This window comes from Aulonocara sp. 'chitande type north' Nkhata Bay, linkage group LG3, assembly GCF_057382095.1.
Source record: "Aulonocara sp. 'chitande type north' Nkhata Bay isolate Kocher_YH1m ecotype deep benthic linkage group LG3, A_spYH_male_GT1.1, whole genome shotgun sequence".
NCBI lineage: Eukaryota > Metazoa > Chordata > Actinopteri > Cichliformes > Cichlidae > Aulonocara > Aulonocara sp. 'chitande type north' Nkhata Bay.
The window spans coordinates 9225012-9297100 of record NC_141346.1 but is presented as its reverse complement, the minus strand read 5'-3'; the positions used below and the strand labels follow the sequence as shown (position 1 = coordinate 9297100).

Genomic DNA, 72089 nt, shown 5'->3' with positions numbered 1-72089 from the left:
TACAGAATCCACCTGCTTGCTGCTACTACTGCACATTCACCCAGTGTGTGTATATATATATATATATATATATATATAATGTTCTTCCTCTACACCCCCCCCCAATTTTTGCACATGTCGAGGAGCGTGTCAGGCTACATTTCACTGTGTGTTATACTTGTATAACTATGCATGTGACAAATAAAGAACCTTGAACCTTGAACCCTGCACCCTGGTGACACACCTTTACCCAAGGCCCTGCATGTGTGGGTGATTGTGGTGGAGTGGGAAGAGGGAGGCAGCTGGAGATGGGGAGGGAAGGAAGGGAGGGGCAAGTGACCCCTCCCTGGGGCCAGCTCCCCCGCTGACCCCAGTAGGCAACACCATACTCCGCAACCCACCAGGGAAAGGGGGCCCAGGCCCATCCGGACCGGGGCCCAGAACAGCAGCGCCGCCCGGCCCCACAGAGCCCGGGACAGCCCACCCGACCCCACCACAGAGAAAACTGCACCCACCCTGTCATCCACTCATCTTGCAGACTACACAAGATGATAGACGTTCAGGCTGAGATCTTCCTCCACCTCTCCTGTATCTCCCCCTCCTGCAGAGTGAGTTCCTGAAGAGAGGAGAGCTCCTGCAAGGTGTAACAACCTCCCCCACCAGTTGAAGAGCCCCCCAGGTGGCTCGATGCACTGGCGGCACCCTGCGTCAGGGCCGGGCCCCCACCCGCCCACAACCCCAGCAACATACCAACCAGGACCCAAGCCCCCGAGGCCCGCCAGGGCCCCAGCCCAGAGACGGAGCGTCCCCAGAACCTCATGCCTGTCCCGGACCCACCCAGGGGAAGCCAGGCTACCAGGTCAGTAACCCACGTCTGTCAGCACAGACCCTCCCCTAGCCCAGCTGCACGCAGCCACGAGGAAACCGTCACCTAAGAGCCAACAGAGCCCTTGATAGGCATTGACCGCTACCCCGGGTTGAGCCCCCCAAGGAAGATGCTCCCGGGGAACCCCCCGATGCCCTAAGCCTGTCCCTACCCTCACACCAATTACAACAGCGAAGGTGGGACCAAACTATGACCCCCCATTAGGTGATGGAGCTAATCAAAGGAGCCCAGAGCAATTGATCTGATGTGGTGGCAGAGGTTGTATCTAGACTAATGTAATCTAATAGATATTTTCTATATTGGTTAGAATTAAGATTATTTTTATTTTTCCAGTTCATGAGGACTGTTTTCTTGGCTATGCATAGGGCAGTGAAAACCATATGGGCTATATTGTTATCTGTAGTGACATTATCTAAGCTGCCCAACAAACACACTAAAGGGGAAGCAGGAATGTTACATTTCAGACACTTTGATAAGTCTTCACATATCTCGCGCCAAAACTTCTGAACTGGTGGACAGAACCAAAGAGCGTGGATATAATTGTCTGGTGTATTACTACCAACAACTGCTCACACTACAGTGTGTTTTTTACTATGGATTTAATTTGTTGATATTCAAAAAATCTTTTCTTGTTGATCCCATATTGTGCAACTAGTCTGTCAAATGGGATAAATTCTGTTCCCTCTAATATATGTTCTAAGTATTTAATTCCTTTACAACCCCATTCTGGAAAATTAATCACATTATTGTTTTGTAATATGTCAGGGTTATTCCAGATAGGTGTACGTTTGCATGGGATTAATGAAGACTCCGTTATTTTTAGAAATTCCCACCATGCTGTCAGAGAAAAGCTGATGTTGATGCTTTTAAAGCATTCATGTCTTTTGATGTTTGAGTTGATAAATGGTAGGTTTGACATCTCTAGATCATTGCATAGTGCCTGTTCAACATCCAGCCAGGGCTCATCTAAGAAGGTATGTTTTAAACATTCTGAGATGATTCTGAGATTTAGCCTGTTGGCTAAAAAGTATTGGTGAAAATTAGGCAGATCTAATCCTCCTCTATCCTTGGTCCTTTGTAGCATTTTTAAGCTGATACGCGGGGGTTTATCTTTCCAAAGGAATTTAGAAACATATGAATCCAGAGATCTGAACCAATCTTGTGATGGTTTGTTAGGGATCATTAAAAATAAGTAATTTATTTTTGGCAAGATCATCATTTTTATAGTGGTGACCCTTCCCATGAGTGATATGGGTAGAGATTTCCATCTAGTCAGATTGCCTTCTACTTTCTTTAGAAGTGGGATGTGGTTTAATTTAGTTAAGTCTGAAAGCTTAAGAGAAACATTAATACCTAAATATTTAATATTTCCAGATTGTAGTGGGGCAGAAGAAGAATTATGGAAGGAGCAGTTAATGGGAAGATCTGTAGATTTTGACCAGTTAATTGAATAATCTGAAACTCTTGAAAACCAGTTTAATAGAGTAATTACCTCAGAAAGGTTGGTTTGTGAGTTTTGCAGAAAAAGTAACACATCATCTGCATAGAGACTGATTTTATGTTCTACGTTCTTACATTTTATGCCCTTAATTGTTGTAGCCTGTCTAAATGCTGCTGCTAGAGGTTTGATAAAAATTGCAAAAAGTGAAGGGGAGAGTGGGCATCCCAGTCTGGTGCCCCTCAGGAGACAGAAGCTGGAGGATGTTTGGTCATTTGTTCTGATACGAGCTGTTGGGGAATTGTATAATATTCTTATCCAGTTTATGAAAGAGGGTCCAAAACCAAATTTGTGTAAAGTTGCAAATAAAAATTTCCAGTTAATTCTGTCAAATGCTTTTTCTGCATCTAGAGATAATATTATGGTTTCAATGTTTTTATTGTATGAGTAGTCTATTAAATTAAGTAATCTACGAGTGTTTGTTGAGGAGTGCCGACCTTTTATGAAACCAGTTTGGTCAGGATGAATTAAGAGGGGGGTTATTTTCTCTAATCTCTTTGAGAGAGCTTTGCAGATTATTTTAAGGTCTACATTTAAAAGAGAAATTGGACGATAGCTAGAGGGAAATAAAGGGTCCTTGCCTGGTTTTAGCAGGAGACTAATGTTGGCAGAATTCATATTTGGTGGTAGTCTGCCATTTTCCTTGATTTCCTGCAACATTCCGTGGAATACTGGTGCCAAAATTGTCCAGAATTCTTTGTAGAATTCTGCAGGAAAGCCGTCTGGACCTGGAGCCTTATTATTGCGCATACTTATCAGGGCTTCCTGGAGTTCACGTGGTGTCAGTGGCGAATCCAGTGCCATTGCTTGACTGTCTAGTAATTTTGGAAGAGTTACGTTGTCAAGAAACAAATCAATTTCATTTTTAGATGGGTTTATTTGTGGTGAATATAAAGTTTCATAGAAATCCCTAAAAATGTTGTTTATTCTTCCAGGGTCATATATTGTGTTCCCCGATAAATCTTTAACAGCACATATAGTTGTTTTTTCTTTATTTATTTTTAACTGGTTTGCTAGAAATCGACCTGATTTGTTACTGTGTTCCAAATTCTGCAAGCGAAGTCTTTGTAAAAGGAATTGTGTTTTTTTATTAATAATTTCACTTAATTCTAGTTTTGTTTTGCATAGTTTGTTCATTATTTCTTGATCTTGGTGGGACGCATAGGTTTCTTCTAAGGATTTGATGTTTTTTTCTAATTCCTGAATATTTTGGTTTTCTTCTTTCTTTTTGTGTGATGAGAAAGAAATTATTTTACCTCTCATCACAACTTTCCCTGCTTCCCATAGAACAGAAGCAGATGTTCCGGGAGTGTCATTAAAGTCTAAATATGAAGTCCATTCCTTTTTAAAATATTTAATAAAGTCTTCATCTTTAAGTAGTGATGTATTAAATCTCCAGTTTTTACTTGGCGTAGTATTATTCTTGTGCATTAGTGTTAAAGATAGAGGAGAATGATCGCTGATAGCTATAGGGTGAATCTCAGTGCCTGAAATGTCACTCAGCAGTGAGCTGCTGACCAAAAAAATAATCCAGACCAGAGTAGGAGTGATGGACATGTGAGAAAAAAGAATATTCCTTACTGTTGGGGTGAAAAGAGCGCCATGCATCGCAAAGACCATAGTCGCTCATATACTGTTTGATTGTATTTGTGGATTGCCAATTGAGCTGAGTTCCTGTTGTGTTGAGCCTTTCCATTTCTTCATTTAGTCCAAGGTTGAGGTCGCCTCCAAGAATGAGTGCGCAATCGAGGTATTCAGAGAGTGCAATAAAAAATCCGTGGAAGAATGAGGGTTCATCAACATTTGGACCATATATACTTACAATACATAGTTTTTTGTTCAATATTGATAGTTTAAGAATTAGAAATCTACCCTCTGGATCTATAACTGTATCGAGTACTGTAAAATTAACATTTTTATGTATTAAAATTGCTACTCCCCTTTGTCTAGAATTATAACAGGCTGCAAACACGTTAGGAAACTCAGGTGTTTTAAGTTCGTTTAAAGCTGTGACAGGTCTGTGAGTTTCTTGTAATAAAACAACATCTGCCTGTAGTTTTTTAAGCTGGTTAAATATCTTTAACCTCTTTCCTTTGGTGCCAGCTCCATTTACATTCCATGTGACAAACCTCAGCGTGCCCATAATTGTGTGTGTATGTCTAATGATGTACGCTGGGTGTTTCGTTTAGACGGGTTGAGAGAATGTGGAAACATCACTTGTTTGTAAATGGAAAGAGAAAAAAAAGTGTGGTGAGAGGCTCCATAAGTCTGACTATGTGTGAATATTCACTAATATGAACAAGCGTGGCTTGCGTATCTGTCCATGTGTTTGCGTGATCGTGGTGTGAAAATATGGAGAAATAGAGGGTGTTGTTTTTAGGTCAGTGGGGAAGTAGGTGATCACAGCAGTGAAAGACAGGAGAAAGAAATAAATCACATGAACTGTGAGCGACAACAAAAAAAAGAAAAGAAACGGAAACATTCCAATTAAAGTTACTTATCTGGAGTGGAGTCAATATAACCACGGTGTGGTGCCGGGGTCGCGGCGATGACAGTACGGGAGCCTTTCTGGATGAAGCTACGTCGAACTGGGAACAGGACCTTGCTTCATTCCAGGATCTCTTTGGGGAACTGGTCGTTCACGCTGAAGTCGTGAAGTTGCTCACCCAAAAAAAAAAAAAAAAAATTGCTAGCTAGCGATAAAATTTAAAGTAACCTCAGCTGTGCCGCAGCAAAATATTAACATAAATCCTTCAAGCGTGTAAACCCCTCTGGAAATCACTGAACATGGGTCAGAATAATTCAAAGACCACAGACAGGTCCGATAAAAAAATCGAAATTACCTGTAAAACCAAAAAATAATGAAATAAAATATAAAATCACAAATAACGGCTCAGTACGACTCCCACTTCCAGTTACGTGTAACCTACGTCCGCGAATCGGTGAAGACTTCCATGATTACGTATCCAGAACATGCGGAAGTACTTACGTGACTGACTTTGTTTACAACTTAAGAACTGTAAGTTCAATGCATTCTAATTTATTTCCGGAGCCCTATCCCGAACGATTATCGCCAGAAAACAGGTCAGTAAAACTGAAGGCCAGTGCAGATACTACCACGAAAGCTAAAAGTGTTAAGATAATGCTGAATTTTGATGTTGCAGATCCAGAAGAAAGCGAGAAACTAATGTATGCAGGATCATCCGCTCCAGCACAGCCAGGAAGTTTCAGAGGATGGAAAGATAAGAGTAGAGTTGTGTGTTTTTTTGCTGTGCTCTAGGGAGTGTCGATTTGCAGCTTCCAACGGGGCACATGCGCCTCGACCACAGAACGCAGTACAAGTTCCTGCCACTAGGCGTCAGCAGAGCTCTTCCAGTCAAGGTAACTGGCAACAACGGGAAGCACGCAATAATGGCCCCACATCTAGGCAGCCTTACAACCCGAATTTTAATCCACAAGGTAGACAAGCTAGAGGTGCAAATTTAGCTCAGTTTTCCAGCAGCCGCAGACACCCAGAGCAAAAATGAATTTGTGTATTTCATTTAACACAAAGGGTGAAATGTTTGCTGACACTGATAACAGCTTATGTTTTCTCTGCCTTATGCACCGACATCATGGAGAAGGAACAGCCTCTGTGTCAGCTGGACGCCTCAGCAGAGAATGAACTCAACATCCTTTTTCTGGTATTCCACGTCACACACTGTGCCAAAAAAAACGTGTACAAATATAACAAGCCACACTTTTGTTTCTCTCACACTGTTCAACAACATGATAACTGCTCACACAAGTGAGGGTCGAGCAGTGATTTTGTCACATAACTCAGACATAGGTGTTACGTCCCCCCCACCATGGCGGAGGCAAAGGTAGGAAGGAGACAGCAACACTGGACAACCACAATCAATGAAGGAGGAAGACCACAGAACAGTTAAGTATCAGGCAGGATTTATTGGGTGCTTGCCTGGATAGTCAAATTTAACAACAGTAAAGAGGTGGGGGAGGAGGACTGGGCGGTTGATCCAAATCAAAGAAAGTAATAAAACAAAAAGAGGTCAGTAGCTTCCAGGGCCTAGCCTAACTGAAAGAAAAATGCAAAACAAAAGGCCTACCTAGCTACTCGATAAAAGTCAGTGAAAACATACAAGGGTGGCATCAACCGCATAACCTAGTGTGACTAACAGAGTAAAATCTACAACCAGTGTATAGGGTACCCCGGCTTACCTGTCCAGCCTCCCACCACACACAACATAAAGATGCCTGTTCGCAAATGTTTGTCAAAGCAGAAGCCAGCAGCCACCAGCTGGCCAGGGAGCGGCTCATTTGTAGTGTTCCTTGGAGTGTGAGTGGCCAACTGAGCCCAGTCCAGCCAATAGACACCTGCCAATCAACTTCGAACTGGCCAATCAGAGGAGGCCTGACGCCTGAAAGATGAATAGAACACAAAACAGAGTACAAAAGCAAAGCCACACCCCTTGGCACGTAAAACTCTCACCCTTCAAAAACCAAACTTAGGGTTTGGTGACCTCTCTAAACAGCACGGGAGAGTGCGTCTGCTACAATGTTTTCTGAACCTTTTTTGTGATGGATTTTGAGGGTATAATTCTGAATAATCAGTGACCAACGCATAAGCTGCTGGTTGTGATTATACATCTTGGAGAGGAAAACTAAAGGGTTGTGATCTGTGAATACTTGGACTGACCTCTGACCTGACTCTGTATAGACTTCAAAATGTTGCAAGGCCCACAACAAAGCAAGGGTCTCCTTTTCAATGGTAGAATACCTGAGCTGGTGTTTGTCAAACTTCCGAGAGAAGTAACTCACAGGATGGTCAATGCCCTGGGTATTCTCCTGGAGAAGCACCGCTCCCGCCCCAACTGCGCTGGCATCTATTTCCAGTTTGAATGGTAAAGAGAAGTTAGGAGCAGACAAAACAGGGGTGCAACAAAGTAAGCCCTTAAGGCTTTCGAAAGCCTGCTGACAACTCCCAGACCAAATAAATGGCTTTGAGGGGCTGGTTAAATCAGTGAGAGGAGCAGCAACAGAAGAGAAATTTTTACAAAACCGTCGGTAATATCCTATCATCCCAAGGAACCGCCGCAGTTCTCTCCTGGTGGTTGGTTGGGGGAACTCCCTAATCGCAATGACTTTGGCATCTGCAGGGCGCACTTGCCCTAGACCAACTTGCTGGCCAAGGTAGAGGACACTGCCTCTAGCGAAATCACATTTGGCAAGGTTCAAAGTGAGAGACGCACTGTCTAGGCTAATGAAGACTTCTTTTAATGTAGCTATGTGGGTGGACCAGTCACTGCTATACACAACAATGTCATCTAAGTATGCTCGGCAGTTAGGGATGTTTCCCAACACTTTGTTAACCAGTCTCTGAAACGTTGCAGGGGCATTGCACATGCCAAAAGGCATAACCGTATACTGCAGGAAGTGGTCAGGGGTGACAAAAGCTGAAATCTCAGATGCTTGCTGTGTCAAAGGCACTTGCCAATACCCTTTTTACATATCGAGTTTAGTGATGTATTTTGCAGGCCCTATTTCATCAATGCAGTCATCGATAAGGGGTAAGGGATGTGCATCGGGTACAGTGACAGAGTTCACCTTTCGGAAGTCTGTACAGAATCTTGGGCTTCCATCTGACTTAGTGTCTAAGAGACATGGTGAACTCCAAGAGCTGGAGCTTGGCACTGCAAATCCATTCTGAAGAAGATACTCAACTTCCTGTTTTATGATTTCCCTCTTTGCAGGACTAACCCGATAAGCGCGCTGTTTGATTGGTGTAGGGTTAGTGAGCACCACATCATGTTTTATGACAGTGGTTTGAGACGGGATATCACTGAACAGAGATGGGAATCCCGATATGAGTGTTATAATATCATTGCTCTGTTCAGCAGGAAGGTGGGACAGGTATTGTGTTAGGGTTGACAATATCACAGAATTACCTAGTCGAGCACTTTGAGGCTCAGCACCTCGTAACACCAACCCATCTTCATCTGGAGTAATCTCCACCTTGGTCACCGAAGCCATCGGAGACGTAACCACTTGCTCTTGGACCACAGATGGCACAGCTGAAGGTTCACGAGAGTTGTACAGCTTCATCATGTTGACATGACACACCCGAGTGGGACGTCTGCGATCCGGGGTCTGAATAATGTAGTTAGTCTTGCTGAGTTTTCTCTCTACAACATAAGGACCAGAGAACCTAACGGAGAGAGAGGAGCCGGGCACCGGAAGGAGAAGGAGCACTCTGTCACCTGGCAGAAATGAACGGTCAACAGCCCGCTGATCAAAGTGTCTCTTCATTTTCGCTTGTGACGTGGCTAATACGTTCCTGGTTAAGGAATAAGCCCTCTTCAACCTGTCATTCAGTGTCTTGACGTACTCTGGAAGGCTTTTGGTGTTGTCAACCGGTGTAGCCAGCCTCTCTTTAAAAACCTTCAAAGGACCCCTCATCTCACGCCCAAACACAAGTTCACTGGGACTAAATCCCAGAGATTCTTGGGTTGCTTCCCGACAGGCAAATAAAACAAGTGGAACACTTTCATCCCAGTCCCGTTGGGAACTATAACAGTGTTTCCTTAACATAGACTTCAAAGTCTGATGAAACCTCTCTAGTGCCCCCTGACTTTCAGGATGGTAAGAACTCGGGGTTATGTGTTCAATGCCTAATGTTTTCAGGGCTTGGGCAAACACTCTAGACTTAAAGTTAGTGCCTTGGTCTGTTTGCACAACCTTAGGCAGACCAAAGGTTGAAAAGAATCTCAACAGTGCTTTGACAACAATCTGAGCTGTTATTCTCCGTAGTGGGATTGCCTCGGGAAACCTGGTCGAAACGCACATGATCGTCAACAGAAACTGGTTTCCAGTTTTAGCTTTAGGTAGAGGCCCCACACAGTCAACAATCACTTTTTGAAATGGCTCCTCTACTACTGGGATAGGACAGAGAGGAGCGGGGGGGATTACTTGGTTTGGCTTGCCGGTCATTTGGCATACATGGCAAGTACGGCAGTATTGAACAACATCAGATTTCAGTCCGGGCCAGAAGAAATGTTTCAGAATTCTGGTGTATGTTTTATTAACCCCCAAATGTCCTGACCATGGATGGTCATGTGCTAAGGACAGTACCTGGGTACGATAAGCAGTAGGTACCACCACCTGATATACTGCAGACCAGTCAGCGTCTTCCGAGACTTCACTTGTCCATCTGCGCATCAGAAGACCTTTGTCAGAGAAGTAAGCCAGCTTTTTCCCTTTGGCATCCTGTTGACTGAGAGTGGAGGAATGACACTTGGACAGGGTTACATCATTTTTCTGTGCAATAATGAACTCCTCTCGGGAGACTGGCAAATCCAGAACTGGTTGTGTTTTGTCAGCAGGTGGAACTGTGGCCTGAACCTTAGATCCAGAGGTAAAGTTAATCACGTCACCAACGGGATCTGACCTCATGAAGGAATCGGCCAAGTCAGGACCATACTTTTTTGTCTGGGCCCTCGTAACTACACAAGCTGGAAAGATGGCAGGCTGGTCTTGGGCTGAGTCAGAATCCCGGCTCAGCTCGGGTCTGTCTAACACTTCAGGAATGGGTATGACCTTGCCTCCAGCAAGGTCATTACCTAGGATGAAGTCAATGCCTGGTATGGGCAACGCAGAACGAATAGCCACTTTAACAACTCCGCTGACTAATGAAGACTGAATGTGAATAGTGTGCAAAGGGGCAGATACAAATCCGAGTTCTACTCCCTGGACAATAACACGGGACTGGCAAAATGACTCCTCAGAAAACGGTAAGACGTTTTCTCTAATGATGGACTGAGAGGCCCCTGTATCTCTCAGTATTTTTACTGGTTGTTGATCATTTGGATTCCCAGTCAGCGAAACCACTCCCCCTAGAATGAATGGTTTGAAACAGGGGTCAGGGTGGTTAGTGTTTGGTTGAAATGCCCTCCCAGTCTCTGTGGCTTTAATCAATCCCACCCCTTTTGGTTGTGAGGATAGTTGCTGTTTACGCTTTAATGCCTGACATTCTGCAATGAGATGACCCCTCTTGTGGCAATAAAAGCATTCACGCTCACCGTGGGGAGGCGAGGGCACCCTCACTGGCCTCGCAGCAGAGCAACTAGTCTCAAGCCGTGCTGAGCGCATGGCTGTGGGCCTATCTGGATGGGAAACAGGGGTAAAAACATTCTTATGAGTTAGCACAAACTCATCGGCCAACACAGCTGCTTTGGACATGGACGTCACCTTCTGTTCGTTTAAGAACATTATGAGCCTCTCAGGTAATGAATTTTTAAAATCCTCCAGTAGCATTAACTCACGCAGCGACTCATACTCATCCCCAACTCCGTTAGCAGCGCACCATTTATCAAAAAGAGCCCCTTTTTCATGTGCAAACTCCACATATGTTTGACTGCTAGACTTCTTATGGTTCCTAAATTTCTGCCTGTAGGCCTCAGGTACCAGTTCGTAGGCACGTACAATTGTTTCCTTCAACACGTCGTATTTCATGCTTTGCTCTAGCGAAAGTGAAGCTACTACCTCCTGAGCTTTGCCCACTAATTTACACTGAAGTAATATGGGCCACATGTCTCTTGGCCATTTCAGAGCAGTAGCCACCTTTTCAAAAGCGTTGAAGTACGAATCTACCTCAGTCTCACGAAAGGTAGGTACTAGGGCAATATGTTTGCTAACGTTAAAACTTTCCAGGGAGACTTTCGGGATTTCTTTAGTGGCATCTGTTTTCTGTCCTGATGACACCCTCAGTGCTTCTACTTCAAGCTGCTTTAACCTGACTTCCTTTTCAGCTTCTATCTCCAGCCTACGGACCTCCAGCCGGAGATCATAATCTGCTTTACGCACCTTATCCTTCTCTTGTGCCTCTAACTGTAAACGCAGTAAGCGAACCTTAAGCTTTGCATCACTGCTAGATGTTTGGGATTCCGGAGTGAAAGGCTTAAAGCGTGGCAGAGTTTGGGGAGCCGCATCAGAGTTAACTTGGGCACCCGGAGGTGTAGCAGGCAGCGCTTGCTCATCAGTTCTCTCTGGAGAAGCTAGATCAGCAGAGGCACCAGGGGAAACTGAAGGGTCCTGAGAAGGCACCCCAGCTGGAACAGGGCTGATTAAAATCCCCAACTCGAATAATCCCTCCAACAAAGCCTGCTTAATATCCTTCTTCACTCCATACTTTGGTACGGAAAGGTTATACTGGGCAGCAATACTCAACAGGTCGTCTTTGCGACACAAGTCAACTTTGTCAACGCTAGGGTAACTAACAAAACCAGGCAGGTCGAAACTCATCTCCAGCTGATACTATGAAACGTAGACACCCTAAAATCACGGCACCGTCCTCATTAATATAGGTTGTCCACAGCATACAACGATCCCGGACGAGCCCCCACTTGTGTTACGTCCCCCCCACCATGGCGGAGGCAAAGGTAGGAAGGAGACAGCAACACTGGACAACCACAATCAATGAAGGAGGAAGACCACAGAACAGTTAAGTATCAGGCAGGATTTATTGGGTGCTTGCCTGGATAGTCAAATTTAACAACAGTAAAGAGGTGGGGGAGGAGGACTGGGCGGTTGATCCAAATCAAAGAAAGTAATAAAACAAAAAGAGGTCAGTAGCTTCCAGGGCCTAGCCTAACTGAAAGAAAAATGCAAAACAAAAGGCCTACCTAGCTACTCGATAAAAGTCAGTGAAAACATACAAGGGTGGCATCAACTGCATAACCTAGTGTGACTAACAGAGTAAAATCTACAACCAGTGTATAGGGTACCCCGGCTTACCTGTCCAGCCTCCCACCACACACAACATAAAGATGCCTGTTCGCAAATGTTTGTCAAAGCAGAAGCCAGCAGCCACCAGCTGGCCAGGGAGCGGCTCATTTGTAGTGTTCCTTGGAGTGTGAGTGGCCAACTGAGCCCAGTCCAGCCAATAGACACCTGCCAATCAACTTCGAACTGGCCAATCAGAGGAGGCCTGACGCCTGAAAGATGAATAGAACACAAAACAGAGTACAAAAGCAAAGCCACACCCCTTGGCACGTAACATAGGTTATGACATAACTACACCATGTCGACACATAGATCTAACCTACCCTATATTGATTGTATACCTTATCACGCACAGCTGAAATGCAACAAGCCAGTATATGTCAAGCAATGTCCCATTTCCACCGAAAAAGCCGCAGCTCTAGATGTCATCATAGGAGATTTATTGACTACAGGAGTAATAAAGCCCACAGTATCTCCATATAACACTCATTATGCCTCTGCCACCTCTCGTCCCAGACGTTCCCAACATATTGACATCCATTCCATCCACATTTTACCGTGGTGGACCTGTGTTCCGCTTTTTTTTTTCAGTGCCTGTGCATGAAGACACACAGCCGTTATTTGCATTTACACATAGAAATAAGCAGTACACTTGGACCCGTTTGCCCCAAGGCATGGTAGATAGCTCTGCTGCTTTCTCAATGGTGGTCCGTGCTACCCTGGACAGCTTCACTCCTCCAGGGCTGTACCCTGATCCACACGTGGATGACCTCCTCCTCTGTGCTCCGAGTGAGGAACTATGTCAAACTGCTACACACATGCTTCTCCAGCACCTCCAACAGACTGGCCACAAAGCATCGGCAAAGAAAATGCAGTAACTGTCAGACTTCTGTTCAATATTTGGGATTCACATTGTCTCACGGAAAACGTTCCATGACTGCAGACAGGGTCAAAGCTGTGACCTCCGTCCCTCGGCCCACTACACAGAAGGAAATGCTGTCCTTCTTAGGCATGATGAACTATTGCAGACAGTGGATACCAGACTGTTCTTTTCATGACCACATTCTGCATGACTGTTGTCAACCTGCACAGGTGTACTGGCCCAAGAGCATGGCAGTGGCTACCGTCCAGTAGCCTTCTATTCAAGGTGCTGTCCGTGGTTGTTCAGGAATGCCGGCCTGCCTGAGGGCAGTAGCAGCTTGCTCTATCATGATAAGGGACTGCGAGAAGCTTACACTCTCACATGACACTATTCTACACACCAATCACCAGGTCACGACCATTCTAGCAAACATAACTACACAACATATGCAAATCTCACTATAAAAGCGAGCAGCACACCCAATTCGCCAGCACATTTATTGATCCTATGCTGTGTTCTTCTGACCGACAGGATGGCTCAGACAGGCTTGACGATCATGACTGCATGACGCGTATACAGGAATCCACAGCACCACGTCCAGATTTAGAGCAGACACCTATCCCAGACTCAGCCATGATTTATGTGGACGGGTCCTGTTCAAGGCCGAATGACAACTCATTTTTTTGTGGCTATTCGGTGGTGACATTGCCTGACATCATACTAGAGGCTCACTCATTACCATTTCACTCAGCACAAAAAGCAGAGCTCATGGCTTTAATACGCGCCTGTGAGCTCCATGTGGATAGGCGTGTGACAATTTACACAGACAGCCGCTATGCATTTGGCGTCGTACATGACTTTGGCACATTGTGGAGACAAAGAGGATTTAGATCTGCTGATGGAAAACCGATTGCTAATTCTGATCTTGTGCAAAGACTTTTGCAGGCTATACAGCTACCATCGGCCGTTGCAGTTGTGAAAACGAAAGGACACAGTACAGCTGACACAGACGAAGCAACAGGTAATGCCCTAGCAGACGTGACTGCCAAGGCTGCAGCACCTCCACAGGAAGTATTATCTGTGCCCCTACAGCTGCCACTTGTTACACTCCCAGACTATTTAGAAACAAATGTTGATTTAAAATTCATACAAGAGCAAGCCTCTGCATCTGATTACACATATTGGGAGAATAATGACTGTACCTTAGATGACAGAGATGGCCTATACAAAATCTTAAGGGTTTGATTGCCCTCCCATCTTGCCCGCTGCCAGTCCTTGTCCGATATTTTCACGGTATGAGTCATGTCGGACAAAGAGGGGTAATAATGGCAATAAAATCAAAATCAAGATTTGTAATTGAGAAAACATCACATGCAGTAAAAAGCATATTAGCAACCTGTCTAACATGTGCACGAACTAATGTAGGGAGACCAAAAGCGAAACATCAGCATTTATCACAACCAGATTTTCCATTTCATACATTATGACTCCATCCGCAGCAACCAAATTATCTCCATTTGAAATAATCATGGGAAGACCATTTCCAACATCATGGTCAGCCTCCAGAGGGGCACCGCTATTGGAAGGGGACATAGACACTGCATTGATACTATGTTCACAATCTGGTAGAAACACTGAATAATAACTATCAGAAAGTTTGTCTTTCTCAGCCTCTCCCCTCCACAGTTCCACCAGTGGAGACCAGGGGACGCGGTGTTGGTGAAGTCGCTAAAACCAAGGAAACTCAGGGAGGCCGCGCGTTTTCCAGCCCCCAGACTGTACTGGCAGTGACGAAGAACCAGCATCCTCACAGACGGACAACCTCAGTGGATTCATGCCAGCAGGGTTAAGACCAGCCCAACCAGACCATCTCAGGTGTCGGATCAAGCAGACGACGACTCAGGCGGGCCAGCGCCGGGAACCAGAACAAATAAATACACACGGGTAGATGACGACTCCGGCGAGCCAGCGCCCGGATCCAATACACCTACACACACGCAATCACTGATTAACACACAACGCCTGAAAGAGCCACAACAAGGTGCACGCTGTAATGAGACATGGCTAGCTGTCTCTGTGGCTGAAGTTTTATCATATCTGGAGGAACACACACACAGTTTAAGTTCGAGCGGAGAATCGATCATTGTTCCCCCAGAGGGTGTCTTAAATGATACTGACTGGGGGGAGTTAGTTAAATCACACATGGTCACGCGCCTAACTAGAGCAATCCCTAACGGTTATTGGTTGTGCAACAATACTCTTAGACTAGCCTTACCTGTTAATTGGACCGGTACCTGTGGTCTAGTAACCGTTGATGTATGCTGTACTTTCATTCCCAATAATACCGCTCCTAACGGTTCATTCACACAAGCTATGAATAGACTTGAAGCATTGAAGATAGAACTAATTGCCAATACAGGCCACGGTCAGTGGCTAGATAAGTGGCTACAGGACACGTTTGGAAAATGGAAGGAACTAATTGTAGCCTTTGTAACCGTTGCAGCATGTATTATTTTGTTTTCGATGATTATTGTCTGTTGTGTGATACCATGTATACGCTCTCAGAATTTTTGATATTAAGCTTGCTCGAAGGACCATGATTCATGATTCATGATTCATGATTTGTTTTACGTTTATGATTTGTCTTTAGATTATGTTATTACATTCTGTCTTTATACTATGTTATCATTTTATGATAAAAGGAGAGAACTGTTGTGAATTTTAGCACTACGGTTAGCATTTACAGGATATTGTTTTGTAGTGAGATTATACAGGAAAACTGTTACTCAATAAGGCCCATTTACTAGTTGTTTTTCTCTTTCTCTCTGACCCAAGAATTGATGTGTAAGAATCACAGGCTGGTACCCCAAGGTCGAAAATACCACAGAGACGAGACCACTTCCTTACTCCCATCCTCCCTTCCTTATCTTTTAGAAAAGAGCTTGTTAAAGGCCAGGTGGTTTGTTCCAGACTTCACTAATGAAAGAACTCTGTATTCTATGTCTAGGAGTGTATTTTGCTGGGATGATCATAAATTGTAGCTGAACTGATAAACTACACAAAGGATACTTCTTTGCTCAGAAGGCAGGAAGACGTTTCCTTATTTGGTCTGTACCGGTTTGAACTGAGAACCTGCTGACACACGAACCTTTTTTTCCTCTATATAAACTGTTGTATACTGAATAAACCTTTGAGTTGATTTTGGAAGAGCAACCTGAAGCAGTTTCTGTGTCATTTTGTTCTCCCAAGCTACTCCCGGCGCTGTAACTAACCCGCTGAACGGCATACCTGAAGCTTACTTTGAATAATAAATTTTATACAGAACTCTGCTTATCGGTGCTCACGCCTCGGAGGAAACCCGATCCACGGATGAACCCGGGACGGAGATTTCTTTCAGTCTCCCGGTCCGCGACCTCACACCCCCCAAGCGATGCACTCTATTGAATTCGATGTTCTTTACGGTGTCCTCCGGCAGCTTCAGGTGGATTTTAATGAAGCTTTTCACTGTTGCCTCCGCGTCCTCTCCGGCAGATTCTGGAATACCAGAAAACACAAGATTATCTCTCATGCTACGGGCTTGTAGATCAATAACAGACTCTTTTATTTTTTTATTTTCTATGTTTAGCTGGGTCATGTTATCGGTGAGACCGACTCCCGTAGCGTGGCATTTTCAGCGGCAAGCGTTTCCAGCTGCTGCTGGCTGAATTCCAGGGATTATCTCAGAGATTTAAATTCCCGGTGTAAAATCTCCACCAGGGACAGCCTCGCATCGAAACTGGACAATCGCTTGTCGATTGACTGTAGGATATCTACGATGTCTTTTCCGGCAAGTGATGTGCCAGGGGAGTCTGCCGGGCGAAATCTCTTCGATGACGGCGTCTCAATTTTGGCCGGGGAAGATGCACTCTGGGCCTTCTTCATTACTAAATCTTGGAAACAGCGGTTGATGTAATCTTGGAGAGCGTCTAAACTCTCCCCGTTGTCTTCCGGGGTGTTAGAGATGATAGGACAGATGTTGTTAGTTATATGACAATTGATTAGTATATTTGGTAATACTGAAGCTTAAAGAAACTTTGTTAAACTCTACGCTACCATTCGCTTTTTTTTTCCCGCCAAATCTCCGGCGTCTAACGTCACCTACAACATGGGTCGCTTACCTGACCTGTCACTTCCTTCACTTAACGTCTGCTTTCCCCTCCGGACGCACTGAGTTTTCTGTTTTACTTTGAAGCTAGCTGCTGCTGAGCGTTGTCTCCACCTCCAACCAAAACTTAATCTACACGGTTAACAAAGGTCTGAGCTTTATCCTGTGTATCATTCTGGCTTGAACTACCATTATTCTCCTCACAGGAAGTGCACTCACTCATCTCATCACACCTGTTAGTCGATGTTATATGTTATATATATATATTTAGATTCCTGAACCCCTTCACCTTGTCTCAGTGACCTTCATGATGTAGTCACCTGAAATGGTTTTCCCTACACAGGTGGGCCTTGTCAGGCTTTATTTGTGGAATTTCTTGCCTTCTTAATGGGGTTGGAACCATGAGTTGTATTGCACAGAAGTCAGGTTGGTACACAGCTAACAGGCCTATTTGACAAGTCTTAGGATTCATATTATGGCAAGAACTAATCAGCCAAGTAAAGAGATAATAATTTGCATGTGATAGTCCCCGTAGGGAAATTGCTCCTCTGCATTTAACCCATTCGCCTAGTGAAGCAGTGGGCAGCCACCAATGCAGCGCCCGGGGAGCAGTGTGTAGGGATGGTACCTTGCTCAGGGGTACCTCAGGATAGCTGTTCAGTAGAGTTGAACCCATAACCTTCCAATCATGAGGCAGCTACTCTACCTATTGAGCTATCCCTGCCCCAAGAGAGAGAGAAACTACAGTCCATCATTACTTTAAGAACTGAAGGTCAGTCAGTCCGGAATATTGTTAAAACTTTGAATGTGTCTCCAAATGCAGTCACAAAAACCATGCTACCAAGTGCTACCACAAAAACTGGCTCACATGAGGGCCGCCCCAGGAAAGAAAGACCAAGAGTCAACTCTGCTGCTGAGGATAATTTCAACCAAGTGACCAGGCTCAGAAATCACAAGGTAAGAGCACCTCTGATTAGAGCCCAGGTAAATGGCACACAGAGTTCCAGTAGCAGACACATCTCTACATCAATTGTTCAGAGGAGACTGTGAATCAGGCCTTTATGGTCAAACAACTGCTAAGAAACCACTACTAAGAAAAAGCAACAAGCAGACGCAGAGCTCTAGACTAACGTTTTTCCATGGTTGCACTGGTGCACCTAACTTTTTTTCTTAGGCGCACCATCACAAAAGTTAGGCGCACTCAAACCTTTCAACCACATCACTTAAGACCAAAGTTCCCACTGTGAAGCATGGAGGAGGAGGTGTGATGGTGTGGAGGTGCATTGCTGGTGACACTGTTGGGGATTGTGATTGATATTTCTTTATTTTATGTATTGATAACATGTTTTAGTAATGTCACTTTTGTGTCATAATAATAATAATAACAATAATGATGGATTCCATTTATATAGCGCTTTTCGAGACCCTCAAAGCGCTTCACATATACACATATACACATATATACATAAAGGATAATATCACAAATATGTTCTACACACATACAAATACAAACAGTGGGGAATTGTAACTTCATAACCTATCTGTTAAACAGATAGTGAGACTTATTGTCCAGATGGCCTGACGTCCACAATCACCTGACCTAAATCCAGTTGAGATGGTTTGGGATGTGATGGACCACAGAGTGAAGGCAAAAGGACCAACAAGTGATCAGCATCTCTGGGAACTCCTTCAAGACTTTTGGAAAACTATTTCAGGTCATGACCTCATGTTTGTGGGTAGTAAATGGTTTAAATAAGCTGCTGATTCTAAACATTGTCATAAGGTGTCCCTGTGGATCCTCTACAGTGAGTATAAGTAATCTTTTTTACAGCTACATGTGGTGTATCTCTATCTGACACTTTGATGTTCATCTACATTCACACAGGAGTTGTCAGGACAAACAAGGTTGTCTCTGCAATGCAGAAGTGTTCCTCAATGAAAAAAAACTACAGATAATTGTGCTCAGAACCAAATGGTTTTTTCTCATTACAGCAGCTTTTTCCTTTAGAAATATAATCTTGTCATCATATATTATTCATCCATGATTGTTTACATTGTTTCTTTTCAAACATTTCTTTTATTATTCTCAAAAATAATTTCTGAAGTTGGCAAATAAAAACAGAAGTAATAATGTGGAAAAACGCAGTTCTTTCTGATGTATAGTAATCCAGTATTCACAGATATTATCAGAAACACAAATACAGTATTTCAAATATTTAGCATCTTCCTGCATTAATCCAGACACAAAACTGCCAAGTTTGAAGCTGGCTCATGTGTACACATGCAGCTTCAGTTTAGAGACAAACGGCAGCCGCACAACCGACAGTGTGTGCGTTCATAAGACCAAACCACACACACTCACACCCCACACTCTCGCCCACCCATGGGGCCCATTCTTGAAATATAAAGAATGACAACTTTATTCCTGGACTCTGGCAGTTTGTTCCTCTTGCATCTGAAAAGTTGCAAGTGTTCTGACCTGACACTCAGAAGCGATTGCTGCCAGCTCAGATTTGCTGAACCCTTCTAAACAATGCCTGTTCACTCTACTCTCCCCTCTCTCCATTCCTGCTGAAATCAGTCTTGACACACGCGACTCCAGTCGCACCATGCTTACTTCCTATTTTTCACTATTTGACTGTTGTTGTGTTCAAATATTTAAGAAGAAATATTTGTGGTTTAGAAAGATTTAATTTGCTTTGGCAGTTCCTGTTCCTTTTCCTGAAATAAGAGAAACATGGACACAAAAACACACCCTGTGTAGCCTTGACTATCGAATGTTATCCTTCAGTTGATTCTAAGGCCCAGTTCAGGACATCTTGTTTGGACTCTGTGACCCAGAGACGTATAAAAAGCCATCACTGGTGTATGTGTAAGCATGCTGAAAAACCCTCTGCACTATATGTCTACCGGCAATATTTCAAATCCAAACATTAACACTGAATGAAGCTCTTGACTCTGAAAACATGAAACGCTAACCCATTTATGAGCAAATTTGCATCGTGTATATATTAAAACAATAACACACAGCTTTATTTATTTTATAAACATCCATCCATCCATTCGCTTTCGCTTATCCTTTTCAGGGTTGTGGGGGATGCTGGAGCCTATCCCAGCTGTCATAGGGCGAGAGGCGGGGTACACCCTGGACAGGTCGCCAGTCTGTCGCAGGGCAATTTGATGAACAATTTATAATTTTTACATAATACTCCAGCCTTTCAACTCTGAGCTTATTTAGTTCTATTAATACACTGAAATCTCATTTGTGTCATGAAGAAAGTCTTTAATCAAACAGAATTCAAAGATCAGAAACATTTCATATATGGAGTTAAACATGAATCATTGTTTCAACAACATATTTATTGTTGTCATAAACAGACAAGAAGACAACAACAAACTGCTCCTCCCATTCAACACATGTCAGTCCATATCCCAGCAAACTAAATCATCTCCATTTACACATCAAATAGAAACATGAATCACTTGTAATGATTAGAAACTTGATAGAATTTCAAATCTAGTTTGGGGAGTCATTCAGTGAGAAACAGTGAAATGATTTTCCATGTGAAAAGGTGGACAGCACTATTAGGGACCAATAAGCCAAAAACACAGAGGTCCAAACTATTAAAAAAGTGTGTGTGTGTGTGTGTGTGTGTGTGTGTGTGTGTGTGTGTGTGTGTGTGTGTGTTTAAGAAGAACACCATCCCCCCCTGTGTGATCGCAAGACATGGTTCAGTCCATTTTATTGGCTTCTTCTTGTAAACCAGCTCAACCTCCTCTTTCACTCAAACCCAGAAAGACTGGAGCGGGGGCCAAGGAACTCAAAAAGAACAAAAAAATAATTAATACAGCATGTACCCATATAAGATAACAAACAATCCAAAACAGATTTTATACAACCATTTGTGCTGTAGCTTACTGCTGTCATGCATTGCGAATAAACTTAAAATTTTGAACTGAATAAGTTATAGTCACAGAAGCTTTAGAGCACAATGTTAAAAAGGACAAAAAGAATATCTTTGAAATATTTGGGGTTTTGGCTACATGTAGCACTGACAAGAAAGCACATTAGAAAAAAAACCATCCTGAACTGACCTGATCTGCTAACGGTGCCGCTGACACTGACACCGTCAGCGTCACCGGCAACACCTTCACTTCATCACCAGTTTGAATGAATGGAAACATCCTGTGAGTGAAAGTGTGTGTGAAGGTGTGTATGTGTGTGTTAGTATCAGGATCAGAGAACAACAGCTTTCCTCTGTTCCAGTTCAGATTCACTCTGATCCTCTGGAGCTTCTTCTGAACTGAGAGAGCAGTGAAAGGAGCTGATGGTGAGCGTGTTGAGTATTTACCTAAACTGAAAATCACACCCCAAAATCCAAACTCTTTGTTTCCCTTCCTCTGAATAGACTCTTCTACCACACCAAGCATCCAGCTTGTATTATTTCCAACCTCGACATCCCAGCTGTGAGTCCCTGAGTTAAAACCCTTAGAGCCCAGGACAGAAATGTAATAATCAATCCTCTCTGGATTATCAGGAAGCTGCTGCCTCTCTCCTCCTCTCACACTGGTCAGATCTTCAGACAGGATGAGGTTTGGATGAGCAGTGTTTGGGTCCAGAATGAGAGGAGTGTAGGAGACCATGTCCTTCATGTTGTTCCAGATGTTGAAGGTCAGGTTGCCCAGGTGTTTGGCCTGGTCTATCAGAGCTCCTGAGGGCAGCTGTGGATCATCCAGCAGGGGGCAGCGCTGGACTCTTTCCACTGCAGCCTTGTAGTTGTGCAGGAATGAGACATCTTCAGCTCTCAGCTCCTCCTCTGTGGCTCTGACTGTGTCTGAAAGAGCTGCTATCTCTCTGCTCAGAGCCTCCATCTTCTCCTTCATCATCCCACTCTTCTGCTCCTCTTCCTCCCTCAGTGCAGCCAGCCTGGCCTCCTCTTCCTCTGCTAGAAACTGGTGAAGCTTCTTAAACTGCTCCTTAATCTGCCTCTCTGTGTGTCGGGCCTGGACCTTAATGTGTTCTGCTGTTTGTTCAAACTTCACTTGAACTTCTTCACAAACCTTTAACTTCTTCTTTAAGGGCTCCAGAGTTTCCTGAAGTTTCTTCTTGTGTTGTTGTGCAGCTTCATCGATGGGTCTGAATCTGTGATTGGTGTGTTTTTCTGAGTCTCTGCAGACGACACACACACACTGGCTGCTGATGGTCCAGACAGAAGAGTCTGAGTTTCTCAGAGTGCAGACTGCAGAGAGCCTCTGAAGCTCTCTGATCTCTCTCCTGTAAGAACGACTCACACAGGTTCTTTAAAGCTCGGTTTAAAGGTGGATCATCCACTGATATTTCCTTACAAACTGGACACTCGTGTGTTGGTCTCTCTCTCCACCGTCTCTTCAGACAGTCTTTACAGAAGCTGTGGCTACATGACAGAAGAACAGGATCTCTGAAGACCTCCCGACAGACCGGACAGCAGAGATCCTCCTCTGATCTGGAAGCCATTGAGTCTGTGAGTGAAGCTGAAAACAGCAGACAGGAAGTACAGTCAGTCCTGGCTCCCCTCCCTCCTCTACCACCTTCACTGAAACTTCCTTTGAGTTGTGTTTTTGCTCAAACTCACATTCAGTGTGTGGAGCGTCAGCAGCTTGAAGCAGCAGTGTTGGAGTTTTACACTGTCGCTGCACTCACTCGTGCAGCTACAGCTACTCACTGATCGTCTGTGTGTCTCCCTTTACTGAGAAAGAGGAACAGCTTGTTTCCTGGTTTGTCGCAGCACTTGTGTAAGGTCAGAGGCGGAGTCTCATCCACCTCCTCCCATACATGCTGTTGCTTCATCCTGAACAGCGGTGTATTTTCTTGTCTTAACTAAATAATAACTATGAATCCAAATTTGTGTGTGTCCTCTGTGCATTCCTGGTGTTATTAGATCGGGGACATTACATACATACAACAAGGCTCCCCTATCAGTATGCTTGGGAAGAGCATACCTTTTGCTAGCATTCAAATGACACTATTTTCAGGAAACTGAGATCAAGTATCATTCATAGACAGGTGACACTAACAGGAAAACCCTACCCAAGTCATTGTTTCAGGTATTCACTGATCACATGAACTTTGTGGACCAACACATCAGGTTTACCAAGGAGAATGTGGAAAATATGACAGGTTAGCCTTCCTAAACTGTGAGATTTCCATCACCAATAGGGGACAAAAGTTGATGTGTACAGTAAACCAACACATACACTTATCAAACACTCAAGCACAAACTGGATGTCATCAGGACACTCCAACACAGAGTGAACACCATCCCCACAGATATAGTGGCCAGAGACACACACAGTGATATTTGAGAAGTGAAATGAAGTTTTTTGGATTTACAGAAAGTGTGCAATAATTGTTTAAACAAAATCAGGCAGGTGCATAAATTTGGGCAGCACAATAAAAGACATGAAATCAATATTTAGTAGATCTGCCTTTTGCAGAAATTACAGCCTCTAAATGCTTCCTGTAGGTTCCAATGAGAGTCTGAATTGTGGTTGAATGTTTTGGAACATTCCTCTTACAAAACATCTCTAGTTCATTCAGGTTTGATGGCTTCTGAGCATGTACAACTCTCTTTAATTCACAACACAGATTTTCAATAATATTCAGGTCTGGGGACTGAGATGGCCACTCCAGAACATTGTACTTGTTCCTGTGCATGAATGTCTTAGTGGATTTTGAGCAGTGTTTCGGGTCGTTGTCTTGTTGAAAGATCCATCCCTGGCGCAGCTTCAGCTTTGTCACTGATTCCTGGACATTGGTCTCCAGAATCTGCTGATACTGAGTGGAATCCATGTGTCCCTCAACTTTGACAAGATTCCCAGTCCCTGCACTGTCCACACAGCCCCACAGCATATTTTACTGTAGAATAGAATACAATAAGAATAAAATACTGTACACAACTATACAGAATAGAATAAAATAAAATACTATATACAGTAGTATAAATAGAATAAAATATACAATAGGATAAAAATAGAATACACATGCTGTATACAACTGAGTAAAAATACAACTTTGTCAGAAAAGAGTATTGCACTTAGTGTTATTGCTATTGCACATGTGTGGATGTGTGTGTTTGATCAGTTAAAGTCTTTGTTGTGGAGTCTGACAGCAGTGGGGAGGAAAGACCTGTGAAATCTCTCCGTCCCACACCGTGGGTGCCACAGTCACTGAAGGAGCTGCTCAGTGCTGTCAGAGTCTCCTGCATGGGGTGGGAGATGTTGTCCAACAGGGATGACAGCTTAGCTGCCATTCTCCTGTCACTCACCACCTCCACTGCACTCAGAAAAATTATGGTTCTTAAATGGTTCTTCAGATGTCTTCATGGTTCTTTAAAGAACCATCATACGTCAAAGAACCTTTTTATTTTGTGGATGGTTCTTCAGCTATTACAAATGGTTCTTTAAAGAACAAAAGGTTCTTCATCCTTAGCAATCTAAGTTTGATGGTGTAAATGGCATAAATATTTATTCACTATAATGAGGCTGTGAATTATACTGTGTGTTTTCTTTGTGTGCATGTGTGTGCGAAGGGGAAGGGCGGGATACCTGGCAATTACCCTTTAAGAGAAGATGGTAGGAAACTGAATATTCAAATAAAAGTTAGAAATATTTGCTTAAAAATATACTAGTGGCAGGGGTGAGGGCCAAAGCCTAAAGACCCTAACCCCCCCACACACACACACACCCCTAACCCCGCAAACCCATTATGAATATGGTGAGTTAACAAACAGTAGACACAATACACACATTCAAATACTGTACTTTAGTTTTAAATTTTAATAAAGCATTACTATTTTCTACTCCAAGGCATTACTTTTGAGATTATTATATATTTTTGAAAATATAGCATAATGATAATACTAGTTATTGTAAACTTTACAAACCACCCAGCAGTATGTAAAGTCAAATTATAAAATACAAGTAAATAACAATTGCAGAACAGAATGTCAGTGTAATGAACACACACTTCGTTTTGACAAAGCACACTGCTTAGGTAAATGATCTGAGTAGTTGTTCATCACTGAGCAATTTGTTAATATGTGTTTCGAGCCAAATAAATGACAGGGAGAGAGAGGGTGATGTCAGAACACGTCATACTATAACCTCCCGGGAGCGGACGGAGGGGGTCAGTCGTTGGTATGCGCATGTGCAGACAGAGTGTGCGAGCGGCGGGCCTTGACCTTTCTGGGGAAAAAACTCACGGACGGTGACAGCGAAACGGATAACAGTCTTCAGTACCTGCTGGACTTTGAAGCTCTGGATACTGGGACTGTTGGAAAAGGTAAACCATTTTCATTGAAACCTTATTACTGTTTTGTTTTTGTTACTCGTCATTGTAGCTTGCTGTTAATGTTGTGCTAACAGTAGCGATTAGCTAGATACGTTAGCCGTTGAGGTCAGCGCAATTTAGTATCCAACTGTTTTCCTAACAAAACCACTGTTATAATTAAGTGAAGGTGCTCCCATCTAATTTGAACCTTTGGCTTCTAAAATATGTGGTTCAATTGCGTGCTGCGTACATAACCTAATGTCAGCTAGACCGAAATTAAAATTTAATATATTGTTAAAGTCACTAAAATGGCGCCTGAAGCCTGTTGAGACGTGAGCTCTGTGTCTGCTCTAGAAACTCTGAAATTCTGTAGATATGAGCTGTACATTAAATACTCACATGAACCTGTACTTTGAATTCTGTATGAGCTGTATAAAGTACAGCTATGCATAAGAGTTTTGAATGAATAATTAGATTAGATAACTCTTTATTGTCTAATCTAATTATATAGAAATGAATAGAAATGTGACATGAGAAGGTGTCTTTGACTGTTCCTGCATAACTTAGTTTCGGACTAGTTGACAAGTTATGCTCCGGTCATTTGATGTTTCCAAGATAGATGTTCTGTCAGGGCTCTGTGTGTGGGCAGGCGGAGAGGAGGATCCAAACGCAGGACTCAGACACTAACGTGAAACTCAAAAACCTCAGCTTTATAGCTGGTACGAAAACAAAACATGAAGTGACCACTGAAACCGGAGAACAGGAACACACAGGCATAATCTGAAGGTACGACACGACACGAAGCATGGGAAAACACAGGGCTTAAATACACAGGGTAGTAATGAGGGAATGGGGCACAGAAGGGAGACACAGCTGGGGGAGATCAGGGCTAACGAGACGGTGGAGCTAAGCTGCACACATTAACATAAGACAAAGACTTTCACAATAAGACCGGAAACAAGAAGTACTAAACCAGATGCAGACATGACACTGAACAGAAACTGCAACACACATGAGAACCCAAAACCTAAGAACTGATCCCTCACCAAGAATAACAGAAACAGATCCATAATGATAATAATAAACAAAGGACCAGAACATCAGAAAACAATCCATAATGCAAAAATAAACCAAAACATAATAAACTCAAAATACTGGGTCCAACGGGCCCAGAACCGTGACATGTTCTTTTGTAATATAGTTATTTTTTTGTATATTTCATTTATCCACCATCATACATACAAGCTAAGAAGAGGTCGTTATACTAACAAGAGGTATCAACGCCGGGCCAAAGTTCAGCACATGGTTAAAGTTTGTAATCCAGCCAGAGTATAAATATCACTCAGCAGCCAGAGCTGAAGCAGGTAGCATCAACACATAAATCTACTCTACCCGGCTTAAATCACAAGAGCACCTCTGACCAAAAAGCTGTAGATTTTTCTTGTTTGCACAAATTAATCCAGATTCACATTAATTGTGTTCACAGCTCCAACAAAATGAGGAAGAGGAGGGGGAGAAACACAATTAGGTTGAATTACAATTGGATGGAAGGCGAGGACAAGGAGAAGGAAGCTTAGGATGAGGAGGAAGAGAAGCAGCAGGAGCATCTTTAGGGATCCCTATGATGTCATTGAGGTTTGTTTCATTAATATGGTCCTCTCACAAAGAACGATGACTTGTTTTAGTTCACCTACTTCCTGTATTAAATAGTGATGTGCAAAATGTTGTGAAAAACCATGGAGCAGGTGTTAGGTTTTGTATTGTTGATTTCCATTTATGCTTAGAAATATCTACTTATATATGCTTAGAGTTTTGTAATTAGTTGTAGATTGGTAGAGGTTTTGATCCTTGATAGTCTGCAAACTTTGTGTGCATTAGAGAGCACTTTGGGAGCATGAGAGAGGTCGTACCTTGTCTTATTGTTTTATGGTAGGATTAACGTAGCTACGTCTGTTCTAGTCTAAGTGCTTTTGGTTTGATGAACTGCTGGACTTCCTCACCGTGTTATCTAGGGTGAACCATTTAGGGTGAGGGGGAGACTACCCTCTTCCTGACCAAGGATGTTTGCTTTTGTGCTTTCATGTTATAGGACCCTTTGATCAGCAGTACCACACACACACACACGGTACTCTTTGTGTGTATGTAGACGTCATATGTTAATGAACCTATGCATATTCATGTAACCTCAATAAAAGAGCAGTGTTACGGGAGAAAGGACGAGAGCAACTGGGGTCAAGCGAAGGAACGGCGTTTGTCCGGTTCTCTCCCGTGCACGAGAAACATGAAGAACTTTGCCTACTCGTGTCTTGCTTTGCTGTGTAATTATATTGTCTTCAACATTCCAGCGAATAGGTTCAAGCTAGAAAGCTATCATTAATTGGTCCTTCGAGAGCCGGAGCCCTGGAGTCGACATTCACCGAGGGGAGAAGAGACACGCTGAAAGACTGACGTCAGCCAGGAAGTTCCTGTGGATTAACTGTCTGTCTTTTCTCCTCGATGAATGACAATCGGCGGGATCCGAGGCTGATATTACACACTAAGCAACACCAAGTAAGTCCCTAGAGCCCGACTCTATAACCGTGTGGTTGTGAAGTCTCCGCCACTTTGTGAGACGTTGAAAAGTTCGCTACTTTGTGGAGCGATAAGTGAGTTCTTCGCTACTTTGTGGAGCGAGAGGTGGGTTCTCCGCCACTTTGTGAGGCGTTGAGAAGTTCGCTACTTTGTGGAGAGATAAGATAAGAGATAAGATAAGATAGAACTTTATTAATCCCTCGGGTGGGTTCCTCTGGGAAATTCGGTTATCTGGGTTCCTCGCTACTTTGTGGAGCGAGAGGTTCCTCGCTACTTTGTGGAGCGAGAGGTGAGTTCTCCGCCACTTTGTGGGGCGTTGAGAAGTTCCGCGGGGTCCAGACTGTGCTGGACGATAGGCCTATTTTGTGTTGTTGTCGTTGTTGTTTTCGTTGTTGTTGTTGTGTGAGTGCGTGCAGAGCGGAACACGTGGTCCGTGACACTAGCTGTTGTCGTTATCATGGATTCCTAAGCAACCAAGAGTGTGTCGGAGGGTAACAGACGTTTATGCTGGACTTTGCTCCTGGCAGCACAAAGTATTTAAATAAAAAAAAAACAAAAAAACAAAGAGAGCGACGGCTCCTTAGCTGCGCGGGTTCACGTGAGCATGGTCGCGCGGGTTTCACGTGGTCCTGAGCCGTGCGGTTAATCGCAGGCTTATAAATGGAAGAGATTCAAATGTTAGAAGTTTTCAGAAAACACACCAGCCTTGAAGAGCATGTGGAGAAGGCCAGCCCACATCAGTAGCACTTAAGATGTGCTCTGGTGAATGGCTTTCCCCCACCCCTTGCTGACACAAAATGTTAACTCTTTAGCTTTCCCTGATCGACAACAGCCTGTGTTCCAGACCATAGATTTAATTGAGGTGGATAATTGCTAAAAGTAATCTACATTAAGCTTGTGGTTGCTCAAATTCAGTACAATGACATATGAGATGTAGTAAAATAGGCAAATATTTAAACTAATGAAGTGCATAGAGGCACTTGACCTGTGTGAAAGACTGTCGTCTTATTATGAGCCATTGTTGAGATATAGAGCACACCTGTGAAAACAACTAATATGCTGAACCCTGTATGAAACATCTAAAAGTACATGATGGAGAAGCTGAATTGAATATGAAAGTGTAAGTCTTTGCCACTGTGGGAAAAGCACGCAACCACTGTGTGAGGTTGCGTTGCGGTTTTTTCTGAGCTGATGAGCAAGCTACACATTATCAGATCGAGAGCTGTCTGAGAACTCCTCGAAGAGAGGGAAACAGAACTATAACTGTGATAACTGGAGTGTGCAGCGTTTCCGTGAGCAGTTTTTCTGCATCTTGACTCATGTGTGTAGAGTGTTCATAGCATCAGCATCATGTTTCTGTTTTTTTGTTTTGTTGGGTTAAAAATAATTAAATAAACTTGTGATCATGCCTATGGATCACCATGGCACATATCATCAGCCATATGATTTATTTATGCAGATGAAAAGGTGAGTGTGAATGTGTCTGACGTCACAGTGTTTTTGTGCGCTGTGTAAAAGTAATTGCCTCTGATTGTGAGAGCGGTGATTCTGCAGGTCACCAGCTATTGTAAAAAAAAAAAAAAAAGAGTGAAAAAGAGAAAGAATTTATATTGTAGATAAAAAAAATCATAGGAAAAAGGTTTTGTGTTGATCAGCCAAGAACAACTACAATCTAATTTTCTGCTTTTAAGAAAGGACTGTTCACAAAAACAGAGAGAGAGAGATGTGTGTTGATTAAGCAGTGATGATGATAATGAAAATGTCTTAGTTTGTCACTTTCAGGTGAAAAGCAGACCTGAATCAATTTTCCACATGCAGCAGTCGGAAGAAAGTCATAGTTTAACATCATTGGAAACATTCAGGCCAAGTTTCTGGCTGACTTATTTACAGCGCCATGTGTCTCTCAACCTCACAAGCAAGCTCTCACACCTCCCTGAAGACAAGGAATGCAGCTCCAAAGAGCAATAAAATGGCAGATAAAGAGACAGCAGCAAGTCCTGAGCAAAGAGTCCAAGCAAACAGCAGCGGTATGGACAAACAGCATCAGAGAAGAAGAGCAAACCCATCATCCTGCCTGATTGGATGAATGGCACTGTGTTTCCAACAAGCTGCAAATTCACTATGCATGTGAAGAAAACTTTTGAGGAGAACTGAGGAGACTGTTGAAGTTTGACATTTGCCACCTTTGGAGAAAATGGCAAGAAGAGACAGTGGAACACAGGACAAAGCTGAAGGAGAAATGCCGGCTGTTGGACTGTTGAAGAGTGAGAGGACAACAGAGTGAGAGGAGTGGTGAGAAAACATAGGAATTTTGTTATTTAATGTGGGAAATCAAAATTTGGGTTAGCAAACCTGGGAAAAAAAACTGACTGCTTAAGTGGGAAAATTGTGAAGGAGTCTGAAACACTGCGAAAAAGAAACATATACAAAATCACACACACAAGCAGAACATGCATTAACCCTACTAACACAAACACAAGAGAGCTCATGAAGATTAGACAACATCTTAAGCGTGAGTCTGTTTATCATCTTGTCCAAGTCACCTCGTGTGATGCAAAGACCAGTGGACTCATAGCACATTAGTTAAGAAATGATCAAATAATAGCAGAGAAGTGTGAATGAAAGGCAGCTTTAAGAACATGCCCTGCTGGAGATGCAGCTCCACAGACATTGATTAAACCTGCCTAATAACACAAACACCCATGTAATGAAAATTAGCTTGTTATCTTTCATCAGTGTTAAAATAGTGTCAATTTAACAGACACTTGTTATCAAATACTGAATTTATCCAATGCAAAAATTGACTCTCTAGGTTGCAGGACAACAGTTTAACTTTCGTGGGAAAAAAGATTCTGGTTTGACCAACCAGTGATCAGACAATAAATTTAGTCGTTGATATAGTAAATTGGGTGAAGCTTCCTGCTTGATTGATGCAGCACAAGTAATTTACTGTATGAGGGAAATTCTATTTTTGTGATATTATTTTGAACATGCATTTCTGTTTTCCTGTCATCTTAGTGGGTTAATAGCTGATATGCAAATTAGTTGATCGTTCTTAGATTAATGAAAGGTGATTGAATTCTAGCACGAGTGAATGAGATGTGTTGGAGTTTGTTGTGTGTTGAGTGGAGACTCTAAAACACTGAGTTTCCTGTTTTGATGTGCGAGTGAATCCTGTATTTAGATACACAACTCTGAATACGTCAGAACAAACGTCTTTTGTGAAGTGCATGACAACATGTCACATGTTTTATGATGAAGGGAAAAAAGTAAAACTGAATAAAATCTGTGGCCTAAATGTGTGAAGAGCGCAGACCTGGTGATTAAACTCATAGCTAATAAGACATTAGGGTTATGTTGTGTGTTGTGCAGCTGATGGTTGGTTTGGAGTGAATTTAGCTGATGATTTTTTCTTGTTGTGAAGTTGAGCCTGCCAATTAGTATGATGGTATGATGAACCATGCTAATGGTATGATTTACCCTCCTGAGATGAGGAGCTTGTGTCATGACTTAACAAGGCCTTTTTATTTTAGAATTAGAATAGAATTAGAATAGAATTCAACTTTATTGTCATTGCACATGCACAGGTACAGGGCAACGAAATGCAGTTTGCATCCATCCAGAAGTGCTTTAGTGATATAGGTATATTACAATATATATTAGCAATAGTATAGATATGTAAGTATATTACAGAAATGGGTCTATTATGGTATGTTATAATGTACACGGTATGAAGTATGTTGTGAATATTCTATAACTAAGTATGTACAGGCTGTAGTGAGTACAAGCTATGTACAGGCTATGTACAGGATATAAATATGAAAAACTATACAGAATATGAAATAAATAACTTACAGAAATCTGAGATATACAGCTATACAGAAATGGGAACTATGCAAGTGGTAAACAATTGTAGGATTAAAGATTATCGAATGTAGAATGATTATTTACACAGAGCTATACAGTAGTGCAGTTAAGATAAGTGAGGGTGTAGATAGTTTCTACAGAGGCTATATAAAGTGCTAGTGGTTGTGAGTGGTGGTTCACTCCATGTTATTATTGTGTGTTTGAGGGTACAGTTGTCCATTGTGGGGGTGTGTATGTTCAGTCCATGAGTTTAACGTGGGTCAGATGTCAGGAGGCAGAGTTCAGGAGTCTGACAGCTATGGGTAAGAAGCTGTTCCGGTACCTTGTGGTCTTAGTCCGGAGGCTCCTGTGGCGCCTCCCAGAGGGCAGGAGGGTGAAGAGTCCATGTGATGGGTGACTGGGGTCTTTGATGATTTTCCCAGCCCTTTTCAGACACCGCTTCCTGTAGATGTCTTTTATAGCAGGAAGTGGTACTACGGCGATGCGCTGGGCAGTTTTCACGACCCTCTGCAACCCCTTCAAAACTTTCACAGTGCACTGAAAGTTTTGTTTGATAATCTCTGTCGTTTGAGCAGATCTGCACGATTAGAACAGAAATCGCTGTACGACACGTCGTCGGGAAAATTGTTGCAAGTGAGTTTCTCCACATTAAAATGGGCTCTGGAGAAAGCCACTTATTTGGGACAATTAGAAAATGAGAGTCCCTGCCTAAAAAGGATTCAGCGAGGTAATCCGAGCTAAAGTTCTTCTTTTTCTTTTTCAAATGACGTCATTTTGCTGAGAGTGGAAACTAAATGCGATGATAGGTTCCACTATCAGCAAAGAAAGAATGAATGTATGAATGAATGAGTGAAAGAAAAAAAGCTGACAAAAGCTGACAAGACTTTACTGATGTAACACTACTGTGCGAAGTTAACCCCACCTGACAAAGGTGCAGATGAATTTATGTATGTTTCCTTTTACAGGAGCAGAAAGATGACAGCAACATTCGAGGTTGCGTGATGATTTAACCTGTGAAATGCCACTTTCTGTGTCTGTGCATCTACCAGGGGTGTTATTCACTATCCTGTGTTGCTCACAGAGGAAACTGTGAGAAAGTGTGTACACATCTGCGCAGCGCTAACATTTACATTTCTTTTCTACAGCATTACAGTTCTTCATGTGATTTGATGATGCGATTTATACCAGGACAACTGGTTGATGTTTTTTCCTACTACAGGATTTCTGGGTTTATGTGTGAAGAAACTGTGTTTACAGGTTATGAGTGGTGATGCTGTTACACTGTGTTGTTGGGAAAATGTGAAGGTTACTTTGATAATGTGAATAACATGCGAGAAATTTCCTGTGTTGAAAACTAGTGTCACTTCTTTCCACAGCTATGGATGGTTGATTTTATGGTGTTTTTATGGCACCTCTGGAACCTGTTGACCTGTGTCTGACCACCGTCTGACCACCGTCTGACCACCGTCTGACCACGGTCAATGTGTATTGCTAATGTTTGTTTTTCTGAGAATGCATGTAGAGGATTCAGCAGAAGCGGACAAGTGACATGAGAAAAACAAATAAGAGATGCAGTGTTTATGGAATAGTTTAATATGGAGCTCATTTGGTGGCCACTTTTGAGCTCCTAGTAATATATGAGTGGAGTGACTTTGCTTAAGGGAAGTCACCGATTACATTAATGTTAACTGAGTACATGGGATGATCCATGTCTGAGGCAAATTATGGTAATAATTGTAGTTTACTGATTTGAGAAAACCTGCACATGACACTTGTCTTGCTGATGTTGAATGCTTATTACTTTTATGATACAATTGTTTACAAGTATGAAGTTTGATTTCACTTCCAGATCTTGTTTTCCAGGCCATGATGGTGTGTATGCAGGCTCTTGGCAGAGCCAGGTGTTAAGCAAATTTAATATGCAAAACACACTAACATATTTTATTGCAGGGTTACGGAGCTACTCCAGCGGAGATGCCCTGATGTTACCTGGGACATGATCTCGCTAACCTTTTTCTTTAAGACAGGACTCCAGGTTTGATGAGTTGACTCATGGGAGTGTCCAAGCGTCAAGAGGAGGGGTCCAGGATTAACATGAAATAATGTTTTTTATGATTGTTGCAGTGATTTGTGTGATTAACCGTTTATTTACAGGTATTAAACCTATGCAAGTGGTGCATTCATGTTCAGATGAGGCTTTGATGGCCTATAAGTGAAGTTCACTGAACTAAAGAATGTGGTTTGATGATTGTTGACATGCTCTCCAAATAGAAGTTTTTCCTCCTAGCAAGGAAATACAGGTGCAGCAGTAATCTCCTGAAAAATCTTCAGAGGCCCAGTGAGAAGCAAGAACCATTCCAGGCATAGCTGACAGCCCAGGCAGTGGTTGAGGTCAAAGGTCGAGCTGTTTGGGGCCCATCATGAGATCAGACTTTAGAGCCACAGCAAGGACCAAGAAACTGCGTTGGAATGAGAGCTGTGCCAAAGGGGATTTCCAGAGGCCAACAGAGGAGATTGTGGACAACGGACGGGCACCTGAAGGATGAGGGGAGCGTGCCAAGCTCCATCGACAGCGCAGAGGGAGTCTAAGGATGGCATCATGATTCTGTGAAAGCACAGGAACCAGAAGCTATGGTGGTGATGACAGCAGTTTCCTATGAACATCACCTAATGCTGTGTCACTATACTGTGCATACGCTGGCACATTGAAGACTGCTGGGATCATAACAGCAGTAAGATAACTGGATCCAGCACCCTTTTCACAGAGGTGTTTTTCTGCAGAGCGTGGACAGTGGAGGAGTCATAAGTATCCCCCTCACAAGACGAAGGCCTGAAGTGAGGTGATGGGAGTTGGTAGAGGCCATAAAACTAGAGTGCTGAAAAGAGGTCTGCGGCTTTGGAGATAGCTGAGACCCATGTTGACAAACAACAAAACCAACTGGTATGTTTGAATGTTTATTCTACATACATTTGGACTGTGGTCCTATGAACAGTGATGGAAACAACTGGAAGAGACATTTGTGACGCCCTGCAGAACTCAAACCACTCTGCAGAGACATGTGATTTGCACACCCGGAGGAAGCATCACCAAGCTGGAATGTTTTGAAAATGTTACTTTCTTATTTTAACTATTAAATTAACAATTCATTTGTTTGCTCGTAGGATGCAGTTTGCCATTGGATGATGATAGGTTTGTAGCTTGAACCTATCCGCTGGAACGTTGAAGACAATATAATTACACAGCAAAGCAAGACACGGGTAGGCAAAGTTCTTCATGTTTCTCGTGCACGGGAGAGAACCGGACAAACGCCGTTCCTTCGCTTGACCCCAGTTGCTCTCTCCGTTCTCCCGTACCACTGTTCTTTTATTGAGGTTACATGAATATGCATAGGTTCATTAACATATGACGTCTACATACACACAAAGAGTACTTTGCCTGTGTGTGTGTGTGTGTGTGTGTGTGTGTGTGTGTGTGTGTGTGTGTGTGTGTGTGTGTGTGTGTGTGTGAGAGAGATCAAGATGTGACCCTGTGAAGACTCCCCAAAGCTGGTGCCAGGCGTCTAGCAGATCTATCTAAACAAAAGGCTCTTATACTTAAAGAGATATATGTGTGTTTGCTAAACCATATATCAGCAAGAGAAGATACGACCTCTCCTAGGAGGTGTGTGATCCATGCCAGAACACTCTGTAGAGGAGTGAACGCACTCCCCTCTTCATGCTACACAGAGTTGTTACAGACCTTCTAGGATGAGACATTCTTTCAATCTACAAATGATTATACACCTCTAAGCATATATGGTTAAATATTTCTAAGCATAAATGACAATCAACAATACAAAATCTAACCGATGAGATCAATGAGGAATGGGATAACTGCTAATACATTTGTCAAACTGTGTATTTTTACAGTAATTTAGGGTGATTGACATATGCTGTGTATAACAATGTTTGCATTGAAACTGTCAGACATGAGGTGATCATAACTGGGAACTTTTCTAGCATAAAGGTCAAAAGGGGGGAATGTTAGGTTTTGTATTGATGATTGTCATTTATGCTTAGAAATATTTAACCATATATGCTTAGAGGTGTATAATCAATTGTGTAGTGATAGGATGTGTGATCTTTAGCAGGCTGCAAAGGCTTGGTGTGTATTCCACACTAGAATGCACACCTACATTCTGGGAGCATGAGAAGAGGTCGTACCTTGTCTTATTGTTTTATGGCAGGATAAACGTGGCTGAATCTGTTTTAGGCTAAGTGCCTTTTGTTTAGATGAACTGTTGGACTTCCAGACCAGCAGGTTTAGGAAAGTCATTTATGGGGTCACACTCTGACCACACACACACACACACACACACACACGAGTAACACGAAGAACTTTGCCTACTTGGTGTTCAATGCTTTTGCTGTGTAATTATATTGTCTTCAACGTTCCAGCGAATAGGTTCAAGCTACAAACCTATCAACAGTGACATCATGCAGTTTGTGTTTTGACCTCCAGAGGGCGACAAATCAGCACAGACAGAGAGCTCCATTCAAACTTTGCTGCCATCAGTAAGAATCCTTCAAATATAATCATCAGTGTTTGAGCAGTTATGATATCAGGGACAATCTAGACATGTGTGACAATACTGAGCATGTCACATGACACACCTTAAACATCATGTGATCCACTCTCAGTCTGCACTTTCATTCATGACTTCAACAGGTTGAAATGAGCTTTGAAGAAACATTCAGTGAAATAAAGTTTTCATCACAGGATTTATGTGAGCAGCAGATGAACTTTACAAAGAATCAGTGGATTTATCTTCTGTTTCAGATCAACTTTGATCGCTTAGAGCATCTTAAGTCCGTTTGTTCTAACTTCTCACACACTAACATCTCATATGGTTTCAGATCCCTGCTGTTCCCCACCTGCCCTGTAGGTGGCCGCAGTGTGTTCCTACTGTTTCCAGTCACCTGACCCCTCGTCCAACAGCACACCTTTCCCTGCTCCTCCACCTGCATGTACAGAAAGTCTGAACAATTTGTGGAAAATGTTCATTAAAACAGAATGAAATGATCTGAAATCAGTTCAGTGACAAGTGATCAGATATTTAATGAAAATCATTCAAAGTTAGCAGATTAATGTACAGTGAAGACAGAAAGGATGACTGGATCTGTAGACTGGAAACAGAGAAACTGACTGTCAGTGTTTGCAGTATAAATATTTATTCAGTAAATAAAGCCAGCAGTCTGGGTGTGGCTGTATTAGATGTCTGTTCACGCTGGCAGATACAACAAGGTTTCATGTTAACAAGTGAACTTTACTGTGAACCAGCCTGAAGTCAAACACACTGATGAAGCTCAGAAGCTGTAGTCAGATTAACATTAAATTATAAAACCAAAGATCTGTTTCTACAGAGTAAAGTCTGCACATGATCAGGATCCATTAAACATGTTGGACTGATTCCATTTGCCTTCATCACATGTTTATAATTTCCATAAATCTTATTAAAGGATGACTAATCTTAGTTGGAGAAACTGAATATAAGTCATAACGAAATGCAGTGTTTGTTGTTTCTTAATCATGATGTGGCTTACATACGACTTCTTTTGAATTCTTTTCTTATGTGTGTTAGCAAGAAAATAATTTGAGAAATGTCTAAAAGTTTTTTAACTTCATCCAGAATTAAGCACATCATGTTTTTTGCTGGCAGGTGAAATGCTGAGTGTTTTGTCTTTTCTTTACTCTCACGCTCTTTGAGCCTGTCCACTAGTCATGGTAAATACACTGGTTATAAAGGACCTTGCTCTACCTGAGCACTCAAAGAGCTTTTTACAATTTGCTTCATTCAAAAGAATCTGTGACATGTCTAAAAGTCATATTTTTTGAAGTTCATCCAGAATTAAACCAAAAACACATCATGTTTCTCTGTCGGCACATGAAATGCTAAAGGGCCCTTTTTGAACAGTTAGTCGAGTGGAACAGATGTGGGGGTTTTTTTATCTTTTCTTGACTCTCACACTCTTCGAGCCTGTCAAGTACTCATGGTAAATGCACTGGTTACCTTTCTCTCCCTGAGCAGTTAAAGAGCTTTATGCAATTTGCCTGATTCACCTCATACAAGCACCTTTTTCTATGTAAGTCTTTCTAATATCCACACACATTAATACGCTGACGGATGCATCAGAGAGCAACTTGGAAGGTTTATTGTTTAGCCCAAATATATTTGGCATGCAGACTGAAAAAGGCAGCAACTGAAGTACCTTCTGATCAGCAGATGAGATAGAATTAAACTCAGGGGGCACCAATGAGTAGGTCCCATATAGTAGTGACTTACCGTATTCTTCTGTTAAAAACTGTTAATAACTGTAGAATCTGGCATTATATCTGACATTAATAAAAATTAAAAATAAATAAATAAGAAGAATCATCTTCAGGGTTCAAGATCCTGAAACTGGAACATCCGGTTTCAGTGTTTACAGTCGGATCTTGGAGCAGAAACAAACTGAGAGCTCGTTTCATTTTGTTTGTTTACACAGCACAGTTTAAGGTCATCAGGGTGAGGGGGAAAGTCACATGATGTGACTTCATCAGGTGGAGTCCAGATTATTCACAGACTTTAACATAGGTTTCCATGGTGATATACAAATGTGAAATATAAAAGTCACTAAATTCATAAACCTGAAGTCTGGTTTACACAAATACACAAAGGTGAGGTCCAAAAAGCTGCAGCAGTTTCTTTAAATTACGATAGTCTGAAATCTAAAGAAGGTCTGTATCACAAATCCTGTTCTTAAAATGACCTGTAATAACTGCGCCTATTTTTAACAAGCAGGGAGGTTTCTGTGCACATGAATCTCTGGATAAATGCTATGGCTATGTACCAGATGCATTTAAAGCCCTACCCCTCCCCCCTCTCAGCTTAGCAACTACCACACCATCCTGCTGGCCCCTGCTTACACCCCAGTCATCAAGAGGATTAAAAAGGTCACCAAAAATATCAAGCAGTGGACAGAGGAAAGTATCCTCACCTTACAAGAAGGTTTCGAAGCCACTGACTGGGACAGCCTTCTTTCTCCCTCTGATGACATTGACGAACAAGTCGACACGGTGACATCATACATCTCCTTCTGTATTGACAACATTATCCTCTCAAAAACAGTCTCCAACAACAAACCCTGGATCACCAAGGAGCTCAAGGAAATCCTTGATAAAAAAAAAGAGGATTTTCTTCACCGGCTCTGCTCTGGATAAAAAAGAGGTGAAGAGGGCCATAAAAACTGCTAAACTGAAGTATAAAAACACAGTTGAAAAGAAATTGACCACAGGGGACCTCCACTCAGCCTGGCAGGGCCTCAAAATCATGGCCTCTGTGAATACTGCGATCTTCACCCCAGAACCATCCAGGTGGAGGGCAGCAACCCTTCCTCCCTCCCTGACGACCTCAACGCTTTCTACACCAGGTTTGAAACGGACAACATGGCCCAGCTTGAGGAGTCCAGATCCTCACTCAAACCTGGCAGCTCTGCACTCTGCACTGAGGACGTGGTGAGAGCTCTCAGGAGGACCAGGGCAAGGAGCTCACATGGCCCTGACAACATCAGCAATCAGGTTTTGAGACACTGTGTAGGGCAACTAGGAAATGTGTTCCGGACTCTATTTCAACACTGACAGTCACACCGTCCCCCAGCTGTGGAAACACTCCACAGTCATCCCCATCCCCAAAAGAAACAACCCAAAGTCTCTGAATGATCTTCGTCCTGTGGCCCTCACCTCCCTGGTGATGAAGGTCATGGAGAAGATCATAAAACAGCACATCATAAGAGCAACTGAGCCCTGATGGATTGACTCCAGTTTCCTTACCATGCCAGTGTCGATGATGCAAAAATCTTCATCTTGAACTCCATCCCCAAACCTCTGGAGCTCCCTGACTCAACCGCCAGACTTCTCAACAGCATTCATCACTCTGCTGCCTCATATCCTGGCCACTAAACTTTCCTCCCGATATCACCTGGATGATCAGCTGATCCAGTGGATATTGGACTTTTTTGACCAACGTGTCAACTACTCTCTTTCCAGTCTCCGTTCCACCTCCACTGGCTCCCCCCAGGGCTGTGTGCTCTCCCCCCTGCTCTTTATCATAACATATTTACGTACATACTAGGGGTGCAACGATATTTGTATCGATATTGAACCGTTCGATACAGTGCTTTCGGTTCGGTACGCATATGTATCGAACAATACAACATTTGTAATTTATTTTATCAATTTTCCTTCTGACGATGCTGTCTGTGTTGAGCGCTCAGTGAATCTGTGTTCGACTACTCCGCCTAGGCTGCACTGTCGAGCGCAGATCCACTGAGCGCTCAACACAGACAGCATAGTCAGAAGGAAGAGCGCAGGGCAAGCTAGCGAGACAGAAGTTAAGCTCTCCTTGCAACAGGCAAATTGAACCTCATTCAGATCTGGCGTTTGGAATTATTTTGGTTTTCATGTGACGTATGACCCTGAAGGTAAGCGAGTCATGGACTAAAGTAAAACAGTATGTTGGATGTGCCGTGCAATGCTCAATTACATTGGTGTGAACTAGTGTGTTAGCGCAGTTAGCTCGTTAACGTGTTGGCCGTCTAGCCCCATGCACGGAGCGATCGGCGGTAGCTCATTAACGGAGATTTGCCGTGTTGTGGCGTTAAGGTCATTTCAACGAGATTAACCTGAAAGCACTAGTGGGAACACAACGAATATGACTGCACATTTACATCATCCTAGTGCAAAGACAAAAACAACAAGCATGCTACTAACTTTAGCCGAGTCATTTAGACAGCTGTTAGCACATGATTCTCCTTATGCTGCTGAGAATATAGCCCAGAAGAAGCGGATAGTATAGCTTTTATTTTGGAAAGAGACATTTCTCTGTAATAAACTCTCTTTCCCAAAGATGAGTGATTCCTCAATCAGATACAGGGCTTGCAATATCGCTAGCCCGACGTCCCGGAGCTAGCGATTTTTTCAGTCGGGCTACCAAAATCTATCTCTGCCCTGCCCGTTGGGCTATTGTACGAAAAATATATGTCAATGCTTTTGCATTCTTTCAGAAATGTAGCTGGGTAATTATGTCATTGGCATCGGTGAGCCACTGTCAATATGTGACATATTGAAGTCGCGTTTGAATTTGCGCTTGTTTTTTTGCTTTCACTTTGCAATCGTGCGAACTGTGTATAGAGAGCGACAGCACTGATCTGTGAGTGATGATAATTTGTGCACCAATTCCTCTGACATCGTCTTATTAATCGTTAGCTTACTATGCAAACATGACAAGTGAAATCTCCCGCAGCTTAAACATGTGAGAGGTTGATCGCGCAGAGAATCGCTGAGCTTATGTGAGTGCGTGTGTAAAACCAGCAGCATATATATTTTAGTTCTGCTGAGCCAAATAAGACAGGTCAGGGTGAAGAAGTGACAGCCAAAGAAAAGCTTACCACAAAACGGAGAAGTTATGACAAATCAGACTATAAGGCAAAAAGAAAGTGCAGCTTTATGGTTTCATGGACAAAAGAATTTCTGTGGCTGCAATATGATGAGCTAAATAACCAGGGCTGCACATAAGTGGTCCGCAGGTGCGCATTCGCTGTCAAAATAAAAAACACGCACAAGGGTTAGGGTTAAATTTAAAAACTGTACTTTTGAGTTAAAATATATATTTATAATTTTAATAAATGACAAATTAAAAATGCATGAACATTTTTTTTGTATCGAAAAAATATCGAACCGTGACACCAAAGTATCGAACCGAACCGAACCGTGAATTTTGTGTATCGTTGCACCCCTAGTACATACATATACATATTATAACACTGATGACTGCAGACCCACACAGCCCAACCGTCACATGGTAAAATATGCTGACGACACAGTTGTCCTGTCACTGCTGTCAGGCCCCTCGCAACACCAAGGGCCCACTCTGCAGGAGTTTGAACTGAACGTGAGCAAAACCAAAGAGATGGTGGTGACCTTCCCGTGGCTGCTTCAGTCACCACCACCATCCACCGGAAGCCAGTGGAGGTAGTTGAGGAGTACAAATACCTGGGAACCATCTTTGACAACCTCCTGAAATTCTCCGCAGCACAGAGGAGATTCTCAGGAGGTGCCACCAACGGCTATACCTCCTTAGGAAACTCAACTCCTTTGGAGTCATGATGACTTTTTACTATGCCTTCCTGGAAAGCATCATGACCTTCTCCATCACCTGCTGGTTCCACTCCCTCAGCCTTCAGAACAGGAACAGACTGCAGCACACTGCATCAAAATCATCGGCCTGCCTGTCAGAACTCTGGCACAGGTTTTCAGCCAACAGGCCCTTAGACAGGCAGCCAAAATCATCAACGACCCCTCTCATATTCTTCACCCCACATTTCAATGGCTCCCCTCTGGGCGACGCCTCCGCTGCATTTCCTGCAGGACTAAGAGGAGGAGCGCCACCTTTGTCCCCAAAGCCACTCTGCTTTTTAACTCCAGCCGATAAGAACATTTCCCACACCCAGAAACATAAACTACTCTGCACTCTTTTTATACTGCCGACACTTTATTCACTTTTAGTCACTTACAGTTATTTATTCACCTTTCAGTCAGTTTAATTTTAAAACTGTGTATATACTGTATGTTCTGTGTGTATTTATTGTCTTACTCTTATTGCCAGTTTATGCCCTGTCTTTATCTTCAACGTCATGCTGCTCTGTTGTATCTTAATTGCGCTTTGGGGATAAATAAAGTCTTTCTTATTCTGACCCTTGAGAAATTAAACTCTGTGAACCAGTTAGCTGGAAGGTTCAAAGCCTCGTGAAGCTTCATCTGAAAATCACTAACAAAAACACTAACAATACACAGATTGATTCTTTATTTCTGTACTACAGAGTTTGAACTGCTCTGTTTTTACATCACTGCCCACTTTCCTTTATCCCGCAGACTCTCAGTCCCAGTACATTACTGAGAATTAGGAAACTCACATTTAAATGATTGCATCTGTTAAAGGAAATTTCCCCTGCAGCTGAACAAATAACCAAACCCTGTCACCACATTTGAATGAAGCGCAGGTGCTGATGATGCTCACTGTTGGTTTCAACTCTGCTCTCAGGCTTTACTTCACTGGGAAAGGTAGAAAGTGTGACTGGATCCATAGACTAGAAACAGAAACTCACTCTGAATGTTTGCAGTGTAAATATTTATACTGCAAACAGTGTGACTGTGTCAGAGCTGATCAGGTATCAGTGTGTTCACACTGCAGCTACATCAAGGTTTCATATCAAAACTTTAATCTAAACCAGTCTGACCAGTTTGAAGGCTACATTGAATAAAAAAACACAAATACATTTTATTAGACATTCAGTAAAGTTTCTACAATGATCAACATCAATGAAATTAATGGACTGATTTGATTTGTCTTCTCCAAAGGAACATATTTAAATCATTCATTAAAACTCACTGTAGTTAAAGAAAGTGATTATGAATTATAGTTTAATGCAAAGGTTGATATTTTAAAGATCAGCTTGTAAAGAAGTGAAAGTGACTTCTGTTCAAACTTTCCTGTTTTTAAGTAAGTTTTTTAAGAGCAGTGAAACATTCTCTGGGGTCTAAAAGCCAAATCAGTAATGATAAAATCTTGTGACAAACACATCTCTGTAATGGAGATGAACATGCAGCAAAAAATTCAAAAAGAAGTCAGTCACATCTGAACACAGAGACACACACAGGCACATCAAATGCAAATTTAATGGAAATGAAAGAGAATGAAATCAGAGAAATGTTCCAGTGTCCAGTTAAATGAACTCGACTGTTCCTGCTGAGCTCCGCCTGAGCTTCACATGGAGTCCCGCCTCCTCCAAGAAGCAGCTCAACTGTGTGTCCCTGTTTAGTGTCCAGGTGTGGAGTGGAGCTCGTTGTTGCTGTCTCTGTGTGAAGAAACTGTAAGTTTGCTTTTTGCTTCTACTCTGTAATGTTTGGACCTGATGTTCAACTCTCATTCCAGGACAAAATTTATGTGTTTGAAGACAAATCCACGGTATTATAGATTATTGATTGATTGAATCCACACTGATTATCAGTCAGTAACTTAGCACTGAAACATTGGTTACTGTGATGAACAGTTTAAATAGATCTGTATGAAACTTTAGAGCCATCAAACACTAATCATTGGTCTGATAGATCATTGCGCTTCTTTTAACTGGAAAAATTACATAAACTCAGTTTGTTCTAAAAAATGTCAGCGTTCATATATCTGCCTGTGGAGGATTTGACTTGAGTCATAATATGAAGCAAAGTGTTTGGACTCTGCAGCTTTTGTGTTTTTAATAAGTGGATCTCAATTTTCTTTTAGCATTTGAAGCTTTGAACCATTAATAGTTGGTCAGTGTGTGTCTCTTGTGTTTCTAGTTTCTTGTCTTTGGGCTGTTTTGTCTAGGACTTTGAAAATTTGTTCCTTGTGAGTTTTCGGTCTGAATGACGCTACTTGATGTTATACGAGTTACTCATATAAAGTTTAAGATCACCACAAAACACGCAGTCAGATACACAAAAGAACATGAATCAGTCAATTTTTAACCATTAATAGCAATAGCATAATATTTATAATAAACTAAGAATAATTTGTTATAAAGTCCTTCTACATCAGACAGTCAGTGAAGCCAGTTTGTTGGAAATGTTCAGGTGCAAAGATGTAAAACACTTTAACCCTTTAAAGCCGATCGGAGCGGACACGCTCTGTTTTGCGTTACTATTTTTAAATCCCAGTAGCACTGCAACCACGTAAGCTAGCGCAAAAATTTTTTTTGCATATGAAACCAGAGGAGTTGTACTTACATCTTATGCCATCAGCTTGTCCTAGGTCACGGTTTCCTTCCACATGAAGCTTTGTAAAAACTGCATAAAAAGCGCTTGCAGGAACAAAAACATAATATTCCAGAAACACGCTTTGCCGATCCGATCAGCTGTTCAAAACACTTCCTACGTTGGAATAGACATCAGCGCGAACTTTTGCATTTCCGCCATTACCTGCCCGAAACCGGAAGTGACGTCATTTTCGCGGAAATGTAGTCTTTTTTACCATCAGGGCCTCAGGGCCTATACTGGTCTTTTTAAAAGTTATGTTTGACTTTATGAGTTTCTGTGTCGTTTCTGGGATGCTTAGGACTCATATTGCACTGCTGGAAATATTTTATTTTGATGCTTTTGCTGCTTTTTTGCAAATTTGCACTATAATATTTATTTTCGTTTTTCCTGCAGTGTATAGAAATTGGTGTATGTCACGGTCCGGGTCAGCGGCCGTGTGAAGAGTGGAAGGAGGACTCAAACGCAGCACTATTTCAGACGTGAAGGGTGATTTATTGACAATACTGAACATAAAGAGGAGATGGCAAACAGAACTAAGGACGAACTAAACTGGGAGAAACTACACAAAGGAGTGGCAAACCTGAACATGAAGGGAGAACAGCAGGGAGAGCACGCAGGGGAATTCACCGGGTATGAACACAGACGACGCGACGAGGAGCAGAGGAAAACACACACTATAAGTACACAGAGAGACACTGGGAAATCACACACAGGTGGGGGATACAGCTGGACCTGATTAACCTGACGAGACAGGGGAACACTAACACCAGGGACCAATAGAGGGAGCACAAACCCAGAACCCAGTACCTAAAATCCCAAAACACAAACCATCCCAAAACAGCCATGAATAATAATGAAAGTAATAACAATAAAGAACACAAACATAAAGTCACTGAGTCATGGTCGCAGGACCATGACAGTGTATTTCAAAAATAAAACTATGAAGACACTCAAAATAAATTTCCTGTGGTGGGAAACTATTTTGTGCAACTTTTTTTGTAGTTACAGTTTTGAGGGATAAGCCTCTTAAATTTCTCTAACTAGAAATATATGTTAAAAAACAAAAACGATTTTCAATTTTTTTGTAGTTTATTGCTATTTTTTGCAATTTATGTAATTACTATGCACTTCATGCATGTATATTATTAAAATTTAGGCTGTAATGGTTGTATTGATGTATAGCAACTTGAAATGCTCCCAAAAATGGCTCTACAACTAGGGTTGCCAACTCCCTGAAAAATAAATAAGGGACACCTCCTGGCCAGGGCCGGGCAACCCAGTTGTTTTCACCCTTCCCAGTGTGGTGAATTTTCTAGCTCTTTTTTTGTGTGTGAATTTTTTTTTTTTAACCATTTGACTTGAAGTTGATTTAAGTAGATGCATATTCTATTCTTTGTGATATGAACACATGTGAAACAAATGATCATTTAGACATTTATTTTTAGCTCAAAATGACAATATTAACACAGTAAAACAGGTCTCTTTCTTAAACAGAAGCCTGTCATGCTTAACTTTTGAGAATATAAGTAAATCTTTCTTTAAAAGAACTCTGTCCTGCTTAACTTAAAATAATAGAATATAATAGAACAAAAAATATTCTTGTAACAGTGCACATTTAGTGCATTTAGTACAATTGGCTTCATTTGAGGTATTATTTCAGCTTTTCTAATGCTAATCAGCTGCTCCTGTTTGTAAACCCGCTTGTTCCCATGATTACGCATCTTAACTCATCATCATTATTCATCTATGTATTACTTTTATGTATTAGTGATCTATTTGTTGTAATCATCTATCCTTGCAGTTGTTTATTACACAAAATAAGTTATATTATCACACTTCTGGCCACATAGCGCTGATATTCACTGCACATGTCCATATTAACTTTTTCCAGCCAGGTGTTTTCCTTTTCCCATTCTTCCCTTTTTCTGAGGGGAACAAACATTGCTGCTCTAATGCTGGGCTCACACTGTGCGGTTTTTGGCCCATTTTGAGCCGATTTTTGAGTCGTGCGACCGTTTTGGTGATCGGACCGATTTTGTCCTCTATCGTGCGTCGTGTAGTATACGTGGGGTAACGAGAAGCGATTAACACCTCACGACCAGCTCCCGATCATCAATCGCTCGTGAGGGTGTCACCACAGCCGCTCACACTGCTCACGCGCAAACACATAAACGTCGGGGAAAAAGACGGAGCAGCACGACTGTGCAGCCTGTGATCTGGACACAAGCAATGGAGGCACAACTTGTAGAACTTTGGAAAGCTCATCCGAGCCTTTTCGATGTGGCATCACAAAATTATCACGACCACAACAACCGTGAAAATAGTTGGATTTACACTGCTGCTCAATCACATCTGCCCGATCAGTGATTTTATTTTTTTTTTTTTTTTTACCATCCCAGCCTTGCCGTAATGGTCCATTTGATTCACCTTTTATTGTTTATTTTATTTTCACTTGCTGAATACGGGACAGACTTGACTGGGGGAAAGAAGGGGAGAAAGAAAGAGGGAAAGAGAAACAGCTGAGAAGAGGGACGGGGAGAAGGGCAAAAAACAAAAACCAACAGAATGGGCAGAAAAAAAATGTATATATCAATCACCTGGATCACCTGTTGAGAAAGAAAAAAGAGAACAAGCAGAAGAAAACAAGAGTAATAGAATAAACAACATCACAATGATATATGGGAATATGACAGTAAACACTAAATATTAAACATTATTGTGCAGCACATAAGATCAACAGAACACAGTGTGCTTTGAGGTAGGAGCCAAAAAGGGTGTAGTTTGTGGGTGTGATCACCCGTGTGTACACCTGTGAGCATGGACGCGCTTGTTTTTTTAAAAGGTTCCTTCATGTAATGATCTGCTAGAGGGTGTGGGGGGGCCACAGCCCCGTCCTCCAGGGTGTGAAGCAGGTATGGAGGAGATCAAAACTCCAGACATCCAGAGGCCCCCAGAACACAAGAGACCAAGGAAGACCAGGGGCAGCCGCGCCACTGTCCCAGAAAGAGCTGAGGAGAGTCCCAGATGAGGGCTCACTCAGCAGCCGCGGAGCAGAAGCCAGGGGGAGTTGCAGTGACGCGCCCGTGAGCTCCGCCGGCAGCCAGCTGCGCCTGAGTGACCGAGCCCCAGGCCGAAAGGCCGGGGGGACCCCACCTCCGAAGTGGCCCGAGCGAGCCCCAGGCTCCAGGCCCCGATAAGCGGCCGCCAAGGAGTGAGCCGGTGTGTACCTGGACGCCCACCCCCAGACACAAAGAACCACCAACCCACCGATGTCTGAGGGAGTCCGCCACTGGTAGGGGAAGTGGTGGTGGTGGTGGGGGGAGATAGGCCTTCAAATCTTGGAGGGCCTGAGATGTCCCCATAGAGGTGGCGTCTGATACCCAACCTGACATATAGACACAGACATACAGGCACACACAGATACAAATATCCGTTCCCACCCTCATGCGCTCATATGCACTTAGCTGCCCGATCAGTGATTTAGCAAAGTTTATGGTGGTGGTGTGTCTGTGTGAGAGGGAGAGAGAGCGACAGATTTTCTGTTATAACCTTAATTTTATGGACGCACAGTGTGAGCTCTCAGGTTGCATCAGAGCATCAGGCAGTATAGTGTGAGAGTACATCGTGACCTACCAACTTCTAACCCCTGCGAGTCAATCATGCATTGTGAGCCGGAGCTGAATAATGCGACTGAAAAAAATCGCACAGTGTTTGCCCAGCTTTAGGTGTACTGTCGTCCGAGACTTGCACCGCAGTCTCGGCGTTTGTTTCCCTGTTGGCCATGCTTCTTGTTGTGGTCATTTGTTGTCTTGTCTAGTTGTCGGTATTTTCTCCGTAAGCGACCTTTCCTCGACCAATGAGATGAGCGGTAATCTGAATTGTCATAATCGAATTGTCATAAGTGTGCTGTCTGCTCATTGGTCACAAAGCAGGGAATTATGTTTTCAAACAAAGCGTTAATTCCATTAAAAGTTATAGACTACTTTTGACTCTCACTGTATTACGGGACAAAGTGCGTCCCTTATTAGCTCAATATGGGACGTGTACTTTTGTTTCTAAATACAGGATGATTCCGTATTTTAAGGGACGGTTGGCAACCCTATCTACAACATGTAAAAATATAATATAAGCTCTGGCGGACTTGGTTCTATGGTAGGTCTTAAAGGGTTAAATTCATCGTTTTTCCTTAGACTGTTTGAATTCAGTGTGTCAGAGAAACAGAAACATGGAGGTGTGTTCATGACATGACATGAATCCTGATGTCAGAGAGAAACTTTAGATTATTCAGCAGAGCTGATGTGGGACTGAGATCTGCATCAACATGAATGTTACATGTATGAAGTTCACATGTTAAACTACGACAGTCACAGATATCATGTGTGGACATCATGTGATCCTAAAGTGTCTTAGTGGCCATAAAAGAGCTTTAATTCATACTGAGGTCAGAGTTTGCAGTGAGCTGACTGTATCACACTCAGAGCTGTTCGTAATGTTCAGTCATTGTCTTGCGTTTTGTGTTTCGGAATGACTTAAATTTCTAAGTCAGCAGGTGAGATCATGTTTCTGTGATCGCTGCTCTGGATCATGTGACCTTTTTTCTAGGTTACATGACAGGTCAGAGGTCAGCGACTGTAACTCAGTTACTTCTGTTAATGTGAACTCACGGAGTGTTTGTGATTTCAGACTGACTAAAGTCCACAAGAAGATGATGATGGAGAAAGAGGAGGACAGAGCAGAGTCTGCAGGATTCAGCTGTGAAAGTGACGACTCCAGAGATAATCCTCCAGACTTCAGTACTGAACCTGGACCAACGAGGTCAGAGAGCTGAACTCACTGAGTAACAGAAATAATTCTGCACTGACATTATAATTAGTGTTGATTCTGGTTGAATTTCTGACTGTGTTTGTCAGCTGAGAGGAAATGAAAATGAATTTCTAACAAAACTCAGTTTTGTCCAGTTTTCCTGTAAAAAGTTGAACTCTAATCTAAGAGGACTGTTACTGACAGGAAACAGCTGCATTATCTGCAGTCTGTGTGATCACAGCTGCTTCAATCATGTTTGTGTCTGCAGAGGTCAGAGGTCACAGTCTGCAGGGTCCAGCTGTCCGTCTGTGAGGAGTGACTGGTCCAAACCTGAAAATCCAAACGTCAGTGGTGAACCTGGACCAACGAGGTCAGAGAGCTGTGATGACTCCTTTACATGTTTGTCTTTTCCTGGATAAATATGACCTGAAACATCCTTAGATTGTTACAAAGATTCATTAAAAAGAAAACAATGAAAGAGAAAAGATCAAAATATTATACTTGGTTATTTGCTGTTTGAGGACAGTGATGCTCATGTCATACTGAAAGTGCGTACTGAGTAGTGTTGGGCAAGTTACTTTGAAAAAGTAATTACTTACAGTTACAAGTTACTTCATCAAAAAATTAACTTAGTTAATAACTGAGTTACAAGATTCTAAAAGTAATTACTTGAAAAGTAACTATAGCGTTACTTTAAAAAAATGTTTAACCCTCTGGGGTCCAGGGTGTAATTGGACATTTTTAATGACTTTTGAGTGGTTATATTTATTTATTTATTTTTATTGATCTATATTTCACCTTTAAAAACTTTTTATTTGGCTTGTTTGGTATCATTCTTTTCAGCACAACCTCATGTGTCTGAATTTACAGTTATGTTTTCATTTTGAATCTAGAATCAGACAAAAAACTTAAATACGAATACAAAAAGTTATATTTTTTAATGTGACAACCAAAGCAGCTAAAGCCTGGATCATAATTGCTGCTGTTAATGAGACTGCCATCATGACAACACTGAACAACAGTGGTGTGGATGTAGTGGATAAATCCCACGATACTGATGCTCAGATTTAATCACAGGAAACAAAACCAGATGTTTCCTTCAGATTGTAACCTTTGGATTGGACGATGCAGATTCCAATAGAGAATAAATGTTGTTTTTCAGCTGTGAAAAAATAATCAAATTTTCTGGATGGTTTGCTCTGGCAACCATCAAATCTATACTTGTGAATCAGATTGCTAGATGGAGAAGTGTGATTGGTCACTCCGGAGAACACATCTCCGCAGCTCCAGAGTCCAGTGGCCATGTGCTCTACACCACTGGACCATTGTGCTTGGTGATGTCAGGATTGAATGCAGCTGGTTGTCATGGAAACCTATTTCATGAAGCTTTGTTCTTGAACTAATCTGATGGCCAAATGAAGTAGTGATAGGCTCTGCAGAAACTTTGCACTTCAGTATCCACTGACTCCAAAAAAATAATCTCTCCATTGAACATTTCTTGTGATTTCCTGCCTATTTGGAGCTAAAAGAGGCGACCAAACATATGAGATATCAATGGAAAGCCCAGGATATCCTCTATCTAGTACATCAGGATTTAGTATGGCAGCTTGTCTGTGAAGGTTCTCAGTCATCCAGGTCATCGTAGTCAAAGGAGCTTGCAAAGAAAAGCGTCTGGACTTCTTTAAGTTACTTGAAGACGTTTCACCTCGAGAGGTGAAACGTGAAACGTCTTCAAGTAACTTAAAGAAGTCCAGACGCTTTTCTTTGCAAACTCCTTTGACTAGTATGGCAGCTTGAATAACTCAAAAGATATAGATAAAAAAAACAAATGTCCATTACAGATCACATTAATGTATAGGCTGGTTCTCAGAAGGATATTGTGTATATGAAGTAAATGTCAGGAGAAAGCAAGACAGACACAAAGCAAACAAGTAATTGTCGTCAAAGTAACGTAAGAAAATGTTTTAGAAGCACCAAACAAACTCAAACTGACATGAACGATCAACAGTTACAAAAATGTTTAGAGTTGCTGCACAAAGTTGTCACAGGAGATACTGTCAGCAATGTTTCATAAATGTCTTTGATCTCATAGATGTTTTGTACTGCAATGACTGATCTTCTAAAACATGTTTTTTTTCTTTACTTCATGGATACAACTCATTCAAAATATATGTAATAATGTTTAAAAATTATGAAAAAAAATTTGAAAAAAAATGATATAATCTTTCATGTTGTCCTTTGAGAATAAGTTTCTAAAATAAAATTTTGAAATCTGTAGTTCTAGTTTAACAGTTGTAGTTTGATAGCAGAGACCAGAGCTCTGAAAATGATTGTGGTGAAGCTTATTCTGAAATATTTAGTATCCTTGAAGATGTCCTGGAGCCTTCATCTCACAGCTGCTGAACAGAGATGTCTAGTCTTATTAGTTTAACTCAGAGAAAAACTTGTCCTGATCAAAATGAGGTTGGGGGAAAAGAATATGAGAATTACACACCTAACTAATAAATGATTAAATAGATTAAGAGAAGCTACTGGAGCCAGTGTGGACACAGCGGCTGGTCACCAGGAGAACCTGGAGACGCTACAGAAGCTGATCTGTTAATGTTCCCTTTGATTGTTTCCTTTCCTCAGTCTTTCTTTCTTCTCCTCCTTCCTTGGAATTGTTGTGTGGTTTGACATTAGGACCAGTGTGCAGTGTGGGTTTCCCTCAGACTGAGTGGGAGAGGGTTGGCCCACTGCATGACCCCCTGACTCTTACCGAGTCAGCGGTGGGTTGGTTGTAATACTTGAGAGTGGGAACAGCGATCGTCTCCTCTCGCTATGCCAGCCCCTCAATACCAGTTTCTGACCACATTTCTGTTGCATATATGCTAACAATGCTAATGTTAAAGGCTGCATTATCAGAATCAGAATCAGAATCAGAATACTTTATTGATCCCTGGGGGAAATTATTTTTTGTTACAGTGCTCCATTTTAAACCAACATTAAGACAAGACAGACAATACGCTAACTAAGAATAGTACAATATATACATATATATACATACATACATACATACATAAGTCACTTATAAATAAATAGTTGGAAAAGAAACATGTGTAGCTGTAGCAGCAAACAGTGTGTTAAGTGGATGCATTGTACAGGGAGATGGCCACAGGCAGGAATGATTTCCTGTGTCGTTCAGTGGTGCTTTTCGGTAATCTCAGTCTCTCACTGAACGAGCTCCTGTGACTGACCAACATGTCATGGAGTGGGTGGGAGGTGTTATCCAACATTGTCTTTATCTTGGACAGCATCCGCCTCTCCGACACCACCTTGAGGGAGTCCAGCTCCATCCCCACAACATTGCTGGCCTTACGGATCAGTTTATTAAGTCTGTTGGCATCTGCGACCCTCAGCCTGCTCCCCCAGCATGCAACAGCATAGAGGATCGCACTGGCCACAACAGACTCATAGAAAATCCTCAGCATTTTCTGGCAGATGTTGAAGGACCTCAGTCGCCTCAAAAAATAGAGATGACTCTGGCCCTTCCTGTAAAGTGCTGTGGTGTTTTTAGCCCAGTCCAGTTTATTGTCAATGTGTACTCCAAGGTATTTATAGTCCTCCACAATGTCAACACTGACCCCCTGGATTGAAACAGGGGTCAAGTGTTTCCTGGTCTTCCTGAAGTCCACGATCAGTTCCTTGGTCTTTGCCACGTTGAGCTGCAGATGCTCAACCAATGCTCAGCTGTGTTGTTCAATAATAAGAAGCAACAAAGGCAAAGATGTTTGGACTTCTGTTTGATCCTGCAGCTGGAGCAGCTGTCAGAAACCACATCTCTAATGTGGCACCGAGTACAGTCTGACTGACAGCTGGGACACCTTTTACATTCATTCATGTTTTAGCTGCTTAGAGTTTATGCTGGAGGGGTACCTGCTCACCTTGGATATGTTTCTGTAACTAATCAGTTACTTCTGTAAAGTAATCACAATTATTAACTAAACAAAGATAATCTGTATACACTGACTGGAAAACATGAAGGATATAAACAGCACCCTCCAAAGGAAGGCTTTTACTGTGAAGTCTTTGCGGGAAATGTGCAGTCACAGCAAACTGCAAGCAGATTGCTGAATGTTTAATGAGAAAGGCAGACAGAAAATGAGTTCAATAGTGTTGATGAAATCAATGAATCATCACTTTGTTTCCAGATTGAATGCTCTGACCCACAGGACTTCTGCACCATCTTTTAAATTTGGATATTTTGTGCAAAAGTCAGTAAATGATTTTAGTGATAAAGAAATGTGTTCACAGAGAGAGGAAGAACAGTGGCGTTTGTGAGGAGGAGCAGCTGCCCTGCTGTGCTTTGTGCCAGGACGTCCTGAAGGATCCAGTCTGTACCAGCTGTGGACACTGGTTCTGCAGACAGTGCATCTCCTCATACTGGGACCAGTCTGCTTCATCAGGAGACTCCTCCTGTCCCCAGTGTGGAGAAAGATCCAGAACCAGAGCTGGACTGCAGACAGCCAGTCAAAGCAGCTGTGTCCAAAGTAAGACTAAACATCTGTATGCTGATGGACTCGTTTCTGAAAACTGGACTTTTTGTTGTGTTGTTCACACATTGAAGAGTTTTCTTTCTGTTTTTCTTTCTTTCAGCAGTTGTTGGTCTGCAGGAGCTTTTAGATGAACATAAGATCAGTCTGAGGAGGAGATGTGAACATGTGGCAGAAGGATGTGATGAAACAGGAAGTAGAACCCTCCTCAACAGGATCTATACTGAGTTCCACATCACAGAGGGACAGAGTGAAGAGGTTCATACCCAACATGAGGTGAGGCAGCTGGAGACAGCTTCCAAGATGGACGCCCTCCATGGCACTCCAATCAGGTGCCAGGACATCTTTAAAGCCTTACCTGACCAACAGAGACCCATCCCCATCAGAGTGGTTCTGACTAACGGCGTGGCTGGTGTTGGAAAAACCTTCTCAGTGCAGAAGTTCACTCTGGACTGGGCAGAGGGCTTGGAGAACCAACATGTCAGTGTGGTGGTTCTGCTTTCATTTAGGGAGCTGAACCTGATCAGAGATGAGCAGTACAGTCTTCTGGAGCTGATCCATGTTTTCCATCCAACATTACAGAAGGTCACAGCAGAGAAGCTGGCTGTCTGTCAGCTTTTGTTCATCTTTGACGGCCTGGATGAAAGCAGACTTTCATTGGATTTCACCAACAGGAAGCTGCTGTCTGATGTTACACAGAAGTCATCAGTCAGCCAGCTGCTGACAAACCTCATCCAGGGGAATCTGCTTCCCTCGGCTCTCGTCTGGATAACTTCCCGACCTGCAGCAGCCAATCAGATCCCTCCTACATGTGTTGACAGGATAACAGAACTACGAGGCTTCACTGACGCCCAGAAGGAGGAGTACTTCAGGAGGAGATTCAGTGATGAAGAGCTGTCCAGCAGAATTATCTCCCATATGAAGACATCCAGGAGCCTCCACATCATGTGTAGAATCCCAGTGTTCTGCTGGATCACTGCTACAGTTCTGGAGCACATGTTGACTACAGAGGAGAGAGGAGAGCTGCCCAAGACCGTGACTGACTTGTACTCACACTTCCTGCTGGTTCAGACAAAGAGGAAGAAGAACAAGTACGATGAGGGACGTGAGACAAGTCCACAGGAGCTGACGGAGGCTGACAGGGAAGTTCTTCTGAAGCTGGGGAGGCTGGCGTTTGAACATCTGGAGAAAGGAAATATGTTCTACCAAGAAGACCTGGAACAGTGTGGTCTGGGTGTCACAGAGGGCTCGTTGTACTCAAGAGTTTGTACAGAGATCTTCAAACGAGAGTGTGTGATCTTCCACAAACCAATCTACTGCTTTGTTCATCTAAGCATTCAGGAGTTTCTGGCTGCAGTCTACATGTTCCACTGTTTCACCAACAGGAAGACAGAGGTGGTGGAGAACTTCTTATGTCCCCAGGTGGGAAACTTCATCTGGGATGAGGAGGAAGAGTATGAAGATGATGATAGTGATACTGATAATTATAGTGATGATGAAGGATTGGTGAATGATTACGTGGATCCAAGAGAGGTCTGGGACCAGAGCACTATGATGAGAACGCAGATGATTTACTTCCAAAAGATAACTTCTATGACCAAGAAGCTTTTTGGAAGGGATCTCCGATCATACGATGCATTTCTGAACAGAGTCATGGAGAAATTCCTCCAGAGTAAAAATGGCCACCTGGACCTGTTTGTTCGCTTCCTTCATGGCCTCTCTCTGGAGTCCAACCAGAGACTCTTAGGAGGTCTGCTGGGTCAAACAGTGATCAGTACAGAAATCATCCAGAGAGTCATCAACAACCTGAAGATGATGAACAGTGATAACATGTATCCTGATAGAAGCATCAACATCTTCCACTGTCTGATGGAGATGAACGACCTCTCAGTACATCTGGAGATACAAGAGTTCCTGAAGTCAGAGAACAGATCAGAGAAGAAACTCTCTGAGATCCAGTGCTCAGCTCTGGCCTTCATGCTGCAGATGTCAGAGGTGGTTCTGGATGAGTTTGACCTTCGGAGGTACAACATATCAGAGCAGGGACAACTGAGACTGATTCCAGCTGTGAGGAACTGCCAAAAGGCTCGGTGAGTCCAGATGTGATCATTAACACACTTTATTAGTGTAGATTAGTAGTTTAGTTCTTCAGATGTACACAGTAACTCTCATTAGTTGGAGTTTCTCAGATAAAATTATATTTTCTGTTTATCAGGAAATGTGTATGTGCATTATCCTGCATTGGTAGTCATATGCTGTGTATTGTAGACTCACTTCTACATGTAGTTCATGTGTTGTGTCATTTGGGGGCAGTATTTTAAATCTGCGGCTGCTGTTGTTGGTCATTCAGACGCTCCTGTTATAGAGAAGACAGAAATAAGAATCTTTGTAGTGAAATGAACTATAATGTTAAAAATCGTGACAGAGAAAAAAAAAGAAAGATAAAATGAGCTAATCATTTCTTTTTTTAGTTCACTTGAAATCAGATATGATATCAGCAGCTCTGAGTTCAGTTGTCATTATTGTCCAGTGATGAGATTTCTGCTCCGTTTGGTAACAGTTACCACATTTTTCCTGCATGTCAAATTGAACAGTCGTACCTGACAGCAGCAGGTAGCAAACAAAGATCAGCTTTCTCCGGCTGGAACTCTTCACTGAGCTGAACTCATTCAAAATGTTCTGGAGTCAGATTCAAAACAGGAAACAGTCCAAATGTCTGACTTTGGATCAGATCTGACTGACAGACCGTGAACATTATGGAAGCCTTAAAGTGATGCCATCTTCCCTCCTTCATCTGCACATTAAAGCCAAACAAAAATGCTCATTAAAAGTCTGCAGGTCTGAGAGAGACTGAGTCATTGTGTCATGTCAAACACAGTAAGAGGAGCTGAAGCACAGATGTAAAGAGCAGACGTTCATCAGATTGTGACGTCACTCCGTTTTGTCTTCATGTACATTCAGTCTGTTTATAATGCAGAATTTCCTCTTTTATAATAACACATTTTATATTTTCTAATCACAGACTGACTCAATGTCGACTCTCAGAGACTCAGTGTGAAGTTGTGGCCTCTGCTCTGAAATCCAACCCCTCCCATCTGACACAACTGGACATGAGTTTAAATGACCTGACGTTTTCAGCAGTGAAGCTTCTCTGTGCTGGACTGGAGAGTCCCAACTGTCGACTCAAGACTCTGAGGTGAGTTCACTGACAGCAGATGTTCTTGTTTTTCTATATTTCAGATCTTTGATTGATGTTCATAAATGTTCAGGATGTTGTCATGTAATTAATATACTCTTAGTGCTTGTTTTCTGATTATATTGTTTTATGTACTTTAATAATGAAGGGTTGTAAAGCAAGGCCACTTGTGACTCACAAACTAAGTGCTCAGCCAGACTGAAAAACAGGAAGTTAGTATAGAGCTATACTAGCATATTAATAAATACAGGAAGCCAGACAAAAAAGAGGAACTTGTACCATATAAGCAGTGTTTGTATCATCATCATCATCATCATTGTTTATTTATATAGTACTTTAAAAACACGCAAGGATGACCAAAGTACTGAACAATAGAAACATAATAGTTACCATAAGAATAATAAATACGATAAAATAATGAATATAGCAAAAACAATAAAATACAAGTTAGTCAACCACAGAGTCAAAAGCCAGTGAATACAAATGTGTTTTCAATCTGGATTTAAAAACCATCACTGATGTCGATTGCCTAATGTGAAGAGGAAGATTATTCGAAAGCGTAGGAGCCACAATGGAGAATGCTTGGTTTCCTCTCAGTTTCAGCCGTGATTTGGGGACTGAGAGCAACAGCTGCTCAGCTGACCGGAGTGAACGAGTGGGGACATAGGGCTTCAGCAAATCAGACAGATACACAGGTGCCAGACCAATTAAAGATTTAAAAACCAATAAAAGAACTTTAAGATGAATCCTAAATTGAATTGGAAGCCAGTGCAAGGAGGCCAGGACCGGAGTAATGTGCTCAAATTTCCTTTTACTAGATAAAAACCGTGCCGCAGCATTTTGTACTAGTTGCAGGCGTGTCAGAGTTTCCGGTCCAACCCTTATTAAAAGGGAGTTACCATAATCCAAGCGTGAGGTTATAAAAGCGTGGATAACAGTCTCCTTGAAAGAAAAGGTTTAACCTTCGACAGACGCCTGAGTTGGTAGAATGACGATTTCACCACTCCATTCACATGGCGATCAAAGGTAAGTGCAGAGTCGATTTTTAACCGAAGATTGGTAATCGAGCTCTTCAGGTAAGGGGTCAGAGCAGCAAGGTCAACATCAGGGATGTCAGAGAAACGATTCGGGCCAAACAGAATTGCTTCCGTTCTACGTTCATTAAAATTTAAAAAGTTTTGAGCCATCCATGACTTAACATCACTAAGCATATAGATGAAATGCAACTTTGTGTTTACGAAAGATCGCACCCAGTGGCAGGAGATATAATGAAAACAGTAATGGCCCAAGAATAGATCCCTGTGGTACACCCCATGACAGAGGGGCCACAGAGGACGATGACGAGCCCAACTTAACACAGAAGCTCCTGTTTGAGAGATATGATTTTATTCACAGGAGTGCCAAGCCAGAAAGGCCCACACAATGCTGTAATCAAGAGATCAGAAGGTCGTGATCCACTGTGTCAAATGCAGCAGTCATATCTAGTAGTATAAGCACTACGTGTTTACCACAGTCCGTCGCTACCAGGATATCGTTTATAACCTTTATGAGAGCTGTCTCTGTGCTATCAAATGGCCTAAAGCCGGACTAAAAAAATTCAAACATTTGAGAGTTGTTTAGATAATCCATCAGCTGAGTGTGAACAACCTTTCCCAAGATCTTACTCAGAAAAGGAAGTTTAGAGATGGGTCTAAAATTTGACATTACTGAAATATCTGAGCCTGGCTTAAGGGATAAATAATTGCATGCTTAAACTCACTTGGTACTTGACATGACAAGAGGCTGGTATTGATTATGTTCAGAATATGTGGTCCAACAGTAGGAAACACCTCTTTCAGAAAACGGGGATGAACGACATCATTCGGAGAACCGCATGGTTTAGCAGTTAACACAAGCTTCTCTAGTTCAGGTAGAACAATTGGTTGGAAAGCAATAAGAAAATTTAAACAGGGAACATGCACAGCCGGGCCAACAGAAGATAAAGTTATTACACCTCAGAAGATTGCAAAAGAACATGATCCTGTGCATTCAGTACAGAATTAATGGTATTATACAGAACACGAGGGTTATGTGAATTAACAGCAATAAGTTGTGAAAAATAGGAGTTTTTGGCAGTCTTTACTGCCCTCTGATAAGCTTTCCAGCTCGTCTTAAGAGCTTCCAGAGAAACGTAGAGCATGTCCTTTTTCCATCGTCTTTCACATCTCCTACATTCTCTTCTAATGGCTCGAGTAAAATCGGTTAGCCAAGGGCTGGACTTGGGTTTACACTGCCTGAGTCTTAGAGGTGCAACAACATCAAGGGCAGATTTACAAACAGAGTCCAGGTGAGATAGTAATCCATTTACGGAGGACGACTCAGAGGGACTGGACACAAGTTGTTCAAATAGTGTTGGAAAATCCTCAGCAGTATCTGAGCCGAAGGCACGATAGCATCGCATAGGTGCAGCCGGTTTAACAACAGGACTAAGAGGAACAACGTCAAATAGAATGGGCATATGGTCAGAGAATACAGCATGCGCCACATGTAAGATACAGACAGATAATCCATATGATAACTCCAAATCACAGTCAGCGAGAAACTCTGAAAACTCAGATAAAAACTCCTTGTTATATTTAGGAGGCCGATAAACTATTGCACACAGCAATGAAGGCGAGTGGCCCAGTTCACACAGGCAAAGTTCAAAGCTGGTGTGATGTGTCCATGAGGATAGTTGCTTAAACTCAAAGTGTGATTTAAAAAAACAGCTAACCCCCCGCCATGACCAGAAGCTCTTGGAGCACTAAAATAAGCACAGCCAGCGGGCAGCAGTTCAGAAAAAACGCTTAACTCACCGGGTGAACTCTAGGTTTCAGTCAAACAGAGGAAATCCAATGCATGGGAAGAAAAGAAATCCTTCAGGATGAAGGTCTTATTCGCCACCGATCTGGCATTTATTAAACCCAACCTGAGGGGAGCTGGAAGACATGTCAGTGAAATTAAGAGTCAGGGGATGAGGGGAATGACCCGCCAATTTCCAGAGGCGAGGTCACTGAGGCAGTTAAACAACTCCTTGGTGGCAGAGCCCCTGGTGTTGATGAGGTCCGCCCCGAGTTCCTGAAGGCTCTGGATGTTGCAGGGCTGTTCTGGTTGACACGCCTCTACAATGTTGCATGGAGATCAAGGGCAGTACCCCTGGGCACCCCGGCGTGGTGGTCCCCATCTTTAAGAAGGGGGACTGGAGGGTGTGTTCCAACTACAGGGGGATCACACTCCTCAGCCTCCCTGGGAAAGTCTATTCCAGGGTGCTGGAAAGAGGAGTTCGTCCGCTAGTCGAACCTCGAATACAGGAACAACAATGCGGTTTTCGTCCTGGTCGCGGAACACTGGATGATAGGTGTCAATAGGAAATTGTACATAAAAGTCAGTATAATCTTTTAATTATATAAGTTTGTATATGGTAGAATACTGCATGTAATCATTAGTGTTTAGTTGGTGGCATAGTGAAAGAATGTCTCATCCTCGGGGGGCTGTAACACTTCAAGGTGTTTTAGCGTCCACCCCCACATCCTGGGAGCATGGGGAGAGGTCGTACCTTGTTTTATTGTTTTATTGTTTTAACGTAGCTATGTCTGTTTTAGTCTAACTGCCTTTTGTTTAGATGAACTGCTGGACTTCTTCACTGTGTTATCCAGGGTAAACCATCTAGGGTGAGGGGGAGACTACCCTCTTCCTGACCAAGGATGTTTCCTTTTGTGCTTTTATGTTATATGACCCTTTGATCAGCAGCACCACACACACACACACACACACACACACACACACACACACACACACACACACACACACACACACACAAACGTACACCTCCACATTTTAATGTAAAGAACAAACGCTCACTGAAGTATAAATAAAGGCCGGGGCAGTTCCTCAGCACGAGTCTCAGTTCTGGAGGCTGCCCTTGCTAGCAAGAAGTTCTGTGTGTTTCTCTTCTCTGAGTCTTTACTGAAGAAGTGTTTTAGAATAAATTTCTTAACAATAGGTTTGTAGTGTAACAAGTGTCACCTGGCAGTTTGTTGCTTTCTGCCAGGTGATTGGCTGAAGAGCTGTGAAAAGGTAGTGGGTGTGTGGGGTGAAGTGAGCGCTCTTCTGTGGAAAAAACCAGAGGCAATTAATTCACTCAGGTGCGAGTGGGTATACTGTCGGTAAGAGACTTTTGCCATTTTTGTTTGGATCGTTTGCTATTGCATGTGCCTATTTTTAATGTGTCATTGGACTTTTTTAGTGTGACCACGAATTTTAATAGAAGAATTGATCAAGCCCTAGATCGACTGCGCGCAGGGAAACTGATCAATATTGTAGGTATATTGAGTGTTTGTTTTAGCTTCATGATTTTGAATGGTTTTATAAAATTGCTATTTTATTGGGTAATATTTTAATTGATAATGTTGTTTGTTTTTCAGCTGTGCTGTCTCTGCTGTCCTTTTTTCGTTCTTTTGATTGATTTGTAATTTTGTTTTGATTAGTCCGTCCAGCCGTAAAGGCGGTTATTGATTGAGAGTAAGTTGTGTAAGGGCGGACTAACCTCCCTTTTGTTTTTTTTGTTTAATTGTTTGTGCCACTTCCCTTTTTCTCCCAGATCACAGGCCATACATAGCACTGATTCCCAGCTGCGCTGAGACCCGAATTGTTTGCAGTGTGTGCCACGATTGCAGGGTGCATGGGAGTTTGCCCAACCAGTCTACATGTGTTTTGTGGACTTGGAGAAGGCATTCGGCCGTGTCTCTTGGGGTGTCCTGTGGGAGGTACTGTGGGAGTATGGGGTGTCTGGCCCATTGCTACAGGCCATTCGATCCCTATACAACCGTTGCAAGAGCTTGGTTTGCATTGCCGGTAATAAGTCGGACTCATTCCCGGTGGGTGATGTGCTTCCCCAAGGCTGCCCTTTGTCACCGATTCTGTTCATAATTTTTATGGACAGGATTTCTAGGTGGAGGGCTTTAACTTTGGTGGCTTCAGAATCTCATCTCTACTTTTTGCGAATGATTTGGTTATGTTGGCTTCATCAAGTGAAGGCCTCCAGCTCGCACTGGAGCGGTTCGCAGCCGAATGTGAAGCAGCGGGAATGAGGATCAGCACCTCCAAATCTGAGGCCATGGTTCTCAGCCGAAAAAGGGTAGAGTGCCCACTCCGGGTCGGGGATGAGTTCCTGCCCCAAGTGGAGGAGTTCAAGTATCTCGGGGTCTTTTCCGTGAGTGATGGGAGAAGGGAGCCAGAGATTGACAGACGGATTGGGGCTGCGGCTGCAGTAATGTGGACGCTGCACCGGTCTGTCATGGGGAAGAGGGAGCTGAGTGTAAAAGCGATGTTCAGGAGCTGTGTGTAGTGACCGAAAGAACAAGATTGCAGGTACAAGTGGCAGAAATGAGCTTCCTCCAAAGGGTGGCTGGCCTCTCCCTTAGAGATAGGGTGAGAAGTTCTGCCATTTGGGAGAGGCTCAGAGTAGAGCCGCTGCTCCTCCACATCGACAGGAGCCAGTTGACATCTGACAAAGATGCCTCCTGGGCGCCTCCTAGGTGAGGTGTTGGTGAGGTGAGGCATGTCCCACCGGGAGGAGGCCCCGGGGCAGACCCCTGACACACTGGAGAGATTATACCTCTCGGCTGGCCTGGGAATGCCTTGGTGTTCGCCCGGATAAGCTGGAGGAGGTGGCTGGTGAGAGGAAGGTCTGGGCATCTCTGCTTAGGCTGCTGCCCCCACGATCCGGCCCTGGATAAAGCGGATGAGGATGGATGGAATTATAAATGTTTTGACCACTATGAGTAGGGTTTTCTCTGTTCTATCATGGCAATTAAAGAATAGGGTTAATAATGTGTCTGAAGATAAATGTGAAGAAGTTTGAGTCCTTTCAGAAATGTTGTGTCTTTCCAAATAACTGAACAACAGTTTTTCCTTTTTGCTCCAAATAGAAGCGACATACTTGATCAGGGTTCATTTAAAGGCTGACAGAAGCGGGGTGGTGATAGAGAGATGTTTGACAGGACAGTTTTTCAGCCTCCACAGGTTCATGTTGTGCTCCATCAGTCAGTGAAGATCAGGTCAGTACTGATGAGGCTGTAGAGTGTGTGAGTGATGAGAGTGAGGCTGCTGAAGATCTGATGATAGCAGATAAAAACCGGCTGCAGAGACTTTGAGCTTCTGTGGAAGCAGAGAGAGAGAAAAGAAAGACATGAATGTCAAAGCTAACAAAGGTGAAGTTTGGAGCTGTGATGATGTTCATGGTATCAGAAGCTGATATGGCTGCTTAAGACAACCCAGGTTAGGTGTGTGTTAAAGCAGAGGAACACAGTGCAGCCTAACACAGGCCCAAACATGACAACAAAGCAGGATTCAGGCTCTGCGAAACGATTTCAAACAGAAGCTGGAGAAGAGAAAGGACTCTGTTGGAATGACTACAGAAAGAAGGCAGCCGAGACCAGTGTTTCCATGGAGCCCAGTCTAACATTCATTTATACACTAACATACAGAAGTGAATGGAAAATGAATCCCTAGTTTCAAATGTAGAAATAGTTCTCAGTTCATTTACAGAGTTTAATACAGTTCATGATCAATTAGAAATGTTCCAAACAGCAGCTGAGAAGAAATCTTCTTCAAAAAGTTGAATCCAATTCCAATAGTTTGAGATGCATTTGAATGCAGCGTGAGCAGTTCACTGCCTAACCCCATAAAGACTGTCGGTCTGAATTTTTCTTTATTTCTATTGGCTGTCAGTGAGATTTGTGATGGACCCTCGCCACCTGAGTTTGAATGATCAGCTTCTTTTCCTTCTTCAATAATTAGTCATACAGGACACACAGTGTGTCTACAGAAAAGCTGAAATCATTATGGAGGCATCACTGGAATATGGTAATGAAATAAAGCAGTTTGAGCTTTTTCATGAGTGGAAATTCATTGTGATTGTGAGCTGCTACAGCCTCCAGATTAGCCAGCAGCTGATCCTGCTCAACATTTTCTCACCAACTTTAATGGAAGTGTGATGTTTTCAGCTGGAGTGATGGTGAGGGTGGCCTCCCTCTCCTCTCCTCTCCCTCTCCTCTTCTCTTCTTCTTCCTCTTTCATTTGTAAAGCCACTTCTGCTGCTTTTATTCATTTGGAAGTCACATAGTTGAGTTTGGGAGATGCTAACAGATTGAAAAAAATCACATTTGAATTTCCAATAAAGGACTCCACAGCGTTGAGTAAAAATAATGACAGTAGATGTTTATGTGAAAGCAATAGAAACAAATTTGTGTCTGATGTTCTTTCACTGTTGCACTTTGGTCTTGTTAAGGGTTCGATATTGAGGACGAGAGTATAAACAACCATGGTCCAGAAGAGCTTCGTCAAACAATTGATTTTAATGAACACATGTGGTGAGATGTACACTGCATAACATCAGCTGTAGATCTCCGCCCAAAAAGACACTTCAGATTGCTTTTGATTCATCAGGGTTAACGTAGTTTCACTTCCTGGATGCAAAGCATGCTCTGCAAACCTACAGTTTCCTGTCAAGATTTTTAGGCCCAGACTATACTCAGAGTTGGGCCTTTATTTTATAGTGCAATATAATCTGCATATAAACATTTAAGATTATGAAAAGCATTCAAAAGCATTTAAGATTATAGATTCAACTCAACAGTTTAAAGTGGTTATAACTGCACCTGTAATAAAGGCTAATTGGGTGCCAATATGTTTAAACATCTGAATACAATATCAATGCTGTAGATTATATTATTAATGGAAGGGTAATGATAATGATTATGAACAATAGCAGGAAAATATTTCTCTAATCTCCACAGTCTCTATGTGCAGCTGGCTGTGAGACCAGTGCTCAGGGACCGTCTACAGTGTTGTTAGTCCAGGTCAGAAGATGACTTGTTGGAATGAAAAGGAGCTTGTAGTTTGTCTACTTTAATGATGTGACTGGAAAAAGGTGTTGGACTTAAAATATGTCCATTTCTTCCTAACTTTACTTTTAAAGGTGAAGCCATGTGGTTCCTGGAATGAAAAACACGACTTTTTCATGTTTTTTGTGATAAATTTAGGACTTTAATTTGAAAATGCAGAGATTTATCTTTTGTTGTGTTTGTTTGAAGATGCTTCTTGTTGGCTTCAGCTTTTTTGAGTTTCCACTTTCTAAACTTCTACATTTTGAACCTTCTTCAGCTCTGAACAGATGATGAAACACTGAATGATTTCAAGCACATACTTTGTCTAATAAACTTACATTTATTCTTCATACAGACTGGGGAGCTGTGGTTTGTCAAAGATCAGCTGTGATTATCTGGCAGCAGCGCTGAAGTCTAACCCCTCCCATCTGAGAGAGCTGGACCTTAGAAACAACAACTTGCAGGATTCAGGAGTGAAGCAGCTGTGTGGTTTTCTGGAGAGTCCAGGATGTAGACTTGAAATTGTGAGGTCAGTCACCATGTTTGTATGTAGTACACTTAACCTGTGTTTCCATATGCTAGGAACTTCCTGTTGTTCTAAGGAGGACTGGAAAATGTGTGAAAATCTCCCAGTCAGTTCACAGCACACTTCAATCATTTTCCTCCCATGTCTTATGCTGATTCAGTGTCACATTCATCTTTGGTCCTTGTTCTGCATCCCCACCATGGACTTCATTCCTTTCCAAGCCAGCCTTGAGTGTCCTTTATTCAGCTCATCCTCTGCTTTACTTTTAAATAATAATTTTGTGAATTTTAGTGATCCCTGTGGGGAAATATGTATGAAGCAGTGGGGAGCCACTAAGTAGGCACAGCGGGAGCACTGAGTACGGACGGTACCTTGCTCATGGGTACCTCAGGGTAGCCATTCAATGGATTCAAACAACCAACCTTCCGACAATGGAGCAATAACCTTGTCTACTGAGCTATCCCTGCCCCCCTTTTAGCTGCTTTATCTCTCTTTGAACAAGTTTATGTGCCTCAATCTTTTTCTTCTCTCCCTCATAACAAGACAGCTTCTTCTGCCTGAGAACATGTTGGAGTGATTTACTAATCCATGGCTGCTTATTGGGAAAATACTTCCTGTTTTCAAAGTAATCCCCATTTTTCCCCAGAAAGAAATGTAAGTAGAAATCAATGATCTAAGTGAGAACATGAGCCTTTAAAAAGTCCCAGTGGGTGCAGTCAAAGCAGTCCCTCAGTCCCAGTATAGAGTCTTTGGTCCAGACTGGAACAACTGTGTGCCCAGTTTGAGCTCTCTTCAGTCCTGTGATCTGACAGACCCAGAGGGGCCATCACATCACATTTAGAAGCTCCCCTAATGGAGCAACTACACACGTCCAATACTTAATCTGTCTTATTGGATCAACTGGAAGAAATGATTCAAGGACTTAGTCACAGAACAGAGATTTAAATCTCCAAACTCAAACTGGCGGCATCGGGGCATATAGTCTGAAAAGTCTGCACAGTTTCCTGTTTGAAGCTGCTTCCTGTTGGCTTCAGCTGTTTGGAGTTTCCATTTTCTAAACTTCTACACTCTGAACCTTCTTCAGCTCTGAACAGATGATGAAACACTGAATGATTTCAAGCACATACTTTGTCTAATAAACTTACATCTTTCATTCTTTGTACAGATTGAGAAGCTGTGGTTTGTCGAAGATCAGCTGTGATTATCTGGCAGCAGCGCTGAAGTCCAACCCCTCCCATCTGAGAGAGCTAAACCTGTGGTTAAACAAGCTGCAGGATCCAGATGTGAAGCAGCTGTCTGACCTTCAGCAGAGTCCAGACTACAGACTGGAGACTCTGAGGTCAGTAGCTTATTGATTGGAAACAAACACTTCCTGTTTCTGCCTTAATGGTCACTATAGTAACGGCTGACACACTCTGATCAAACACTGTCAACAGCTAATCAGCTCTCTGAAAAAAGCAGCACACAGACCAATGGCTGCATTCATTTCCAAGTTTAAAGCAGTGAAGAACACAGTCTGTAGGTGAGGAAGAATTTAGTGAGAGCAGATGTTTGGATGGAATTCCTCCAGTTAACAGCTGGAACCGTCCATCTGGATTGTTGGGGTTCCTTAAGAGCTCAGAGTTGAAAGACCAAGGTTATTGTGTTTTTACAATAACCTTGGTCAGACTGCTATACAAAACATAGAATACAAATGTTTCATACAGCATTTGTATTCTATTTTATCCTATTGTATATAATATTTTATTTTGTTTTATTGTATATAGTATTTTATTTTATTGTATTATGTAAATTTGTGTACATTATCTTATTCTTATTCTATTCCAGTGTTCTCTAATTTTTGCTATATAATTTTGCACTGTCCACTTTCTATTGTAACAAAATAAATTTTCAACTTGTAGGACTAGTAAAGGTTATCTTATCTTATCTTGTCTTATCTTATTCTAATGAATGAAAGTCCAAAAAACATAGAAGTGAGAAAAATTTTCATTAACTTCAATAAAAATCCAAAGATTAGAAAAAGTGAAGCAACAATGAGTCCTAGTACAGTCCCAGCACTGACGTCCCTGCTGCTCTTTATACTGGATGTGCTGCATCACTGACTGACAGCTGATGAAGAGTCTCTAAAAACACTCGTTTATCTCCTCTGCTCTTCCTTCTTCTCTCTGCAGGTGGAGCTGATGATGGTAAACAGGACGGTGAGAGAGGATGAGCTGTGTCCCGATTTGATTTTTTATTTGTATTTTTTAATGAAATATATGACATATACTCTCATATATACTATGTAATCATATATACTTGTATACACCATACATATACATACACCTGAGTGTTTTATATGATGGAATCACTGAGCATTTAACCTACATGCTGAAATCACAAGACCCAAAGGTCAAATATGGAAGTCCTAGTACAATAATATTTGACCCAAAGGTCAAATATTATCTACAATTATATTAATAAAACTTTATGCCATTTGCTTTGTGAACACATGTTGATCAATACTGTTTGAAACAATGTCTTAAGGCCAGCAGTGACTAGCCCAAACATGGGGTTAATTCAACTTGCCAATGCTAAAGTATGGGACCTCTTTTCTCTGCACTCTTTTGTGCTTATCTATTTTAGCCCCACTGGGTATGCACCTGGGGTGCTGTTTTCTCACCTCAACCACCAGTAGGTGAGAAAATTTCTTTCTTAGCATAGATAGCAGTTTACTTCAGGTAAGCGCACCTAACAAAATTGTCGAATTGATTAACTTGAATTGACACTGCAACCTTCCACGCCATTCAAGTCACCATGTGTCCACCCAACGCATAGTTACGTTTGTCAGGAGGTGCACGTCAGGTCACGTGGAAGGTTACGGCGTAAGTTACTCAGATTACTCACAGAAGTCTAAATCAACCTTCAGTCTGAGTCGAGTCAGCCGAGGTTCAGAACAGTGGATCCTCACATCCCTCATTCAGAGACTTCCTCAGGTGTTTGTGTGAGTACAGAGAGACACAGCTCTGCTTTATTCATAATTACTAGTCAATAAATGGGCCTACAATCATTTTATAGCACAATCAAATGTAGGAGTGTCATGTGACCTGGGGGAGAAAGATATAGAAGTCCTCCCTGACTGCGTCTACATCACAGCTCAGAGGTTCAAAGGTCTTAATGTCCAGCTTTATGTGATTAAATATGATCAGAGTGCTGAAACAGAACTTTTCTCTGTTTCCTAATAATAAAGAATTTTTATTGTTAATCAAAGATAAATGAGTCCTTTGTGAGAGGAGCAGGTCAGCAGGTTGGATCTAAGGTTCATGTTGAAGACTCCAGCAGAGACACTAGAGGGGGAACCTCAGTCCAACCTGTGAACCTGTCAACTGATTGTGTGATTTTTGGCTTCATCTGCTCATTGTTGCTGTGTTAGATGGTTCATTCAGTAGGATTTGGATGACATCACACTTCCACTGGAGGCCCAGCTGCTCTCCTGCTGGGGGATTATCATGAACACAGAACTCGGGGATAAGAGCATCTTTAGGCCTGGCTGACCTCTCCTCACCAAAGAGAAGAACAAACTCAGAGTAGCTTAGTTACATCAGTAGAGTTTAAGTCATCTGATTATTATCATTTGATTTTGCTAAACTGTTTTAATAAAGTTTCCTGTAATGAAAGTGTAAATTGTAAATTTTAAATCTTCTTCCACTGATCTGTGAAGTTGTCACTATATCAGTGAGTTCCAGCAGAAGCAGAAGGAAAGGATTCAGTAATGACTGAGCGTTTGGATTCAGGGATCAGTCCTGGAATCTGGACTGCTCTGATGATGCTCCTCCATCTAACTTATTCAATGAAATCATCTGTGTCATTTTCTCCTGCTCAGGGATCCACTCAAAGCTCAAATCCAAACCACTGAAGAAACTCTGCTGGAAAGAATTCAGCATTGATTTAAAAACAGTGACAGTTTATGAAATTAAGTCATCAAAATGATGCAACTTGCTTCAGATATTTAGGATGATGAACATTTCTGCCCTTTACTGAGGCCACTTTGTCCATTTAATGAAAGTGTCATGAACAGTTAGCTGTGACATCATCAGTAAGGAATAGTTATGGTGAAATCAAACTGTTTATGATATTTCATTGACAGCACTTTAAAGTCTGAAGGACGTCTTATTTTGTTGAATCCTGCTGTTGAGGGGACGAATCAAGCGTGTGCAGTTTGGGAAATGACAAATATGATATTGTACCATTTTAATCCTGCAAACATTTGTTTGATTTGATTTCTCATTGGAGGAGAAAGAAACACAGCAAAGAGCGTTTAAAGGCAGAATAACATAAGTCAAGACAGGATGGTGTTTAAAAAAGTCCACAGCTGTGGAGTGGAGCTTGTTGTTGGTGTCTCTGTGTGAAGAAACTGTAAGTTTGCTTTGTTTCCTCCTTTAACAGTTTGTCTTTAGGAACTTCACTGTTTGTTCAGCTCATGTTGGATTTCTTCACACAACACACTGTGTGTGTTTGTATTAAAGTCAGTGTGTAATGTTTTCCTGGCTAGCATCAGCTGTGTGTCTTGAGCTGGGAGAGAAAGTTAACTGGTTCTTTATGTTCATGTAAACAGCTGGAGATAGAGAGAGGAACATGAGGGATTTTCTCGGTTTTCATACATGGAGTTCCAAAGTAGATGAAACATGTGTGACTTTGTTTCACACTATTATGAACTGTTAGCTCTGCTCTATCAGACTGTTTATGGTGGAACAGGTTTCCCTGGTTTTAAACTGGGACTCAGACTCAGTTACATGTCGGTTCATCACTCAAACCATTTAAATATGATCTCACATCAGTCATCAAGTTTCTATTCAATATAAATCACAAACATGTTTGCATTTATTCACAGTAGATTTTCTGTCTCATTAACAGATACTTTCTGTTCATAGAAAAATGTAAAGTTCTCTTTATATGACCATTGTGATGGACCAAGTTAAAAAACAGGAGGAGTCCCAGGAATTATTAGAAAAATAGTTTTTCATTTATTTAACCCCCAAAAATTAGATTTACAAAAGTAATAAATGTTGAGCTCAAAGAAACAAAACTCAGGCAAATGTAACAAACCAAATGACGTTATATTTCTATACTGTTGGATTAAAACAATTCTTCTGCAGGAGAGGCATTATACACAGGATCATCTGACCATGGAGGACCTACCCAAAGAACTTCATACTGACATAAATGTCTACAGTGTGAAAATGGATGACATAAGTTATGGATACCTGGAAGTAGCAGAGAACAGTCCTCAAAAAAAAAAAGTGGTGGTTGCCTCTTGCTAGTCGCCTTGTATGTCTGTCAACAGATGTGAACTATGCTTTGCTCATGGTCTCACCTGGGAGGTATGGATTATTTGATTCACATTCAAGAAGTGCAGGAGGTTTACCCCAGCCAAATGGAACAGCAGTCATGCTCACTTTCACTCATGTGAATGACCTGATCACCCACCTGCATAACCTTTTTCAAAATCAAGGCAAGTATGCAAGATATGAGTTTGTGCCTGTTTCTTTCCAAAGAGTCAGCACTCACAATGAACAGCCTGCACAGTCAACTTGGGCAACACCAGGAGCAACAGCTACATCATCACCACAAAATGATGAACCACAAATCACAAATCTCACTGTGCAAGTGCCTCAACCAGAATCAGCCCAAACCTACATGACAATGTTAGAAAATGCTTTAAACTCACCACAAGACAAAATGGCTTCAAATCAAATTTGTGAACATCAATTTGAAACATCTGTTGATCTAACAAGCAACATCTGGACAGAACAACAAGAAAATCTTGAATTCAATAATGAAAGAGATAAAGTCATAGATAAAACCCCCCAAAAGCAAGAAATGTGTGCAAATTAAATAAACGACAACGTGGGAAAGCTATTCGTCAAGCTCAAAAAAGTCACAAGCAGCATGTAAAAGATAAAGAAAAATCTTCATCTGAAGAAGTGGCAAAGAAGATAAACAAAAAAAGACACGAAAAGGAACAATATGCCTGCTGTCATGAATTTCGAATTAAAAAATTACAGACTGTGAAAACTCAATATGCTGAAAACTATCATCACCATAAACAAAAACTGTTATCAGCCAAGGATTATTATGTAAATCCTCATATTCAAGAGAAGATAAAAGCCCACAATGTGAAGAGATACCAAAATGATCATCATTTTCAACAAAAAAAGAGAGACTACATTATCAGAAGATATACCACAGATCCTGACTTTCAAATCAGACAGAAAAAAATATGTGGTTCAGAAGTAAATTACGGATGTCAGCTTTCGAACCAAAAAGAAACAATATGTGTTCCGAAGATACAACACAGATACTGACTTTCGAAGCAGACAGAAAAA

General features: G+C 42.2%; 1 protein-coding gene and 1 pseudogene across 1 annotated transcript; one reads left to right on the top strand and one right to left on the bottom strand.

Moving 5' to 3' along the window:
• Positions 1–21214: 21214 nt before the first annotated feature.
• Positions 21215–22640, bottom strand: LOC147333834 (nuclear factor 7, brain-like; annotated as a pseudogene).
• Positions 22641–43752: 21112 nt separating this feature from the next.
• On the top strand, positions 43753–67079 carry LOC147333833 (protein NLRC3-like). Its single transcript, XM_086270150.1, has 9 exons — positions 43753–43838; positions 45154–45390; positions 49444–49575; positions 49832–49933; positions 53857–54092; positions 54199–56185; positions 57118–57291; positions 65554–65727; positions 66890–67079. Exons 2-9 carry the CDS (start codon positions 45281–45283, stop codon positions 67077–67079), a joined length of 3105 nt encoding a protein of 1034 aa, XP_086126276.1. The 5' UTR covers positions 43753–43838; positions 45154–45280.
• Positions 67080–72089: the final 5010 nt, after the last annotated feature.

Bases quoted from the DNA above. Each gene is read 5' to 3' on its own strand.
- LOC147333833 (XM_086270150.1), top strand. From the start codon at position 45,281: ATGGCAAACAGAACTAAGGACGAACTAAACTGGGAGAAACTACACAAA. The intron at 49,934-53,856 runs GTCAGAGAGCTG...ATGTGTTCACAG, and splicing joins GGTGAACCTGGACCAACGAG to AGAGAGGAAGAACAGTGGCG. The intron at 54,093-54,198 runs GTAAGACTAAAC...TCTTTCTTTCAG, and splicing joins TCAAAGCAGCTGTGTCCAAA to CAGTTGTTGGTCTGCAGGAG.